We start from the raw sequence: 72,089 nt of genomic DNA, 5'->3' as shown, positions 1-72,089 counted from the left end.
TATGTATGTGCCCAAATAAAGTGGAACTAGAATATTGCAAGCTATATGTCGTGAATAAGGCATGGATAGTGTATACCACAGCACAGACAATATACCATGAGGGCCATCTTGTGGTCAGAGAAAGTTTATTCTCTCTGAGCATAGGAAAAAAAATATTTCCAGAAAATTTTTTATGTACCTGAAATATGGTTTGGGCTGGAAGGGGCATTAAAGGTCACCTAGCTTCAACCTCCCTGCCATGGAAAGGGACGCCTTTCACTATTAGGTTGCTCAAAGGCCTATCCAACCTGGCTTTGAACAATTCCACGGCTAGGGCATCCAGAGCTTCTCTGGACAAACAATTCCAGTGCCTCATCACCCGCACAGTAAAGAATTTCCTTCTAATCTCTAAACCTACTCTTTCAGTTTAAAGCATTCACCATCACTGCAGGTCCTGGTGTAAAATCCCTTTCCAGCTCTCTTGTGTCCCCTTTATGAAATTAGAAACTGATGTTAGGGTCTCTTCAGTGATGTTATGTGGATGCTAAATGCAAGAAGCAAACAGTGTCTGTGTGAAACTAAGTCACACAAGCTTGTCACTCTGGCCTGAGAAAGCATAAGAAAGAATCCAGGCAGTCCTTGGTGAAAGACAACAGTCTTTGCAGGAGTTGTTTAGGATCCTTGTTTAGTTTCAAGAAACAGTCAAGGAGTGGTGCTCCACTTGACCAGTAATAGTGATGTGTAAGTTTAATGACCAGTGAGAGTTTTACCTCTCAGACCTTCTCGAACATGTCTATAAAAGAACTGGAATAATAAAACTTGCTCTCTTGGAGCTCTCTTGGACAACACAGCTGAGAGAATCCGTGTTGTGCTTCTCACCGTTCCTAGTATAGCATGACAATGTTAAGGTGTCTTCTCCAGGCTGAACAACCACAACTCTCTCAGCCTGTGTTACCAGGAGAGGTGTTCCAGCCCTCTGAGCATCTTTGTGAACTCCTCTGCCCTCACTCCAGCAGGTCCCTGTCCTTATGCTGAGGCCCCAGAGGCGGGTGCAGTGCTCCAGGTGGGGTCTCACAAGGGCAGGGCAGAGAGGTAGAATCCACTCCCTCAGCCTGCTGCCCACACTGCCTTTGGTGCAGCCCCGGCCACAGCTGGCTCTCTGGGCTGCAAATGCACACTGATGGATCATGTGGAGTTTCTCATCTCCAATAACCGCAAGTTCTTCTCCCAAGGGCTGCACTTGACCCATTGTCTGCCCCAACTGTGTTTGGGCTTGGGATTGCCCTGACCCAGATGACCCAGCACCTTGCACTTGCTGAACTTCTTGAAGGTTGTACAGGCCCACCTCTCCAGCTTGTCAAGGGCCCTCTGGATGGCATCCCTTCCCTCCAGAGTGTCAAAATTAGAAATTGGTTCTGATTTGCTGTAACAAATGGAACTGCCCTGCTGCTGGTCATTAATCGGGTCATTAATCCTCAAGTGACATACAGGAGGATTAGCTGTGATCCCATGCCAATAAACAAAGTAAGATGTTCCATGGGTTGGGAAGGCTCTTGTAGATTGACTAGAGTCTGAGTTTTCCCTTGATGAATATTTTATGCCTATTTGCTTTGGGAATTTCTTTCATCCTCTGTGTTGTATAAAAGCTTTTTGAAATCCATGGATTAAATATCATCACAGTGCTAGAGTTAAGAATGCAATTATTTATTGTCAAATAACAGTTCAAACTGAGAATTAACATTCTTGTCATGGTTATCATATGATAAACCCACTCTGTGTGAGATAGAGTTCTCAGCTGCACTCCTCTTTAGTTCTGTATCCCTGTGTTCTTGACAGACCAAAAATGGTGAAGTGAAAGGAAAACTGTCCATTCAAATGAAATGTATTATCCAACACAGACATGGAAACTTGAATAAGGTCTTCTCTGTATTACCTGACCTATTCAGAATGACTCAATTTCCTTTTTTTTTGTGTGCTTCCCAGTGAATCCAGATGCCTCCCAAAGAACCGAGGAACTTTTCTTTACTGCTTTCCTAATGGGAACCATCTGCCAGTGGTGCTGGGCAGGCACAGCTTTGCTTAGTTTATGGGACCATGATCCATGGTCGATTAACCAGGCTTTTTTGGTTCTAGAAGAGGTGTGTTTACAAAAAACCAGCCCCACCATCTGGTACCATTGGCTGCAGGTCTGCTGCAGATCACTCACAGTGAACAAATATTTTTCTCATTTGTCAGTCAGCCTTTGTCCACACACAACTGACTTTTCTAATAATGTTAAGTGTTCCTTATTGTACTGTTTTACTGCTACTTATGGATTATTTAATTCTTTTAATGGCTCTGCAATGGTTCATTTGCTTTCTGAAATTATTCTTTAAAGTACTTGTGCAGATGGGGATAGACAAGGTTGATTCCTCCTGCAAGGAGCTGTTGATAGATTCAGAGATGCTGGCTGCTGAGCACTGCTGTAAATATTCTCTATCTCAGCTCTGCAGGCTTAGCCTCTTTGTAGGGTGTTTGGGAATATCTGACAGTGCAGAATATAAAAGCAGAACAGTGCCTTCAGCTTCCAAATGAAAACGACTGATCATAAACCCCCTATTTTAATGGCATTGTCTCTCCCAGGAACATTTGAAAGTTAAGCCAGCAAAGTCCCAAACAGATTTTATGGACCAGGCACACTCGTGGGTTGTTCAGGCACGTGTCACTCCCTGGTAGAGCGTGTACCAGCTCCCAGAGTCACAGCTTTACAGCGCTCTGCCCATCCCCTCTGCAGTGCTCACACTGCCTGGCCTGGAGAGATCAGGAACCAGCCCAGGAGAGACCTCACCTGGGAGGGATTTCATCAACAGCAGCTTTTCAGAAAAGAATCAAGAACCAAGTTGGCCTTGCTGTTCTGAGCGTGGTGTGATAAAACAGACTGGCTCCTGGACACCTGCTCAGAGGAGCCACCATCACCTGTCCGGCAGGGGAAATGAGAGCAGCACCAGAGAGAATGGCACACGTGTCCCCTGGGGGGGATGTCCCTTCTCCCCCTCTCCCTTTCCAGCTCCTTCTGTGCAGGGCTGCAGCTCTGGTGCTTTCACAGTGCCCTCTGCTGCAGGCTCCTGATTCGAATCCCAGCAGAGCCCTCGGTCTGCGCGCATCAGTCGGGAGAGCAGGTACAGCTCGGGGGTCAGAGCCCAGCACTGAGGGGTGCCCATGTGCAAAAATCCCTGGCACAGTAGAGGGGTTGTGAGCTGAGTGAGTGAGGCATTTAAATGTATTTAAGAATTTTTATTTTTTGGAAAAAATCAGAAAGATTTCTTGCATCTGCCTGTCACATTACACAAGTATAGAATACTTATTAGAGATATTGTGATTTTTCTTGTAATGCTGAATTGCTGAGGCTCTCAGAGATGGAATACAGAGCCATGTAGGAAGTGCTCTGGATATATGTATATAATTTGTGTAAATAAGATTTTTCTTCAGATGAAAACACAAATATTTAGATAGATATGCATATAAGCAAAGTTGATTGATTTCTTTCTTTACCCCTGTAACAATCAAGATCATTCAATTGCAAAATACCTGGATTGCTTGGCACTTGGCACAGGCATATGTGATGACTTGAGGGGTCATTTTGACATGCTTCTTCAGCTTTTGGAGGGGTAAAGGCATGTGACTCCTAGGTCGATTTGCACAACTTGGCTTTGTGACTTTTTTATACCTAGCTGAAGTTTTCCCCAGGAGATGGAGAAACCTGATTTTTGTTTTCTGAGGGAAACTGTGCAGAGGAATGAGGAATCAATGACCCTGCTTAGGGCAGCAGCCACCTCTGACACCCTTTGGGAATGGGGGGGCACTTGTTGTGAATGGACTGTGCTGCTGGGTTTTGTGTCTTGGCCAGGAGTGGGTCCAGAGTCTGAGTCCCCTTTCTGTCTGCACCAACAGTCAATTCCCTTCTGCTTTTTCATTGCACTGGAAGGGTGGCAGAATGTTAAGTACTTCTCCCACTTGTTCATTTCCATTTCTGAGAGCATTTGTAGTAAGTGGTGGGCACACAAAATTATAGCTCTGTAGTGGGTGAGAAAGCTGCTTGCTGCATTCAAAGTGAGGCCGACTATTGACAGCAGACTTTGGTGCTTGCAACAGAATAAATGAGACATGTCAGGAACTATTCTGACGACATGCCCAAAGCTTTGGGTGAATCTTGCCAGACCTCAGGCCAGATGTTTAACCTTCCCACCTTCTTATGACATTGCCACTTGTTAATAAAATACCCCCACTTGAAGAAAATACAGGGTTCTTCCATCTGTGTTCTGTGCAGTGATATTTCAGAGTGTTTGTTCTGTTCTTTGAGGGCACTGTAGTTCCATTTCCTCCCTCCTTGTAGGGAATAATTGCCCCATTGCAAAAACATACAGTTGAATATCACTACTATATACTACACCCTCAAATGAAAGCCTCAGAATATTTTCATTTCAATAGTAAAGAACAATAAGCATGGACATGTTCCTTTGTATTAAAATGGTAGCAAAGACAGGAAAAATTAACACAGTCCAACTCATGAATGGGGCCTCATCAAATTAATTGGTGGAATCTCGTTAATACTCATTGATATTTTTTATTGTGCCACAGCTTAATCATATTTTACGTAAGGATTTTGTTCAGAAAGGGTTAATGCCATTGATGAATTATCATTAGTCACTTTTACAAAAGCAGACCATCATGTTATTTATTACAAATAACATATAGGAAAGCAAATCAATGTTAGCAGTGTATATCTGTACCTAGTGTTTTATATTGGTTTACTTTTAGCTTTCTGGAACTCAAGAGTATTCATGTGTAAAACATGCTCTTGATATTTTAATTAATTAGGTTATCTAAACCAGTAATAGAAAGTGGAACCCCTGGCTTTGGTGCTGTCTGGTTTATTATTATCCTGCTACCTTTTTGGCAAACAATGCACAAATTTCATGCTGTAATAACTCCCCTTGGATTAGCTAAGGAGCAGAAGGAAGGGAAAAGAGAAAGGATATAGCATGAATGCTATGTTTGCAACTTGTGTTCACTTTTTTTCCCCTGTGACAGTATAGATTTGATGTAATATTTAAATACAAGCAAAGCAAAGTCATTGATACAATTTCTTTCTTGTGCCATGATCTATTTAGGCTGAATTCTGTTGACAGCTGAGTAACACTGTTACCTGCCAGTATGATTACAGCAGTGTCCGCCTTCATTTTCAAATCCAATTTGCATTTAATAAAATGAAAGATGAAAGCAACCTGGCTGAAAGTGCATCATCAGCACCAGCTTGCTGAATAATGGATTTGAAAGACTGGAAAGAAGTCACCAAACTAGTTACAATGTTGGAGTGAATCTAGGTCAGAGAAACTTCAGCATGGCTTATTGCAAGCCCATGACATAAATCATCCAGGAGAGGCCAGAGAAGACCAGCTTCCCAGCTTATTTATTGTAGAAAAGATTGGCATTAATGAGCTGGAGGAGCAGAACGCATCCATCTGGGATCAGAATACCCGCATGTCCTTCAAGGGCATGGTGACTATCCAGAAAATGTGTCCAGAGAGACCCTGTGCTCCAAACCAGGGGGGAGTTTCCTGCAGACTGCACTGTCATCCCGCGGTCCCCTGTGCCCTGCTGTGCAGCCCTGGGAGCACACACGGGAGCTGCTGGGGGCTCAGGCTGCCCTGGCTGGAACAGCAAGCCTGGCTGGGGGCTGAGTGCTGCAGCTGCTGCTGCTTTTACAGCTTGGCTCTTCTGGCCTCAGCTGGCCTGGCTGGCCTCATTCTGTCCTGGCTCCCATGGCATTTCCGTGGTGCTGTGAGGGTGATGGGGGGAAGCCTCCATGTGGCAGTGGTACAGATCGTGGTGAACCAAAAATCAGCCCTTTGTGAAGATCAGACCTTTCTTCTCCTGTCATTCTTCTTTTTGGGCACAGGCAGGAAAAATCCTTCAGCTTTGGTTCATGTAGGTTGAATTACTGCTGTTTGCTGCCTTTGAGCAGAGAGGATTGAAAGTTTGTGGGCTTGGGACTAGCCTTGATTAAGGCCTTTTTTCTTCTCTGGGGGTATAAATATTTAGTGCTCGGTTGGACAGGGACGTTTTCCAGTGCAATTCAGTTTTCAGCATGATTTCCACTTCAGCTCCCATTTCTAAATCACAAAATTTTGCACTAATGATTCTGGATGCAAAAGAATGGAAGTAGTTGGATTGTGCGAAATTTGATATCATGACAATGTACATATGTTATTTTCTTTCCTTTATCTGCTTTACTTGTAAGGCCTGTTACCTAACTGTTATTTTCCTGGCTGGATTTCCTGTTTTATGTTCTAGTCCCAGAGTATTTATTTCTCTTTTGTCTGCACCCAGTACTTGTAAGTGTCTTAATTTTGTTTTTTCTTGACATGCTCCTGTGATGCTTTATTTCATAAAAAAGTACACCTGGCAGGGAAGCCTTGTTTAGCCCATCAGTTCTCAAGAGTGTTTATAGAATAAAAAGAACTTCCTGATGTTTCTGAAGGCGTAAATGTGTTCAGCCACACCTAACATTCACAATTGTAAGTTATTTTAGTTTTTTTTTTTCAGGAAATGATAATTATACAACAGTAATTTCTTTCAAGTTTTACTATCACATGTATTGCAAGGCATGGAGGAAACTCTTTGGTTTCAAAGGGCTATGACTTTGTTTGGTTATTACTGCTGCCACAGTCTCCATAATGCTTGTCATTTTCATAAGATTTTAAAAGTTAAGCTGTATAAAACACGTTTCTGAAGCAAGGAAAGAGGACTTGAATATACCTAACCAGTGAAGATGGGCAGAAAACCTGCATAAATCTTACTGGAGGGGCTGATGTAGCTGGAAACAGGATGTGAAAACTTTCAAGGGCCTGACAGTTATCAGCAGGACCTGAAGTGAGGGGAAGCTTTTGTTCAGCAGAGCTGATGAACAGCTCATTGATGTTAATAGGACACTTTTCATGTAGTTCGAACTTTTGGACTTTGAATCAGGTCTAACATTCTCATTGTGAGTGTGATATTGCAATCCTTCTGTTGTCACAAGAATGGCACCTTCTTCAGAGGAGATTATTTTCTTTTGGAAAGGGAGGGAGCCATGGAGGAAATAATTGATAGTCTTAAATCCTGTACTTTGGAAATTCAGGTTCTCTTTATAATCCTCATAGAATGAGAAAAAATTACTAGCAACTGCAAAATACTTACAGCAGACCTGATAATGGAGTAATTATTTTACAGAAGAGCACATTCTTTATTGCAAAGATGAGCATTTAATTCTATCTATACACAGCTTTGCAATAAAGGTAATAATTTCCACCAGAACATGTATGATTAAATGAGAAACTCTGTATAGAGTTGTCAATCTTGAATGTTCTGGTAGCAAGGAAAGAACAAGGACACCTTGTCTGTGATTATTGTTATTGGGGTGGGGGTGGACAGAAAGATCTTACGAACAGTGTCTCAGCTCACCTTAGATGTGTCCTTTAGATCCACAAAAGAGAATGGGGGATGAGGGGAATAAAGAAGTTAAATTGCAGAAGCAGGCAGCCTGCTTGCTGCTGAACAAACCAGTCCCTTGGAAAAATGAAGCAGAAGCATAAGATGAGGGAAATGCATGATCTGTGCCTGAGGAGAATAATACGGAAATAGAGAAAAAAGTATTAGTACAACTTAAGGTTTAGGATAATAACATTATCTAAAATTACAGTTCCTTGGAGGCAATAAAGATGTTTTAATATCTTTATTTTCCCTATTTTTGATCTGTGGAATTTTTTTTTAATCAGTAAGAATTGGAAGAGTGAAGTTCTAATTAATTTTTAAAATATACAGGAAATTATACTGTTGTTTCAAATGGTACATATGCATGGATTAGTAACTTAAAAAAAGTTTTTTTTTTTTCTTCAACTGATAATTGCATTAGTGGTTCATAATCTATTAATAAGAATGTAACTTCCATGTACTTTGGCTAAAAGACATGCTCCAAAGCAGAAAAAAAGCATTAGAGATGTGCAGTACAATCCTCAGTGTACTGGCAAAATACATGAATGGAACACAGTGGAAGTGAAAGCAAAGTTTTAGGAACAAGCTTTTGAAGTTCACAGTTTATATCAAAGACCTGTCTCTGGAGACCTGTGGGTCACAGCAGCAGGAACCTCTGTGCCTGCTCAGACCAGACCTGGGAACATTTGGAAGGTGACCACTGCAGTGCTTCAGGGTAAGCAGCACTTGTGTGCCCAGCACCAGTCACCACACTACAGAAAAGGAGCTCATTTTCTCATCCCTTAGATTTTAGCTTGTTTGGCACGAATTCTGATGAGCTTGTGCCTGTATGTTTTGTAAGCAGTGGAACTATCTGCAATATTTCAGTTTGTTGATGTCCTGTGGCGCTGAATTCATTGAATTCCACAGATTGCATTTGCATGAATTTTTGGCTTTTAACTTTCCTGTTATTTCTCACTTTGATCATTAGTTTGGGAAGACAAAGGAGTGTGATCTCTGTTTTCTGAGCCCTATTGCAGCAAGAGTTGTTTTATGGGAAAGCACCTGCAGAGGACAAGGAGAATGTATTTGTTGGTGATCACACAGCTGTAGCAAAACACCAGGAGCTGTGAGCACTTTGAATTTGCCCATTTGTTGATCTGTTGTCATCTGTGTGCTGTCCTCTGCTGGGACAGATGGGGCTTTCCAGCCTCCTGGGGCAACTTTTGAGGTGTCAGTACATTGCCACCTATGCTTACCCAGCTACTTGTGAGGTGTCAATGAACAAGTAAAGAGGCTCTGTGCTCTATATATATTGAGTAAGGAGATGCTTCATAGTATCAGGTGTTCTTATGTAGGGTTTTCTTATGCAACCTGAGAACATTTGCTGTGGTGCATGTTTTATCATAAAATGACTTTACAGATAATACTGATCTCTATTTGAAGGAGGCCAAGCTATGCAATAGTATTGGGCTGGGCTGGGCTGTATGTAAATCCATCGTCAGCCAGCTCCCAAACTGGTGAACCAGGTTAATGAATCTTTGTTCTTCCTTTGCAACTGGTAACAGTGAAAGCCATCTCATTTTGGCATCCTGCTATTCACTCTGTTATTTTCTGCCCCTTCAAGCTGCTGTTGTTTTCATTTCTGTACTGAAACTTACAGACCACAGAGAAGTCCAGGATAGAGCTCAGCCCTCGCTGACTCACTCCTGCTCATTGAAAGGTAGAGATAAATGCTATGGAGCTGTGGATTTGGGGCTGAAGGAAATCCAAGCCTCCACAGTGGGAAAAACACCCTGTAACAAAAATATTAACCCCAAATTGCTTCAGAGTCCAAAGCTGCAGACCAGATTGAGAGTGTTCAGCCTTAGATGTGTACATTTTTTTCAACACAGAGATGAAAGAAAGCAAGTGGCATCCAGAGAAACTTCACAATCAATCCTCTTTTTAATTGGGACTGCAAGGTATGTGTCAGAGGAATGGGAAAGGAGACTCAGTAAACCTGATGTCTTTAAAAAGAGAATGGGTGAGCCAAGTCTATGTAGATATTATATAGTTGTGTAAAGGGTTGCATTTAAATTTCATACTGGTTACATGCTATTATAAATACACAAGAATGGGCTATGGACCCTTGACTTCTGTTAGTTCAGAATCTACTTACATGTTTAAGTGTGGATATATGCATAGAATTGATAATTGGGTCCTTAACATTACTGCTAGACATTGTCAGCCATCTCAGCTTCTCTACATCCCATTCTCTGCTCAGCTAAAATCTTAGTGAAAATCCCACCCTTTCGCCAGTGATAGTTTGAAGAAGTGATGGGACATAATGAAACTGACATCTCCCAGTCTGTACTGAGTGGATGAAGACACTTATTTAGAAGCAAATACTGCATGGAGAAATATAATTTTCTGAAGAAATAGCCCTTATAAGGAACATTTTCAAGAGACACACAATGCGGTCTATAATTGAATAGCTGAACCCAGTGCCTGTATTTTTAAAATCATGCTTTATTTGTGAGAACCACAGTGATGAGTTTCAGACAGGGAGCAGGTACAAAACTCCGTGGGGAACACAAGAGAGTGTGTAACCCCAGCCCTTCCTCTCCATCTGTAGGCTAGGGGACATACTTTCAAGTGACAGTAACACAAAAAATTAAAACATTCCCTTGACATCAGAGACAATAATTCAGTCTTTGTTTCCAGATGAAAGCACAGACTCTTGCTTGCCACTGTGACAGAAGTAATTTCAAAACAACAAGTGTTAGGGAGCACTCCATGGGCTACAATGAACTACAGGTTTATTGCCTTTTATGTCTTTTGTATTATTTTTTATTCTGCCTAGATTTAAGTTACTCAGGGAATCTTGAAAGATTCTTTTAAATTATCTGGACTGAGAGGAGATAATGTTGTACGTATTTGATACAAAGTATAAGCATCCTGACACATGAAAATTTATTTTTTAGCATACAGGTAGATGTACTCAAAGAGACATTTTGATAATACAGAATAAGAGATGTGAAAACAGCCTGACCCATTGGTCAGGATTTAGCAATCTGGGCTATGCATACCTGGCCAAAAAAGGACAATAACCTTGTTTGCGGGATGCCTTCTAGTCTGGTTGAAGAGTGAAGATTTATTCTGGCAAAGCTGTCAGTATGGAAAAGAGCAAAAGCAGGGTGTGATAGAAAAATGATTCAAACAAGAAAACCAACAGCTGGTTTGAGTTGGGTCAACACATATTCTAGTTTTTGACATCCATGCACAAAGAGTAAAATGCAAGTTGGCTAGAAAAATGCACAGATAAAATTGATGTGCTCCCTAAGGGATGCAGTTTGCTGAAATTCCAGAATTCAAGAGGTTTGTGTAGACCATAAAATGTCATAAAAATGTCAACAGTGTGCTGTATGACCAGTCTTTATAGAAACTGTTATTTAAAATATGTCTATAAAAAGTTTATAAATAATGCAAAATATTAGTGAGGACATAGAAATGATTTTACTCATTCAGGACTGACCAGTATAGCAATTTTTGATGTCTTTTTCATGATTAATAGATACAGAAAAAGTCATTCCAAAGATGAAAAAGTCCTTGAGACTAGTTAAAGATTTATCTTGTGTTTCTTTATCTTAAAAATGGAGATAAAAGCAGTCTCTTTTAGTTGTTTACCTTGTTTGTTCCAATTCTGGGCCTTGAATTTCAAGGACCATAATTTCTGTTCAGGCATCTCTCTGTCCTCAGTAGCCCTGACCTCAGGCTGGTGTTTCCAAGCACTGCAGCTAAAACGATAACAATGCTAATGTTACCAGTAATAGGCACGGCATCTGACGTGGAAATGGATCTGTAAATATTTTTTTCACTTTCCCATTCAAGAGGAAAGAAGTATTTCTGAATTACTGGAATGTAATTTTTTATCTCTTCTTAATAAGAATGGTGTCCATGGTAACCTCACTGCTGACAGTCAAGCCAAGTGTAGTTATCAAGGCCTGACTTAGCAGTCATACATAATAAAACTGATGGTGTTTATAGATGTTTTATTAGTCAAAATTATATTCCAGCTGAAAGGTTTGCTAAAAATGAAATGGAATTTCATTTTGCATTAAACAAGAAAGAGTGCAAAGGAAAAATACCTTATTAGAGACAATGCCTTGTATGCAGGTTTATAAATTTGACCCTCATTTTGGATACAAGTCTCTAATCTTGCTGCACAAGCAACACATGCTGCACAATAATAACACGGCCATAACATCAGGTTTTAAAAACTGCACATTCAGTGTGACAGATTTCCTTGGAAATGATCTAAATCTTGTGGAATGTGAGTCAAAGGCAGGTTAATATTAAAAAGCTCTGGTGACCCACTTTGAATGCTGCACTGCTCTATCTCCTGGCAAGTGTCTGACATGGGCACAAATTGCATGGCAGATAGTCCTTGCAGCAGCTACTCTTGAAAGTGGTTGGGAAAGTGGCTTTTCTCAGGAACTAACTAAGGTAGATCTGTGTTCTCCTAGGAGATCACTTGTGGTGCTTGAATTTTAGGTTCTTCCCCATTCCTAAGAAGTCCAAGTGCTCAAAGGCCAAGAGCATCTATGCCTGAGCTGCCTCAGTTAGATGGGAATTGCACAGAGAGAAACTGGGGGCTAATTCTCTAAGGACATACAAGAGGTTTTATGCTTCCAGTCAGGGCATGTAGTTCCTGGTTGTCCTGATACCCCAGAGGATCAGTAGGGCTCAAGGGTGGGATTCTTGGAAGCTGGTGTGCTCTGAGCTGCTTCAGTAGGCTGGGGGGAAATGTCCTTTCCCTCAGACAGGCACTTTGGGTGGGAGGCAGGAAGCTTTGTACACCACAAGCTCCACCCCTAGGGAGGAAGACTGAAGCAGTGCCTCTTGCATGCTCCCCGATCTTGTGGTGCTGACCTGGAAATGCAGCTGTTCAGAAAATCTCAACCCCATTGTAGAGAGGGTAAGCAATTCTCTAGAATGTCTTTCTGTTAGAAAAGACAAGAGCAGATGAATTATAACATACTATTCCTTTTCAAATCATCTTTACTCTAAAATCCTCGAGGGTATTTATTCTAAAATACTTTAGGTTATTCATTCCTGGATAGAGGACTTTCAATTTTGCTTTCTTTTTACAGCAACCTAATTAAATATTACTTGAAATGGGGGGAGGGGTGGGGTGGGTGTATGATGCCTCAATTAATGGGTGACTGCTGTATTCATAGAACATTTTTGAAGTTAAATGGAAAGGTTTCCTGTTCTGGGTGCAGCCAGTACCATGGATACCAAGGATATGTACAGTCCCAAAGAGGAATGCGTAAGGATAGCGAAGCTGCAGTAGTTACATTAATGTTACACATATTACATTATATTACACAAAACTTCTCTCTGGCCTGGGGAATACAATAGCTTGTACTTCAGTGAAAGTATGTCAGCACTGTGCCATGGAGGGGCAATGCAGAGACATTCAAGCTGCTGCAGAACTGAAATAATACAATTGCACTAGCATGTTGCAAATAAGGTCTGCCAAGAGGACTGGCATCATTATCTAACCTAGTGATTATGGAGCTTGGCCAAGAGTGATGTATTCCTGGTCCCAGTCTCACAGTCCTTGATTATTTCTGGCTTGTATTTGTTTTTTAATCCAGATGCCATCTGATGCTAGGTATTTGAACATCCCAGGGAGCAGAAGCTGAGTCCCAGGTCTCTTCTACTCAAATCCAGGTTTGTCCTTCTTTGCAGGCTTTGCATTTTCCCCCAGGAAGTAAAAGCCATAGTTTCAGCCCTCCTCAGCAGGGAAAAGCCTGGAATTCAGGTCTACTGCTTCCTGAGCAAATACTCTATTCGGGTATTATGCAAAAGGCCATGTCTGTGAATAAAAACTTGGCATACATTAAGATTGCTCAAAGCATACCAAATAAATCAGGCTCTTCAGGAGGGACAGCTAGTTTGTAAATCCCAAGCAGCCTTTGTTGACAGAGAAGTGCTTAGATTGTCAGCTCAGCTTGGATTTTTGAGAAATCTAGTGCAAAATCCCTTTGTGTCTTCGGTTTTCTTTACCCCCTGAGCTGTGAGGTGGAGTATTCGTGCTTGGCATTCAGGATGAGGTGCTTTGCTTATCCTGTGCACCTATAGCAGCTGCACCCAGAGCCTCTTTCCTGTATAAGGGTTTGTGGCTGAGGAGCAACAGTGCAGTGAGAGCAGGAGCAGTGCTGGACTGTTTGAGGGCACAAGCCTGGCAGGGGACAGCACCCAGTGAATCAAAATTCAGAACAGGAGACTGGTGAATGTATCCAGAGGGAAAGCATAAACAGACCCCCATTCTGCTTACACGTTCAAAAGCTGCTTCTTAAAAATAAAAGAGAAAAAAAGGTTATAGGTAGAACAAAGAGGTTAATTTAAAAAGAATTGTATAAGCCCAAATTTTAATTCTGTTTTGAAAAGAAACAGCCTTTTAATTCACACTTGAGCAGTTAATGTTTCACCATTGCTAGTTTCCCAAAAAGTCATGCTTATTGCTTACAAACTCAGCTCTCAGAGGAACTGTCCAGAGGCTGTGGCCCATACCTAAGCAGCCAGATAACTTAATACCAAGTGACAGCAAGTTCTTTTGTGCAGCTGTGCTGCACTTGGCTAACTGCTCAGGATGTCCTGGAAAATGATGTGTAATGTCAACAACATTTGTGTCTTGGTTCTTGTCTCAGACATGTGAAATTAAAAAGCCTGATATGTCTGTCCTGGGTACTCAGAAACTTCTTACTGCCCTGGCATCTTTTCCTAGGCAGTGTTAGTTCTCCAGTTGTGTTACACAATGGTTTATACATATTAAATCTATTTATGTGTTCATAGTGTAAAGGTTGCCAGGGCTTTATTTGAATTTGTGGTTTATAAAACCTGAACATGATTTCCTGAATGCGTGACAGTGCCTTATATTGTCTCCTGATATGCTCTGAAAACCAACCTCCTAATGACTTTTAGCCTATTCCTTAGGCTGCTTACATTATTGTAAAGTTGTTGAGTTACCTCTAACAGAGCCAGCAGCTCACTTCTGATATTTCATTCCCTTGTGAGATGGTACAGCAACTCTTTTTCTCAGTTGCATTAGTTGTCTCACTGCAGATAACTCAGCCCAGATTTACATAGGTGTTGGATGTCACAGCTGCATGTCCCAGTGGCAGCAAAAGGCACGCAGGAGTGCTCAGTGCTTGCTGAAAAATGGCATTATTCGGATTTCAAATTTACCACTGCAAATTAGAGGAGTGGAAAGCATGAGGCAATGAAGGATGGGATTTATTTACATTCTCCTGATTCCTGTACACTGGTGTGACTACTAAATATATTTTGAGATCCCTTGAGTCTTAGTGAGAATGTAATATTTTTTTTTGTCTTAACAAGGAAAGGAAGAAAATGATGGATGAAATTGGATGTCACAAATTTTATTTAAACACCCTGTCATTGATTTACATTTTATTTCTTGGTCCAACTGGAGTAGGAAAATCCTGCTTTTACAGCTCTCCAAGTTGTATGATTACAGAAGTACCCCCTAAAGAACTGATAAAACAAGTGTGACAACTCAAGATAAATAATTGCTCCTGGCTAATTGTTTCCAAACTACAGATGCAGTCACCTAGTCAAAAATCATCGTGGCAAATTCATGGAACAGCTGTTTCATATAGAAATGCTGGGATTCATTTTGTATTCCTGTGCATTATGTACTCCTGGTGAATTTAGTGCAATTATGTGTAGAAAAAGGTTATTACTTTTTTTGAGGAAGGCACTGTAAGCTGCCATTTTCCAGTGCTGTATTTCTGTGCTGTATTATTCCTCTCTACAAGAAGCAGCCAGAAAGGTGTGTCAGAAAGACATTATCTTCAAAAACACATGAAAGGTGTCAGACAGATTTTAACACAGTTTTGTGCAATTTATATTTGTTTTCCATCACATTAACTGTTAACTGTCCTGTTTGGTAAAGATGCATGCTGATAGGAAAAAAATCCAAATGAGAAATGGCAGGATTTTCTAAACAAATAAACAAACTGCCATACCAATAGAAGAGATTCTGCCCAAATTTGGCTCTCCGCCCATGGGAATGGATGTGGAACCGAAGCTGCAGTGATCCTGTCTGTTAATTTTCCTGAGTGTTTGCTCTGTTATCTCACTTTCCTTCCTATAAAATGGGATATTAATCCTTCTTCCCTTCAAAGAATTAGTTGGGTTTTGTGCAGTCCTTTGGTACTATTAATGAAGGATTTCCTCTGCAATTTAACTCATCTCTCCCTCTTTGCACAGACAATCCTCACTACACCAGGAACCTTTCTTTGCAGAGTCAGATTTGCTGTTTTTCATTAGGAGCTGATGGATGTAAAGCCGAGATTTTCCCTGAGAATCTGGAAGTGAAGCTGAAATCACTTCAGTGAAAAGTGAGCCAGCGTGGTGAGTTTTATATCCCTAAATTAGCACTGAAGAGAAGGAGAAAACTTAAGAAGTAATTTCACAGAAAAGGCTCAGTGTGCTGGTGAGTAGGAAAATAAAGCATTCTTCATCCATGAATCACGCTCACTCCCGGGAGGAGAGATAGATACTTATTGCTCTTGCCATTTACCCTCTAGCCAGCTGTCTGAAGAAGAGTCATGCACCCATAGCCACATGTTGAAAATATCTTCTCTGCTCTCTCGAGTTGTTATAATGGTTAGAACAGAGAAGAATTGTGAAGGACTTCATTATTCTCCCCATTTAATTTTGCAGGATGCCCTTTGGTGCTTCTGCTCTGTGGTACAGCAGAGTCATTCTGATTGATGTATACATCTGGTGGACACCAAAATAAGGCTACCATTACAAAGAAATACTGACTTTGAAGTCATGAATTACAAAAGGAGGAAAGCAAGCAGTAAGACCATTTTGAAAATATGAAGTAGCAATGCTTACTAATTTAGCAGATATAGCACAGAAGGAGAGCACCAAAAAGCAAATAACCCACCCCCTGAAGTATGGGACTCTAGTGCTGGCAAGCACCAGTTCAGTCTTATCTCCTGTGGATACAGTTGGATGCAGCAGCAGGAGTGTTATTTTCTCCCTGCGTGATACGAGTCACTTCCACAGGAGACAATATGCAATCCTAAGAGCGAAGCGCTAGGTGTTTCAGATTTGCTGAATCTCTTGCTTTGAGTCATTGATTTCCTCACATCGAATCTCATCCCTGGCCCAGTTAGTGAGCCATTAAGTGAGGAGTCTACTGGGTTGATGAAATAATAATTCTGTTTACAGAGTGCCTTCTCACCAAGGCACTGTAGGTGCAGCACACTGTCTGCTTAATTCACACTCTTTTAATAATTAAAGCTTTTCTACCTAATGCCTTTGTGAAAAACTGAATTCTTGTGTGAGCTTCAACCAGAAGCAATTGTGGAGAGGCTTCCTGGGGAGCAGTTCCTAGAAGGTTGCCCATTTGTTTGGTGTCAGAGCATACTTTCCTCTAGAATGAGGAAAACATTTCCTTGTTTTGAGGAATGTGCTCAGGCCTTGCACTGAAGCATGTCAGCTGAGGAGAACACAGCTGTACTGCGTTTCTGCCATGCTTTTGTCCCAGTAGGGATCACCATACTCTGGGTACATAAGTTGTGTGATCATTCAAAGTAATTTTTCACCTTCAAAAAATTAAGGTATGCTGAAATGATACATATTCCTTAAAGAATAAATTATCTTCTGTTAACAGAGAAAAAGACAAGCTCAAGAAAAGTACGGGCTACCATGATTTGCTGTCTCCAGCCCAATCCAGAACAGCAGGAGCTTACCCACCCAGCTGAGGAGTGCCCTAGAAGGGAAAATATCCTGTTCATATGGTTTTTTTTTGACAATTAGCTTCTATGAAATGTCTTTTTATTTTTTTAAAATTTTTTTAAATTTTTTTAATTTCTCACGCATAATTAGGGAAAGAAGGAGAAGGGGAGTGAGGTGGACTGGTTGTTAGATGATGTGCTGTCCCATTCCCTAACACCTGCACACTGCTGGCTTAAATGTGAGCAGTTCCTCACGTTCCACTTAAGATCCCTTAGGGGCACTTGCAAAGCCTGTCCAGAGCTTTTCTTTCCTGGGCCACAAAAGCACATCTTTGTATGCTTGGTAAATCTAATCCAGGAGGGAGTAAGGCTTAGTCACAAAGGCAAAAATTTTGCTCTAACCTTAAGGGCTTTTTTTTCCTTCTGTGGACATTCATGAAGTTTTTATAAAAAGAGACATTAGAGTTCTGTATATACCTTGTGTGGGTGTAAAAATGACACACAAAAAGGAGGATATAAAGGATCACGTGTCATAAGCCTAAAGTGGCATTGTTTGTGATTTGAATCTGTAGACCTGCTCTTGGGCTAATACTGGGTGGTTAATTAGATGTAGTGGCTGGATAGATCTCTGAAGTGATCATCTACAGGGGGATAGCTGAGAAACCAGCTATGAAACATGGTGACTCTCACACCTGACTTACATGACTTCCCTTAACCTCTGGGAAGAACTCCTGCAAGCTGAAGCTCTTGTAGCAAAATTTAGACTTCAGATCACATTACTGCTTGTTTTTGAAGTAGGCTTTGAACAGGAAGAAAACCTAGCAGGGAACAGATGATTGTCCATGTTGGCAGGAATGAATTAATTTGCTTCTTACACTTGTGTGAACATTGGCATCAGGAAGCAGTGTCTGTTCCTGCTGCCGTGGCGTGTCCTTGCTGGCTGTGTCAGGGGACCACTGACACCCTCCATAGGTTAAGCTCATCAAGATGAAACATCTTGAAAGTGCCCAGCTTTTTTTTTTTTTTTTTTTTTTTTTAATGTTCTTGCATTTCTCTTCTCTCTCTCCCTATGTTTGGAGGGTCTCTGGTGCAGAGAGAGCAATTTCAATTCTCAATGTGTTGTCCCAAACACTTTCTCTGAAGGCAATAGGCTGCAGTAGTAGATGAATAGGCATTAGCTCACCTGTGAACTGTTTCCTGAAAGCTGCTGGTGTCTGGCTGCTGACAGAGGGCTGGAGCTCTTGTGGGAAGGGTCACCAGACCCCCAGGAAAGGTGTTGGTTGAAAGCAAATGTCATCAGCCAAACTGCACCCACGTACCACCATTGCTGCTATGCAGGCAGGGGAGCAGCAAACACTTACAGTCTCCTCAAAAAAGGCCTTTGAAAATATTTTCCTAAGACTTTTACTTTGTTTTTGTCACAAAAAGCAAGGCTAGAAGATCATTTGAGAGCTCTTTAAGATAAATCCTTTTGTGCCTTTCCTACAGATGCAGGTAATTGCAGAGAGATTTGGGATCTGTCTAAGTCAGATCCTGCCCATTAAAAAATATATCTCAGTGTTGGATTTGACATGCAGTGTTGACATCCTTCTTTCTATAGTAAGTCAGATGATATGTTTAGCAGACAGTTACTTTGACAACTTTCCTTCTGAGAAGCTGGAGGAAAATGTTGAAAATTTCCTGTAGCTTTTGACATTTTATGTGCTTGCTGGGCTAATCTTTGTAAAATCCTGATGTTGGGAGGTGACTTACTGATACCACAGGCAAATGCAGCTCCAGAGACTGCATCTCATTGCAGTTAGTGAGCTGGACCTCCTGTTAACAAAAAATATTGCCTTCCTTACATTAAAGGGAAAACAGACTCACCAGCTTCTGAACTTTGATACCAATTCTGCAGGATCTTTCTAAACCTATCATTTCTGTCCATTAAAAAAAATAACCTGCACAAATCTTTCAAGAAATTATCAAACAAATACTATTTCCTCTTCATAGTTTAAATTACCTCTTGAATGATTCCCTACACATTTTTCTTTACTTTCTCCTTTCACTTGGCTGCACTAGGAATACTTCTGTATCACGAATAGTTGAATAGCTAAAACCCCCTATTACGTGATAATAACTAACTCCACATACAGACCCTGGAGTCATTATGAAGGGTTATTGAACCAGAGTTGAGCTGCCTATGTGCTCATCCAGAATGGGATGAAAGCCAGACAAGAGCCTTGTAGAGGGAGTCAGTCTGGATGTCTCATTGTATCACCTCCTGCATTAATAGAAAACACCTACAGTGGGATCTCAACAGTTTTCTGGAAGACCTCTGACTGCTTATTTTGAATATATTTTTTCAAAATAATTCTTTTCCATAGAGTGTAAAATATCTAGTTTGTTTTCATTTGTATTGGTTTGAAGAACATCTATGCATGTACCATATTTTTACTCGAATATATGTGGAGAATGTTTTGTTTCCTTGCAGTTATAAAATTTTTGAGGGACACATGTAATGAAGTGTCCATGTGTTTTGGGAGAGTTCCAACCATGAATATTTTTAGTGTGTCTGATATGCGTGTCTCTGGTAGAAGATACCATCACAGTATCCTTTCTGAAGGTACAAGTAGGCAAAGAGGCTTCTTCTCACAAAATTAGCCATAATGAGAACTGATTATCTATTAATGTCCAGGGATTTCTTTTGTTAAATGGCTTGGTCATGTTTGCCCTCTGGTGGCGGTGAGTTTGCAGTGGATGGAGCCCCGGGAGTGTCCAAGAGGAGCAGAGAACATCACGAACAGATTTTATTTAAGTCTGTGTTTTATGGTTCTGTCTATTCATCAGCCTCTACTGTGAGCACGTAACAGTACAGGGAAGGCTTCCTCTCACCTAGAGGTGAGAGTGAAGTGTGAGTAAACCTATTTCCTGCTGCTCCATTCCCTCAAGGGTAAAACCATAGAGGAAGTCACCAAGTCTCCTATCTAGAAGGTAAAGGCAGCAGCAGCTGGTAGGAGCAGAGGGGGCTGAAGTCTGGTTTCGTGAGGTTTTGCCATAGGAATCTGTTCAGCTTGTTGAGACACACTTGATTATGTAGTGTTTTTCTGACAGCCCTGCTTACTGACTAACAAGGGAAAAATAAACCCACAAATAGCATAATGCAGAATTAAGGCAAAGAGAAGAATTTAAAGCAGGAAAGGTCTTTTCATAGGAAGGAAATCTTCTGGGGAGGGAAGAGGGTAATGAAACCCAGTAGCTGTGAAATTGCTGTGTGATCACCAAGCAAGAAAAGCGCTTGGTTTGTCATTCAGGAAAATTATTGCAGTTTTCAGTTTTGAGACATTAGAATAGTAAAGCAGACTCTGCGACACATTTTATTTCTCATATACTGCTTTAAAAGATCTAAAATTTTTGAAGCAGAAGAAACTTTTTTCCTTTTTTCCTTAAGTGCATATTGATGTGGAGGGAAACAGCAGAGCTCATGTTTTCAGTGTTAGTGCAACTATAGAGGAAATGGTTGACATTTCAGGATGATGTAAGGAGGAAATGACCAGGTATCTTCCTGAGGGGCTGACTCTGGGTGATCCCACTCCATCTGTATTCCAAACACCTATGACTCAGGGCCATTGGTTTTTAAAAAGCACTATTTATTACTGTCTTGATTGCCTTAGGATGAAGTGCTTGTAGAACAGTGGAACTGTAATGAGAGTCTTTTTGGATGAGAGACTTCCCAAGCTAAAATATGAGTTTTGGCAGCTTGGCTAAACAAATATGTTTCCAGCTAGCAGTTGTGAAAATCTCACACTGTCTCCAGCCCAGAGGTTATGCAAATGTAAGCTGTTGTGGCACTGCTTGTCTCTTCTGCTCCATATGGAGCTGCAGTTAAAAGGGGACTTGATGACTGGAACAATGGTGAAGGGATGGACACAATTACAGGAAATATTTCTGTTGCTGTTACGGGGCCATTCGGGCATAGAGTCCTGATCACCGATTTCAGAACAAATCAGATGCATATACAAATAATTAAAAAAACTTCCTTTAAAATGAAATTTTGAAGGAGAAACAAGCTCAGGAGGAGCAAAAACTTACACATTTCAACTACTCTTCGGCACCATGCTGAAAACATGCAGCAGATGAGTGTAGGTGACATTCAAATGTTCGTACCATAAAGGAATTACCCTTAGAATTGTTAATAGAAGCTGTGAATGAAATGAGAAATCCTTCTTAATTATCTTTATATTGGCATGATATAGAGCCATACTGTACTCTGAGCTATGATTCTGCTTGGCCAGGACAGGGCTTACTCTGTAGGTGTTTGTTCATGTAAAGCTGCAGATCTGGTAGAACACAGAGCACAGGGCTTTGCCTGTGCCTATAACCTAAACCATGACCTTTAATTCAGCCAGTCTGTGCCTACTCATTAAGAGAAAGCTGAAATGGGATAACAAATGATGTGCAAAAATTTAGTGCTTTGAGCTTCAGATCCTTTGAGAAATGCAAATGAAAAAACTTCATCACAGCACCCCCAAAAAGCTCCTCTGTCCCCTGCCTGAGTGAAGAAGGTGAGGCAGAGAGCAGCCTGCAGGTGCTGCAGAAAGAATTCACTTCCCAGGGCAGTTTGGGGCTGTCACATCGTGCCTTGCTCGGCACAGGAGGGGGATGTCGGCATCCCAGAATTTCTCATGAGTGGAGCAATCCATTTTGTCGGTCTACCAGCTGGCCAAAAGGTGGGGGTAGTGCCAGGTTCCCTGTCTGCCTGGTGCTAACCAGCTGGCCCTGGGCATGCTTAGGAGCCTGCAGAGCCAAGCTGAAGGCAGGAGGCAGCACGGGGGACCTGGCTGCTAGCTGGACTCGGAGTTGGCAACCTCACCCGGCCCAGGGAGCGGTGTAATCCGTATGGCTGCAGCTGGGGATCTGAGGACTTGGCAAAGGGGGCAACCTGCCTGCCAGATTTATTTTGGTCTGTCAAGCAAGGTCACCAATTAATTCCTCTGGAGCATTTCAGTTTGGTTGCATTAGGATTTTCCAATGTGTAGCTGTAGTGTTGTAGAGACCAATGCCCAGCTTTACAGAGGAAAGAAAAAGACTTAGATACAATACTTATACTCAAGACTGAAATCCTTAATACTCCCTTCTATACCTTTAAATAGTGAAGTCTTTCACTGCAAATTTTCACAAGCTGTAGAGCTCTCCAGTATCCTGAAAAGTAGCCTTGCTTCTGCTCAGAAATGGTGGAAAATCTGCAGGGCTCAGCCCCTTCTCACATGTATGATATGGAAAGTGTCACATAACTTGCTCTTCCTTTTATACTCCACCTGTAATTATGCTTATGCCTATTTCCATACACTGATTTAACAGGTTGAGCAATCATTGGAGATGTGAGTCCCATTCCCTGGCCCACCATCCCCAGCTGTGTTTCAGAATGGGCAGTGCATGTCCCAAAACCTAGAAGGTGGTTTCAGGTGTGGAAGCCAGTTCCCAGGCAGCCCAGGGCCCTGTGTATATGACAACATCTTCAGCATTTCCTCCTGAAGTCATGCTGGATATGGGCCTGGAGGGAAAGATGCCTTAGATCCCAGCTGAAGTGCTTTGCTCTCCTTAATAAGGAAATCCAGTACACTGCTCTGGGATGAGCACTGTGCCCTGGCTCCAGACACAGGAAAGTCAGGCCTTGTAATACAGCAACTCAGAATTCCAGAGACAACGGGGGCACCATGACTCAGGGTGTAGATCCGAAGGAAGTGGTGTTATTTCTCAAAGGTGAAACATTCAGAGGTGCTGATGTATCTGCATTGAGTCTGCAGTAATGTAGGCAGGTTAATGCCACCGTGAGACAAGCACTTGTCTGCCAGTTCTAGCCCCAGCCTGAGCCTGTGTTAATCTCTTATGCCCACAGAGAATCTAATCTATACATCATCCCCCAAATCATGAATGGATCTTGAATAATAATAGTTTTGTTTTGACCACAGAAGCAGGAATCTGAGTAGAATTCTAGCATGTTAGCTTATTCAGCCCAAATTATTGGCTCTGTTTTTTTTTTTTTTTGTTTTGTTGGTTTTTTTTTTCTGTAATTATCTTTTTTATCAGCTGGCAAAAAAAAAAAAGCATCAAAGCAGCTTTAATTAGAGTAAATTCATAACCACATAAGAGGCAGATATGACTACAGTTACACTAAGCATTTAAATATTGTTTCATATTATTGTTGTTAATGTCTATAAGGAATGTTGAGTTACCTTTTCTTGTGAAGGTTAAGAAGATGCATGGAAGAAATAATGTAAAAAAGATGGAGATAAGTTTGAGGGAGCTAGTCACAACATTTATTGAGTTTTTCACCATTTACTCTGCTTTAAAATTAATTTCATTTCCAAAAAAATTTGAGAGTCATGTAAATGTCCTGAGGCTTCAGTATGAAAGGAAACTATGATCATTTTTCCAAGTGAAAAAAACAGAGATGTGGCAAAAGCCTGAGGATTATTATTTCAGCACCCTAGTTTAGCACTATACTTGTTATAGTGACCCTTGCAGAATTTTTGCAGGACTCAGGGTTTGATGGTACAAGTCTCCATTTAGTATTTTTCTCCAAAGCACTCTTAATTTACCTGAAGACCAAATGCATCAAAGAAGAATATGGCTTCTCGGTAAGATACCTGAGTATACTTGGGTAAGCTGCTACTGTAAAGATTTTGACCTAATTTTGCCTGCAGCATGCAGATAGCAATTGAGAGTCATCCAAAACAATCCATAGAGGTTTTGAATGTTCAAACTTGGATGTTCTGGGGCCTAAACTTGCCTAAAATCAATATCACCTTTACAACAACTATGGTGTCACATATGCCCCTGACTCAGGCTGTTCATGATCATAAATGAGTGAAAGACATTGCAGAAGGAAGGGCCAGGGAGGAGAAGGAGCAAGTTTGTAAAGCTCCAAAATCTTCATCTCACTGATATTTTAACCTGAGGTACGATGTGAATTCCAAAGATGCCTGAATAGATGTGGCATGGTGCACAGCTGCAGCACTGCCTGCTCCCCTAGGAGCAGGGTGAGGGTGTGCTGAGGTGCCTTCATTTGTCCTGACCAGGCCAGTGGATGCATAAATAGGGAAGGAAAACTGGGATGGAAGGAAGAGACAGGCATAATGAAGGGAAAGCTCTGTGATCAGATCTGTCAATATAGATAATTCCTGCTTCCCAAACCCATCTGAAAGGCAACTTAATAATATTAGGACATAGAAGTGTTTGCTGTGAATTACAACTAAGTGAATTGCAAGTGAAAAAAGAGGGATAACCAGATTTTTTTCTGTACATTAAGGATTTTCAGGTACCAAGATAACAACCTTCTCACACTGATTCAGGATGAACTGTAAGTACGATTTTTGAACAGCTTTGGATTTTCTTAGTAAACTGTTCTTCCAGTACTGCTTGCAGTATAATTATTGCCTATCCAGCAATACCAGAAATAAGAATGTCTTATGCAATGTCTTTTTCCTCTTGGGACAATGTGAAATGTTGTTCAGAATGGTACCAAACTGTAATGTACTTACAGGGAAAAAAATCACATAGTAATCAAGTGTGGAGATAAGAGGGAAAAATACACCCCAAACCTTGACTGGAATGTGTGTAAAACTACCTGGAATATATCAGACCTGTAAAAAAACCTAAAGGAAAAAACATTTAAACCATTGTAACTAAATAAAATAGCCAGTAGATGGCATGAGAGACCTTGAGATTCGACATAAAATTCAGATGGCCACTAATAGCTACTCACTTCTGCAACCTTCTGAGCTGTCTCTGGTTTTAGCCCTAACTACTGTATTTGCTAGATTCCTGAGGTTTCTTATTCATCAGCTGCACTTAGATCCGCACAGTACATTTATTTTTAGGGACAACTAAAGTTCATTTAATAACTCATTCAAACATGCTGAGTAAAAGCTTAGCTCTGTTCAGTTTAACCATTGGATTCAGTGGGGTTAGAATTGTAGATGCTATTTTTTTTAATGCTCACACTGCGGAGCCGGCATTTCATTTCCAGGAGGGGTCTGGTATTAGTGGTTTTTTCCTTTCCTATCAACTGCAACTCCTTTCTCTGGAGCAGGATGATTGTGCTTTCCTGAGAGTCACTGTGTCATTTAAAATTAGTGAATCAAAAGAGCCAGGTCTGAAGGACAAAAGGTTTGTTGTCTTTGTCCAGGATACAAAAGGCTGTGTCTCTGATAGCCTTTCTGCCTGTCTGTAAAAGCACCATCCAGTTCGAGGCTTTTAGGAATAATCCACTAAGGTTTAACCAAAGCTGACCGTGAACAAATTAAGAATATTGTTTTGATTTTTTCCAAATGTATAGTTATTTTACACTTGGATGAATCTGAAAATGAAAACCTTCAACTTAGCAATAAAATATACTCATGTGGTTAGGAGATCTAGTGGAAAAATTTACTTTTCATTTCTAGAATCACTGAAGAACTTGCAGAACACATATGGGACTATAAATTCATAAGCATTTTTGACTCCATCAAGTAGGTAAGTAGTCATATCTTTCTGATGCAGAAAATGAGACACAGAAGTCCCCAGCCTCATGCAAAACCACATTAGAGATATGCAAGGGCAGAATTAGGACTCAAGCCTGGTTTATGCTTAGGTCTGCATCATTTTTCTGATACTTTTTTAAAAAAAAACAATACTAGAGTACCATAATTGCCAGATTATGTTACTTAGTTACTGCAGTAAAGTCCAGAATTCACTAATACATACAATTGAGAAGCACTAGGAATGAAAAGTAGAACGCATAAAAGCTCAGCCTGCGTAGTACACATTTTAACACTCAGTTGGGGACATAGCTTTGGCTTGTTTTATAAGATAGGACAGGCATGATTTCCAAATGAGGTTTAAATCTGGACTGCAGATATTCTCCCAGATGGGTTGGAAATGTCTGTGTGGTGCATTAGAAATTCCAGAAGGGCTTTTTCACACTTGTACTGCTAATGTTCTTAATTCCTTTGGCAAAATGAGCTGGTTCTAAGTCTTTTGCTTTGCTGTGAACACTACCAACCTCAGGCTTTTCGAATGTTCATTACATTGTGATTTTACAGCTGCAGTGAAGACTTTCAGGCAGTCAAAGGCATTCAGCTGTCTCAGCAAGAGGGCACTAACGAACAGGAGTTGGACAGAAAGGAAAGGCGCCCCTTGGAAGTGGAAATAATGAGAGCTGTGTCCCACCCATGCCCTGTGAAGAGCACAGAAAGGTCTGTGACTGCTTTCCCCTGGTTGAGCCTGCACCCCAGCCCAGGCTGCAGTACTGGTGGGGTGATGGTGAGTGAATTCCCTGCCCTGGGAGCACAATTTCTTCACTTACTAATGGCTCTTTGCTGTTACTAAATCCCTGTTTTAGTAGTTGAGCATGAAACTTAATTTTTCTTCTCTCCCTACTACCTTTGTCTTATCTGAAGTGGTTGACTGGCAAAAGTTTCTCTTTTGTAAACAAGTGGATTAAAGAGAGAGGTGTTGGATTAAAGAGGACAGTCTGATCCTATGAAAGTCAATGTCAAATCTCCCATAAGCCACAGTGAAAACAATACCAGCAAGAAAAGAACTCTCCAGGTGTAAGACTAGTGTGATTTTAAGGGAAAGTGGAATGCAATATTCTTCATCTCCCCTCTTGTTTGAGGCTGTTTTTCAGTCTAGCACTTGTGACGAGTTAGTAAAACACAGCTTTTGTACAGGGAATTTGTGAATGCTTTATTACAAATAAAAACACAAGGCAAGAATTCACACTACTGGTCTTAGTTTGAAGACACATGCATGAAAAAAAGCTGTTGAATAGAGCACTGTCTATTTGCATATATTCTCAAATGCAATACACAGATGAAATTAAAGCTGGGAGAAGAGAAAGAGGCAGGCCTTTTGCCTTTGTAGGTTATCCCCATGAGAGAGGCTTGGGGCAGAGGCAAATACCCTTGCCCCAGAGTATGCACCAGGCATCTAGTTTGAACAAACCTGTAATGGCTTATTTCTGGAAGTAATGATGTTATGGCTGTATATAAAGAAAAACTGGGCCTTTTCTGAAAGTTGGTGGCAAGCAGCAACTCGAGAGAGAGTAAAAGGAGTACCTCCTTACATTATTCATGCTTATGCTCTTGAAAGAAAAGCACTGTGAAGTGTTATGCTGTAATTGGTCAACTATTTAGTCTTCAATCATCCTTCTGATAGATCAGTTTTTAGTTAGAAAGAAAAGCATTTTCTTTAATGACAGTTTCCTACCAGGGGTTGGGTTCAGCTGTACCTTGCCCACGCTAAGGCTTCTCTTGGAGGAGAGTGCTGGCTGCTGTTCACTGTTATGGAAAACAGACCACAGTTCAGTGCACGGCTGATTTGTGACACAGGGTGAAGAGATATTGTGCCATTGCAGGGGGGTTTGAAGGTGCCACCTATTCCTGGTCCCCTGGGGTGGGAGGGAATTACCTTTCTGTACAGTGAAAGCTAGCAGATTGACTCTTCACTGGTTAAACACAGTCTGACTGTCCTTCTTGTATTTTATTTCAGCTTTATGATGCTATTGATCTTACATATCTTTCTATATATTGCTTTTTGGAGTATTTGGAATGCTACTTGATGTATTATTGTTCCCAGAAGTTTTTGAAGCCATCATTTTCATAAATATACAATAGGAGATGGTAAAGCAAAAAAAAAAAACTTCCTATTCACACTTTCAGTTAGTTCATGAAGCACCAGCACATCCATTGAAATTTAAATGAAAATGGGGACTGTGTCACACACTATAGCTCTCTGGAAAGCTACAGTGGGAGTCTAGCAGTCCAATTCATTCCTTTGTAGAATGTACTAAGGCTAATGGTCTTGCTGGGAGTAAAATATATTTTTTTGCAGAACGGTTCCAGGAACAGACGCTGCTCTTTACCAGAAAACATAAAAGAAAACAAATGCTTACTGTGTCTTTAGTATGCTAAATATGAAATTCTTTGCACAATGGAATGTTAGCAGTAGCCGTAATCATGTTTTCTTTTCATCACCTAGTGAACATAATTTTAAGAGGGAACTGCTGTAATTATATCTCAGATAAAAGGGAGCAGAATTTCTGTATAATATTATAGTTGGCCTGATTGTTTTGTTGATAGGGAAAAATAAAGAGAGACCACATGAATACTTATTTAATGAACATATTTATTGAGCAGTGCAGAATGTACATAATGCATTTGACTTTGCAGTAGGCTTATTTTCTTCAAGCACCTTTCTTAATATTTTACTACAGCTATTATGTTCCCTTCTTATCTGTCCAGCTATTCAATTATTTGTGTAGTATGTCTATAGCACAACGCCAAAGCGTTTAACTTAACTACAGCTGCCAGTGCAGGTACAATCAATGTCAGCTTCCACAGACTCCACAACATCCTCAGATGCAGATTTCTTATCGCTGCTTTTCTGCCATTCCAACAGGCTTACAGCAGTTTCTGTCAGAGGAGCAAAGCCATTGTTAACTAACATCAAGCAAATTAACACATTTCAAAGAAATACTGTTTTGATGGCTGTCAACTCCCTCATCAAGTAAAGAATGAAATCCTGCCCTCACGGCTGACATCTAACTGACTCATTGACTTGGAACAGGATTTTCATCCATGATATAATTACTGTAATACTTCCCCAAAACCAAAATGAATTACATTTCATGCAGCACAAAGACAAAAGGAGGCTGTGAAAGTGCTGGAGGTAGCCCCTGTCAGTATAAGACCACCACGTACCAATCCACATCAGCAGTCGCTTACGTTAGTGCTGCATATCACTGGGTATTACAGCTGACTGTTTGTCGAAGTTCATTTCTGAAGGGTAAGCCCTTTGGAGAATTTTCAGAGGTTCATAAACTTCTAATTAAAGTTTCCCATATATTGTGAAATCTGGCAGAGCATTGTCAGTTGCAGTATTAACCTTACCACACTGCTTTATCAACAGCAGCTTGAATAAGCCATATTCCTTAATGCTGAAATAATCTAAATGGAATAATGATATTCATCCTCCCAATAAATATTCCTAGCTAGTTGGAGGTTTATCATTGCATCTGGAAGAATATTAGGACATCCATTTAGATTAAGTTTGTATAATGAGAATGCGTAAAGCTTTCAAAATTTTACTTCCATTTGTTTTATTCTTTAGTTGGACAGTACATTTATAACATGCCATCCCTCATCACAGGGAAATATGGACACTGCTGTATGAGTTCAGGTTGATCAGTCACTTATCTTCTGAAAGGTTAACACTCTCTGTGGCTAAATTACTGTCCAACATTAACTGCAGGTTTTGCATAATAAACTAGATAATAAATATTTCCCAGAAAGATGCTGGAGATGCTTTTAAAAATATATATTATGTTTTCAGGCTGTGAAATGAGAAATAAAAGAAAATATCTGAATTCTGCTTTTGATATACATTATGTCTCTTACTCTTGGCACACTGTGGGTCTGAGCACATTCATATCCATGTAGGAAACAGTTTCCCTGCAAACTGGATCAAGGCTGATAACCGATCCCCATGTGTAGGCCTTGTGGGAGGTTTGAAATATAAACCAATATGTGGGCTGAAACTTGGAGTGATGCCTGCCTCAGTCAAGTTCTTAAGGCCAGTCTTGCTGATTTGAGGACAACAGGAGAAATTATGCATTCTTGTACTTCATTTTGTCCTTGCTACACTGGTGACAGTGATGGGGTTCTTCAATTTTGAAACAGGAAACTATCATGTCTGAATTCTCATATAAAGAGTTGAGAAAAGTTCTTTTTCCTGTGCATGCATGTTACTAGATTGAGAAAAGTAAAGATCTCTACTGCTTCTACTGCTTCTCCAAATCATCAGACAAAGAAAGAAAAAAATAGCTTTGAAGTGCTGGCCTTGTATTCCTATTGATCCTTAGACTAAGAAAAAAGCAATCAATTTAGCAAGATAAAGAACAATAAATGGCATATTTTTTCTTCCTTCTCCCTCTCCTCCTCTTTTTCTGCTTCCTTTTATAAATAAATAAATACATTAAAAAAAAAAAAAAAGGCCTTAATTAGAAATATTGCAAGCAGGCTTCCCAGTCTCTGCTTCAGGAAATGGACAAGAGAAGCCTGCAGTTGCTCTGAAAGCAGCACTGGCTGCAACAACTAACATATCTTTTTTTCTGGTTTTCCTCTTTTCTCAAACAGTTTTGTGAGAGAATGAGACAGCTTTATTATAGCCTAATATTCTGAGACAGTGAGTGGTCTGCGGTTATGACACTTCAGAGATACAGACTTGGATACACAATAGAAATCTGTGAAACATGGATATAACAAGATTTTGGAAGGATCTTTTTTAGAGGGTGGGTTTTTCTATTTATGAAAGAATGCATCCATTCTCTTCTCAGGAAGCTATCAGGAAACTATTAACACTCTCTCTGTGCTACCTGTTGAATAGGCTGTTGCAGATATTTGACTATCATAGAGAGATCCTCTGCACTTTCCTGGGCTGATTCAGCACATTGCAGATATTAATAACACAAGCAAAGTGCAAATTCTACACAGCTGTTTAAATTCAGACATAAAATACCCTGTCCTTTCCAGTGTTACTCAACACAGGGGTGCATTGTCTCCAGCGAAACTACACTGGATTATCCCAGCTAACAATGGGTTTGACCAACCATGGTTAACAAAGAACAAACCACTTCAATAGATACTTCCTGATGGTGGGTTTTCCTGTAAGCTATATAGGTAACTAATTAAAAGACTTATGAAAGAATGCACTAGAAATATCTGTAGTTTCCAGTTTGGATTCTCCTTTCATGATTATGAACTTCAGTGTGAATCTGTGTTAGACAGTGCCTCAGATCTTGGTACAAATGAAATAAGAAAAGGGCTCGTGGTTTTTTTTTTTTTTTTAATCTGGGGCATGAGTATGTGTGTATAAAATACCTTAAAAATCAAACCATTTTCTGGAACAATCTAGGGAAACTTCCAGCAATGTGTTTTTGCTGATGTATTGCACAGTGCCATAGCATGGCAGTCTAACTACAGCACTCATGTCACACTACTTGACTGACTTTCAATTGCCTTGCCTGCCCTGGTCTACACGAAATTGCAGGCTGTAATGTACATAAAACGGCTCAGTGTTGCTTATCTCAACTTTATGGAGATCCTGAAGACATGACAAATTTTATTTTGTGATTTTATTGATCGCTGCTGCCCCTTTTACCTCCGCAAATGTTTTTCTCAGATGATGCTACCTGCCATCACCTAACCTAGCTTTTAGCTGGCCAGCACTGTCAGCAGTTATAGCAAATACTAATGGGATTAAAAACAGCAGCTCAGAGAGGAGCAATACAGGTCTGTGCATGGCTGTGCTGCGTTTTGTTCTTTCGAGTGCTCTGACAGCTCCTGCAGTACGTGACACACAGAGGGAGAAAAATACTGTACCTTTTGGGAAGCAGTGGAAGCCAACCTTTACTGAAGCTTTTTCAATTGGAGTACAGTCTTTCATACATTTCAGTACTGGGTCAACAGAGTAGCACGTAGATTCCTCACCATCAACAGTAGGATTTCGATTCAGCTTCACATAACTGCGCTGCAGCTTGCACCCTAAGAGGAAAAGGAAGGGTAGTTAGAATTGTAGGAATAAATCCCAATCAATCCTTGCAATAATAAAGGTCCATATTTTCTCTTCAGCTTTTATTAAAACACAGGTGTCTGACAAACCATTTTTACAGTAGTGAGGTTATCAAGATAGGACAATAAGTTTGTTGACGAGAGTCTGAAAGGGGACTATTTTTAAAATCTAATTGCACAATATAACCCAAATGGAATTATGTATACTCAGTTTCTTTGAACTACATAATACACAGAAAATAATATTTCATGTCTGAAAGCTATTAAGAATAGATACTGGAAGCACAATGGCTACTTCATTGCATTAGGAAAAATGTCAACTGTAGAGAATGGATAAAAAAGAGGGCAGCATTTATACAATAACAACTAGGATAATTTTTGTATTGGATGATTTTTGTAATGTTGCAATTATCTCACTAGAAAGGTATAATGTAACTTAACAGGATCCCAGTTAGGACTCTGTTTCCTGACACACAGATAAGTACAATTCTGCTGCCACTGAAGTCAAGGAGAAAACAACTATTAACTTCAATATAATTATTTTGGGTCCAAGATAAATGGAGACCTATCAAACAAAACTGTATTGATGTTATGAGAGTCTAACATTGTTTTTCCAGCTACATGTGAGACGAAGCTCTTTACTGTAGGAGTTCTAAATATTTTCCTGAGATTGGACCCTCACATGGTGCAGAACAAAAATGAAATCTTTTTGCACTTTGGAAACTTATATGAGTGTAGGATCTGACACTGCATTCATGGTCTGCAACCTGTGTGGTGAAAGTAAGTCTGCAGACAACAGCTAAAACAGTTTTGATAAATTGGTGAAAATCACACTTTTTTTTTAGTGGAAGCACGATTAGGTCTGATTTTGCTTCTCAAGGAAAAAGCTGCTCAGTGTAAGAAATAAAAATCAATTATTTAACATTGAATTGCACATTAGACAAAGACTTTTGCTGGAGTATATATTCTCTATATTCATAAGCAGTGTTTTAAACACTCAGTGGTTAATAAAATTAAAATGGATACATATTGCTATTGAAATTTCTAAGTAAAAGATATGTACTGCTTTAAAAAAATATTTTCTAGCTGTTGGAAGAAGAAAAGTGAAATCATAATCTACCCAAGCATAAAGATTTTCCATATCCACTCACCACCAGAGCAGGTTTCTTCTAGCAATACCCATGAATGAACAAACGCAGAGCAGCTGTGTGCCAGCCTACGGTTTGGCATGAGGAGCTCATTTTCCTTTTCTCTGTCATTATTACCACAAACTCCGCAGGTCTTTCCTCTCATCCATGAAGCAACCGTAACCTGCAAAGTGAATTCACCTTTGTAGTGAATGCTGAAGTGTTGGTCTGTCAACTGGCAAGGTACTAGACAGAAAGAAAGCAGTAACCTTGAAAGTGCAGTACCTGAAGATTTACACCATCAAAAGTCACCTTCTTCAGTCCGAGTTCTGGAACTTCCACGGTAACAGTTTTTCCATTTTTATAAATTTTAACATTGTCTGTAAAAAGATGGTGAATCATACAGTGATCATCTTAAATTAATGGAGAAACTGTGTAACACAAAACCCACCACAATGCGTTTTCCTTCACAATGAACATTTTGCTGCTACAGTTAAATATATATATTTAAGTGGAGGGGAAAAACAAAAGTAGAAGAAATAATACATTTTCAAAAATATTTTACTGCTGTTACCTATAGTTAGAACTGACTTCTGTACCCAGTGTGCTAAATTTTGAAATTATAATGACAGTGGTGGTACTCCAGCTAAATGTCTGAACTAAAGCATCTCTCTGTGACTGTGACATGAATTTCTTTTCTGAAAAATCACCAGCCTGGGTATATGATAAGAAAGGGCTTTATTCCCCTGTCAGTTATGCTGGAGAAAAGTAAGAGTACTGTAGGAAACATGAACATAAGTCAATACAAATCTTAAGAAAGTGGTCTTTAATTTTCTCTTTGAATTAATTCTAGTTGTGTTTTCTTTACACTGAAATTTTTCTGTGAAATTTATAAAATCTTGATATTCAGTTCCCAAGTCAGTCCTGGAAGGCTCGGTATCACAGCTTACTTTTTTCATAATCAGAACCTCCACTGTGTAATAGAACTTGCTCTTCATTGCATGCCACAAGGAGAGATGAATTTGAGGCAGGACAGATTGTGATGTTCCTTCAGAAAAAGCAAAAAAAAAAAAAAGAGAATAAATTAGTGGCAAATTTAAAATGTGAAAAGTATAGCTATTTGTGCCTGAATTTGAATGAATGGTAGAATTCAAGACAAAAGCAACTACACCATAGAGTCTCAGATGAGGATCCTTTCTGTCCCCATATGTCTCATTCAAAACCAGTTTCAGCTAGAAACTAGGTATCTCCCACTCCCAGACTAACTCACTGAGAAACTTTATACCTGATTTCTATGCCTCAGTATAACCACACTTACGCTGCTGTTGTATTTATGTGAACCTCTCTTGAGAAAGACTGAGGATCAACTTTTCTTGTAGAAATGATGAATTTTGGGTGCTCAGTACAGTCTTGAACCACCACCAGGTTGCAGCTTTTATTGAAAGAATATGAATGGCTCACGCGATCAAATGTTTTGAAGTCTCTCTCCCTGATTTCACACGTGGCTGCAAAACAAAACCATAAAAGAAGCAGCAGATATGACCACTGTATGTGTTGCTGTGAAGTACTGAAAGACACCTCTATGAGATTGAACTACCCAGAAAACAGGAAGAAAACTTCATCTCTTTGGCAGAAGCCAGAGTCTGAAAGGACATGAGAACACTACAAAATAACTACCTGCTGTAGACTATACTAGTATTGATTTTGATTGCATGCCAGACGCAAAATTCAAACTAACAGGGACTAAAATGTACAATATTCTTAAGCAACTGGTTGCCATAACAAACTGTGATAAAACCTCCCCATTTCCCACAGGAGTGCTAGGCACCAACCAGTTTGTGGTCCGTTTTTGAATAAAATAAACTGGACAGAAAATGCACGGACTGTCTTGTGCCTATCACCTGATGCCTCTCAATGCAGAGCTGGCACCTTCTCAGGAGGGGCAAAAGGCACCCTCTAGTCCTTGAAGACAGGAGTGAGCCCCAAACTCTGAATGTTTACAGCCATTTGAATCCTCTTCATTCACCTGCCAAAAAACCTGCTTCTCTGTGAGGGAACGAGCTGCTGGAAGCAGGGCTACAAGTGCCATGCTTCCCTGTAAGACCATTAGAAGGAAAGGCAAGGCCCAGCCATGGCAGAGTATGGATCTACACACATTGCTTATTCATGAGATAAACATATAAGTAACATTTACATTGATCTTCTTGTGCTATTTGTGAAGCTATTTCAGGAAATAAATTCCAGGCAGTGATATCTCGAGTCTCGTAAGCTGGAGATGGGCCTAAGGGCAGAGTGAATGGCAATCGGAATCCCTGACAATAAAGTGTTACCTGAAAAAGCAGAAATAAAAATACATTAAGATAAATTGAACCATATACTCAAAATATGACTGCAAAAAAACCCCCACTCTTACCTTGGAAATAAAAACAAACACCTTGAAGATGCATTTCTACAATTGCAGTTGTGTTACTCTCTGCAGAATGCACCCTAACCTTCAGCTTTTGTGAGGAATCATTATCATCTCTTCTAGTCATACCTGACTTTATAAGATATTGTTAAGAACACTGTAACTGATAGAGATGAGTTTAAGTGATAATTGAGTGACTTCTTAAAGAATAGGGTAACAAGCTGAGTAACTGAGATGATGGATGTGTTTGGAAAAATGAATATCATTCATTAAAGGTGGAAAACCAGCATGTTCAGCATTGGGGTAAGATCCTTCACTGTAGCTATGAATTATATTTGCCAATAGAGTCAAATTAATGCCTAATGTGCTGACTTCTTTATTATCACATATTAAAGATCCTGTAGTACTGAAGCACAATGGAGGGTTAAGGACACACAAGTTTCTGTGTATGAATAGCTAGCTGTTATTAATTTTCCAGAGATCCATGGGGGAAATTTTTCAAAGAGGTGCATAGAGATTTGGTGGACAAATTAATTAGTGGGACCCTGCAGGCTCTGCCTGTGCAGGCTGCTCTGAGAGGGCGACTAACCGCTCCAGCCTGGTGAGAGCAGAGTTGTATTTGTGGCTTGCTCAGGCCAGTCACATCAAGCATGGCTACTGCAGATGTGGTGGGGCTGGAGTGCCAGCACACACAGATGCTGTTTGTGGCTGCAGCAGGGTGCAAAGTGTTCTCAACGTGTTCTATCTGCTCTGAGACCCTGAGTCACACTGGGTAAAAATGCATAAAGGTGTGAGTGCAGAGCAGTCAAACTTGAGACAATTTGGCCTCACTGCTGTTCTCAGAATGCAAATAAAATATTTGAGTACAGAGTCTGATTTTCAACCTTCTACTGCAGCGGGCCAAAGCAGCACAAAATCAAGAGAACTGTTGTATGTATTTGAACACCCACCTAATATAGTCAGGTATATAGCAGCTTCTCTAAAAGGGAATGTTTTGCTTTTTGTTTCTTTACATTAAGTGTCAAAACATTCAAAGTTGAAAATCGTTCAAGGTGAGGAAAGGGAAAATGAAAGTTTAACGTACCTCAGGAGCTTTAATTACTGTATCAATTGTTCGTGGAGATGTTGCAGCTGCTCTTACTGTAAATTCATGAGATGGATTTCTCTGTTGTACTTCTGAGAAGCCCAACACAAGTGCTGCACCAGGAACGTATTGCATGAATCTGGAGATAAAGAAGATATGGCAAACTCAGGTGCACAAACAAAAGCACACATGGGATGGTGAGGACTGCTGGCAGATCCAAAAAGTCAGGAAAAAATGTAAGAAGTGAAAAGTCAAGCAAGTAATACTTTGGGTCAAATTAAATGGTTGATTTTATCCAGAAGAAACACACTGGTTTATTTTGCCTATCTAAATGGTTATTTTTTGAGACTGAATAGAATATTTTAAAACATAAAGGCCTTTTGAACTGAAATAGCAAATGATTTAATATGGAAAATGAAATCTAACACGCTTTTGAAATATTTGGAGGCTATAATTTAATATGAAACATGGGAAAAATAGCACACATTCATAAAATACTTGTGTACCATGTTTCCATTCAAGCACTGTCTGCACAAGTATGTTTGGGTTGAAAAATTTCATTCAATTCTTTCAGTGTTTTTCAAAAGCCAAGAAGGGTAAAAAAGTCAAATAAAAAATTAGGAAATAATGAATTACATACGCTGTGCTTGTCTTTTTTATCCAGGATGGAAGCTTTCCCCATTGCACCTTCAGCTGTGCAGCTGGCTTCCTTGCCAGTTTTCCTGTGGTGGCCACTGCTGATATCCTGTAATCCCGACACTCCTTGCCCCATCTCAGTCTGGCCTTTGTAAACAGGGAAACAGTCACCCAAAGGTCAGAAAAGAATCCCAGAATGAACCTTGACCATTTCAAAATGCAAAATTTTCTTTCACTGATTTGTGCACTGTTCCTTCATATTTCCAATCTTTTACTCTAATCAGGCTCACAGAGAAATTTTGACTTCTTCATGCAAAATCTGAGGTATACTAGGAAAAAAGTTTTCTGGTTTGTGCAGAACTACATATACATGTTCCTGTCTCAAAGCAGCCTCTGAAACATGTTGAGATTTCCTTAGATGTCGTAACTTAATCAATATGTATTTTTTCCTAGAAGAGGACTGCACTATAATTTCTCTTTGCCTTTCCCAAGACCTCCTGATTTGAACCCACCCCACTTTCTTCAATACTGAATATCATGCTGAATCTGTTAATTGCAAAAAGCAGAGGTTTGCAAATTGTTGCACAAACATCTCTTGCTCTAAAAAGCCCATGAGAAACACAGCACAGGGATATGCAAAAAAAGTAAGGACCTGTTCCTTCACTTATGATGCTCTCTTTGGCGTCAACCTGTTACCCAACTTTGCTTTTTCCATCTTTTCATATAAATACTAAGAAAAACAACATTGTAACTGTATTTGAGTCTTTTTAAATCCCAGAACAGTCTGATTTGGAAGGGACTGAGAAGGATCATCCAACTCCACCGGAAAGAGTTTAACTCCTAAGTGAACTCAGAGTAGAACAAATAATAAATTGTGATGAAGAAGTCAATTTTTCAAATATTTTTTATTATTTTACTGGTTATATCTTGATTTATCTTGAAAATCAATATTTTTTTGCCAGATTTTGAAGTGTGTATTTTTTTTTAATATTATCTAATTTAATTCAAAAGAATAGTGAGATGTTTTCTGAAACTTTATCAAGTGCATGAAACATTTCAAAATAAGTATGCCTTTCCTGTTTAATACTCCTAATCAGCAGATTCTCTGTGCCTACTCTGGGCTTTGTAGATGTCTCTCAGTGCAAAGCTGCCTGTGCACTTACCTGTGCTTTCAGAGGCAGTATCACAGCATCAGCACACGCTTTCCAATTGGTTTCAGCCAGCTGAACCACAACTAGTTGCACATCAACTTTGGCAGCATCAGAACGAACATATGCTGTAGCTTGATAACCTTGATTTCTGTTGTCACTCCTTACTGCCTGTGCCACAATCGTAATGCCAGGTGGAATTACATCTCCCAGGAAGTTGCGCTGAAAAAGAGCCCCCAACCATCTGTGCTTAAGTATTTTTGTGTATTCACCAGAGAGCCTGCAGTCCAGTTAATGTGTGCTGATAGCAGGCAGCAGCCCTTGTCCTTCATCAGTTTAGTTTGCAGTACTTATTTCTACATCCACAACAGTTAAGGATGAATTTGGTTGGAAATTTAATTATTCAAAGACGTGATTATTTTCATGAGGGATCCAAGATGCTTCCAAGCTATCTTTATGCATATAGCAAGATTTTGTTCATTATTTTAATGTTTCAAATAGCTGCCTACAATATGTACTAGAGACATTCAGAGTAGTATATGCATTCACAACTTACTTTACTATACTACAGTTTCTTCAAGCCAATCAGATATTTTGAAATCCTGCTTAGTAGCAGAATTACCCCAGACATTGCCTGCATTTGCAAAACTATTTTTTCTATTATTATGTAGATATCTTTATGCAGTACAATTATAGAATACTAAGTGCATAACAAAGGTAAAGATGATCTGTGCTTAATGGACCTTCACATTTACCAATCAGTAATGTCCATGGGAAGCCTGATTTTAGTTATACTCTGCATGCACTCATGACCTCCAGTCTACATTTAAAAATAATTAGGCAGACTTATTTATTTCTTCTTCATTTTTACCTAGAGCAACTGATTTTGTATTCTGGGCTTTCACAGGGAAAAGAAAATTCTTTCTTCTTTAACTCACAGCTACATTCCCTTCAACGTGTATAATTTCCAAATCCAGTCTTTCACATACTGCAAACACCTTCAGAAATGAAGTAAAGGAAACAGGCAAAGAAAAGCCTGAACATAAGGGGATTTAAAAAAAAAAGTTTTTTTTTTTTCAGGAGGAAATATCTCAATGAATTTTGACTTTCAATTTACAGACTTGACTTTTAGTGTCCTTCCTGAGCCTAACCCCCTCAGCTGGTTGGTGCCACCACATCTACAGCTCACAGCTAAGCCTGGCTACTCTGGGTACCACACACAGAGTTGTACCTCATGTGTCAGGCTGGAGCCATGGCTGTGGTGATGGATGCTGACTTTTTTGCTCCTCCTTGAGCTGTGAGCAGAATTTTCTCCATGGTGGTGGCTGCTGCTGCTGCTACTGCTACTGCTGCTGTTTCTGTGGCTGCTTCCCAGCTCAGAGGAAGATGATGATGAGCTGCTTGATCCTTTATGATCTGGATGCTATGAAATAAAAATAGGTTAAAAATCTATGAGGTAGTTTTACAGTGTAAATATGAAAATCAGAGCTATCAGCCTCCCTTTATAAGTAACAGACTTGGACATATCTAGAGTGTTATTTTTATTTCCATATATAGACATGAATTATGTTGGTTTGGAATGTGCCTCGGATCCACCTCAACATCTCTGCTGAAAGACAGACTGCTAGACACTGATTGCAAATGACAACATCACACTGTTCAGATCTAATGCTAGGGAAAATGAAAAGTGGCATTTCATAAATGGTCAAATATATCCATATCCAGAAAAAAAAAGATACTACAATTTTATGAATAACACTATAAATCATCCTCTTTTACATGCAGGATATATAATAGCTGTACAGGTAACACCTACAAAAGCCATTTTCACCCTTCTAATATATGCTAAAAATACCTTTGTGCCATAATGTGTACTGAACCTGGTTTCTGAAAAAATCCATGTAATGATTTGCCATTGTTGCCTAAGAACTGTGGACATAACTATTCCCATTGGAAGGTCCCACTGCTTTATGGTTCCCCCATGGTCTGTGTTAACCTAGCTTTGGCTGCATTTGTGTGTCCTAACCCAAATTTGAGAATTGCAAATGCTGCAACACCAAAAGGATGTAGTGCAATAGCATATTAGTAATAAACCTGCTTTTTTTGTACATCATCAATATTGTTATTGGGCATTATGGAATGGTCAAGGGTAATGGCCCAATCAAAGCCTTTCAGTAAAAGGCTTGATTTCATCAGCTGCAGCTACCATGGCAATATGCACTTGAATTAGGCACCTACCCAGTGGATGTGAGCAGGCCTGAAGCGGAGGTTGTATACTTTTGGAAGGTGAGATTCCTGCAAAATTCCAAAAGAAGTTATTACCTACAGTTCAGTAAAGATCACCTCCCAGCAGAAGTCAAAGTATTAGACATTTTACCCATTCTGTAGAAATGTAGTGACTACTGCCACTGCTCACTCGGTTCTTGACGTGGTTCGTCTCAGCTCGTTTGTCAGATTTGCTGTGCCAATGGGAAGCACCAGTGCTTTCACTGCTGCTGCTACTCTGTGTTTTAGGCTTCTGCTCACGGACACTTCTCTCTCCTTTAGCAGCACTGGCAAGTGGAAATGATGTGGTCTTGGACTGCCTCTTAGCCTTATGCTTTATACCAGATGCTTTGCTACTGCTGCTGCTACCAGCACTACCTCTGGTACTGCCTTTGCTGCTGCTACTACTGCTTCTGCTGCTCTGGCTGCTGCTACTCCTGCTTCTGCTCCTATTGATCCTACTGCTGCTGCTGTCCTTGCTGCTGCTACCACTGCTGCTGCTGCTACTGCTGCTGCTGTCCTTACTGCTGCTGCTGCTACTGCTGCTGCTGTCCTTGCTGACGCTGCTGCTGTCCTTGCTGCTGCTGCTACTGCTGCTGCTGGTGCTACCACTGCTTCTGCTCCTACTGCTGCTGCTGTCCTTGCTGCTGCTACTGTCCTTGCTGCTGCTACTACTGCTTCTGCTTCTATTGCTGCTACTGTCCTTGCTGCTGCTGTCCTTGCTGCTGCTACTACTGCTGCTGGTGCTACCACTGCTTCTGCTCCTACTGCTGCTACTGTCCTTGCTGCTGCTGCTGTCCTTGCTGCTGCTGTCCTTGCTGCTGCTGCTGTCCTTGCTGCTGCTACTCTTACTACTACTGCTCTTGCTACTGCTACTACTGCTCTTACTGCTACTACTGCTGCTCTTGCTGCTACTGTCACTACTACTGCCACTGCTACTACTACTGCTGCTACTGCCACTGCTACTACTACTGCTACTACTGCCACTGCTGCTGCCACTGCTGCTACTACTGCTTTTGCTGCTGCTGCTACCACTACTGCTGCTACTGCCACTCTTCCCAAAGGCGTAGAACTTCTTTCCTTTGGCTTTGGACTGCCCTGTTTTCAGATTTATCTGGGTTCCTCCCTGTGATGTTCTGTCATCAGAGCTGCTGCTGGAGGGGCTGCTCGTTGTACTCTCGGCACTCCCACTGGCGCTGCTGGCACTGGATGATGAGCTCCTATATTTTCTTGTCTCCTAGTCAAGGGGAACATTGGAAAAAAAATAATTATTTTTCTGTGTTCCTGCAGAACGGCATAAGTAAAATCAGATGCAGACACTTCTGAATCTCTGCTGCCTTAGAAGACAAGGTGTATGCTTGATAACATTCTTGCAACACATCACAGTAATTCAAAGGCAATTTCATAATAATGTGTTAAACCTACACATAAGCAGAACAATGCCCCAAACACTTTTGTGATAAGGAGAATGCAGCAGGTGACCACACAATGACATGTAACTGGTATCAGTAATGACAATGCTGTAGCTGTCACTGTCTCAGGGCAGGTTGTGTAGTTGGTGTCAGAGCATTTTGCTGCAGTTGCAGTAGCTGTAAATAACAGACTACTTTTTGGTGACACAAACAGCTATTTTATCTCTTACAAGAGATTTTCAGAAAAGCATACAAAACCAACTTGCTCTTTCTAATGTCTTTCATTTGCAGAAAGGGTGAGTGCCAACAAAAGACCTGCTGAAAGAGTTGTGTACCCTAAAGTCTGTCTTTATTTTCCACTTTGGTATAATATCTAAACAAAGGGAGCTACTTAGTGGAAGGAATAAAAGTAAGGTTTGTGTAATGTCTCCCACAAATCCAGAAGTGGAATTTTACAGCAGTACCTGATCATCAGTGTCAGCAAGGATCTTCTTCACTTTTTTAATTGCTTCTTTTCTGGAAGATGTTTGTGCTTCTGGATCTTCAAATGTTACTAGGCGTACCATTTTTGTAGGAGCTTGGTCTCCTGCTTGAATTGTGACTTGTATTTTTTCAATGGGTGCCTCAGTGTAAACTGAAATTTCACGACAATTAGTATTACTGTTACTATTAGCAACTGAATGAGAGAATAAGCCAATTTTACCATAATTTAGCAATTTTTTCTCAAATATAAATATTCAATGATTATTATTGGTATTGAGCAGCTTTGTTCAAAATTTTCTCTTATAGCTAAAGCACATAATGGCAATAAAATTTTAAAATATGACCATGATACTGGATTCTTTTCAAGTCAATAAACAGAACAATCAGCAGATTTAAGTCAAGTGAATTGGATTGCTTAAAGAGATAAACCATGAGTTAATGAATTAAATGTCAGACAGGAGTAGAGGCTCAACTCTTGAATGCTAAAGAATGGCCCAATGGTTAGGCCATTAGTTTGGTACTTAGGAAAGCCAGATTCAGTGGCCTGCTGTGCTTTTATTTCTTATGATCATGGATTAAGACATTAAGGACTAGATCCTGGCAGGGTTAATCCATAATTCCCTTTTAGAGCCTGGGTTTTAGAATGTAGCTACAGGACACTGCATCAGATCTGTTGCCCATGTCCAATTGCTTCGTGCTTGCATCCCAAATCCAATGATTCAGGATGCATCAGACACACTCTGCAGGCACAGATCAGCCCTGCTTGACGCTGGCCACGCTGAGTGACATTGCTGGGAGAGCTGGGAAATTGCTTCTCAGGCAACTGGGGAAGAAATGGATTCCTGCTGTGAGCATAGTCTGTTGCCAATACTGGCAGGCCTTGTACTTCTAATTGTGGATTTAGTGATACTTAAGATGCAAAAAATATATAGGTACATATACATCTGTATCTATCTATCTGTATGCCTCTGTGTGTGTGTATTTTCACCCACTATTTTCTTTTTTGTGCCCAGTTGTATTTACCTGGCTTGAAGGTCATTCTCAGGGCATGCTCTCCAACTAGGTAATAAAGAGGCACGTTCCTGATAAATGCTGCGTGCACGCTTTTCTTCTCAATGCACACTTGAACTCCAAATGTACTTGCATTGAAGCACACGGACCGAACAAATGGCTCTTTTTGGGAAGAATGTCCAGAAGAAAAGGGATTTCCTGATGACACATCCTCTGCAGACTGTCTATCCTATTAGATTGCACACATGTCAAGTTAACTCAGACAACAGTGAGAAGAATACCTGCATGTTATGCACCTTACTTTGGTAACAGTTACCTGTTCTCTGCAGGGTGAATTAACCAGTTTATTTGAGATACCAAGGCAGTGACACAGGACAACTTGGTTTTAAATTGGACAAAATTATGATCTGAATGGGTTGATTAGACTACCTACTGTAAAAGGAGGTTCAGGCTATAAGAATGGAAAATTATGTCACAAATTAATTCTAAATATTTAAATTTGTTTTCCTGGAATATTAGACAATGTTAAAAGGTTCTTGATAAAGCTGAGTGTGCTTTAGACCGACTGGAGCTTTTTCCTTTGATTTTTGATGTGTCAGATAACAGAATTTTCAACTATGTCCACAAAAATTCTGACTCACATGAGGTCTGACATGAATGTGACACTATATAAATTAAATGGTCAAAACAAATAATATATTAGAAATTTCCACTGAAATCTATGCAATTTACATGTAGTAAGCAATGCTTACAGAAGAACAAATTAAAATTAATTAAAATTGGAATCAAATCCATGAAATAAAAACTATGATTTCCTGAAGCAATGAAGCAAATATCTAAAGACACAATAAACACAAGCTTTCGTTTCACATATAATTCAGGTTTGCAATTTGTTTTTTAATGCTGTTTATCATATCTCACAAGATTCCAGCCTTGTATGAACCTTACCAAAAAAACCTGGAATTTCTAGTGATACTGGGAAATGCTCCACTCAGTGCCATTTTTCAGTTGCTGTTCATTTAAGAATAACTGTGGAGTTTTCAGGAAGGGCAGCACAGAGGCACAAAGCAGAATAAAGCTTGTTCCAGGGTATTGGAAACTGCTCTCACTGATAGCACGTTTGTCTATTGACTTCTCCATAGGAAAGTGCTGCTCTTGTCCTCTGTTCATCTCTTATTTTATCTGAAAACCCTTCAGAGTTGCAGGATAACAATAAAACCAGAACAGGACAGAATATTCTTCAGTCTTTGTCTGAATGAATTGTCACAGCGATGCCTTCACAACACTGCCCATCTTAGAAACCTATCCTGGCTTTTACAGAAACCTGGCTCAGGAAGTCATGACCCAAACTGCACTCCATCCTTGAATCAGGATGCTTATGAGCATTAAATCTGGCTCTCTGAGTTGAGCAGTGGAGCATCTTATGGAACATTTGTGACTGCCCCAGGAATGTGATGCTTGCATAATGGCTGTGAAGTATTTTAAAGATCATGGGCCTGTAGATGGCAGTGCAAAATTAATTACCAAAGAAAATGTTTTCGCTTTAGAAAAAGTGTTGCAAATTTGATGTATTACAGTCCAGATTTTAAAATAATGTTACTATAAAGCTATTTGTGTTATTAGATTGAACCTGACTTATTTCAAGTGAAGCAGCATTGGTCAGAGATGAATTGTACCCTTTCGAGAAAAGAAATGGTTTCGTCCTGTCTAGAAGCCCTAAAAAGAGTATTCAGACACGACATCATTTACCCCAATGTTATCAGTCTCGCCTGATGCAGAATCTGAATTGAAGGACATCTTCATTATGTCGGGCACTGCTTCAGGTAAAAGAACTGGAGTCATCTTAGTAGCATCCAAATCCCCAATATTTCGTGTAACAGCCAATGTCTTAGACCTGCAAAATAAGCATTAGAGGAAACCAGTATTGATAAAGCACTGCTGAGGAAAAGACCTGAATAATGCCTTGTAGCCTGCACTCAGCAACAAGTATCATACCTTGCAAATTGCTTTACAGATATTTACAACATCCTTCCTGTTATCTGTGTTTTCAAGGACTGCTAAGAGTCAATAAAGACACAAACCAATCTCAGGGGCAGATAGCCCAGTCAGGATTTTAGAATCATGAGTACGGGTTAAAAACCTTACAGCTGGTTGGATCTTCATACCCTAATACCATGAAAAACAGCACACTTAGAAGTTTGGCTATGGATTGCGTTATTAAATTTTTGAGTCACCCATTTTGAGCTCCTGGACTTTTAAATTTTTAAACCCATCATCTGTGTGTTCACTGAAGTAGCCTTAGTTCTAATTTCTTTTGACATTATATTTGGAAAAATACTGCCATAACTTCAAAAAACAACCTGGTGGCTACTGAATGCTGTTTCCTGTGCTATTTTTATTAAAGCAGAATTGAAGAAAGGAGCATGAAATCATGAAAGTGTCTCGAGCTTGATTTAAATTCACTAATACTCATGGCTTGGCCATGACTTGGCAAGAGGTCAAGAGAGGTGTGCAGGAAGGTTAAGAGCCTATTTATGTAAATGTGCTCAGTACTTAGTCCCCAGTGCTGTGAACTCTAAGTACATTAGTCAGGATTCCAGATCAGTGATAGAAGGTGCAGCATGACACTGAGGCTCTTATGATAAAATATTCTGAACCCCTGGCTTCATACCCCACATTCTTCAGGGAACTTTTTATGGTGCTGTGGACTGTGAGTTTTGTTTTGGGTCAGAGAAACATCTCAAATGCTGAAATGCTTTTGAGAGACAAAAGCCTGTTTCCCTCAGCTATTAACACTGTGCTAGCTCTACCTTATTAGCCATTATCAGCTAGCATTCGTCTCAAAATCCCCCATGTGCTCTTTCTCAAGGATGAAGCTGATCTCTTTGCCCTGGGGCTTTTGTGGTCTGCCAATGGAGGTGGCCGCTGTGACAGTGAATGGAAAGATGGTCTCAAAATGGTCTCTATTTTAATACGGTCCACACTGTACTAGCCTGAGCAATTCCAATCTAACCTATTTGAAAGATGAATTTGTATTCATTTGATAGCCCTCTCTTCCTCTTGAAGGCTCCTACCGTGCTGTGTGCAATGTAAAGCACACAATTGCTCTTCATGTGGAACACCTCAATAAAACGTGTGTCACCTGTGGGCTTTGTTTTCTTTTCCATCTCTCTCTTTTTTTAGATAAGGACATGACAGCAACGCTCCACGCTGGGTGATAGGAGAACCTTGAAGAATGGAATCTGAAATAAAATATTCTCCCTAACAAGCTGAGGGGATAAAAGAAAATACAAATCAACTTGCATTTCAGATGGTTCATCTGGGTAAAGAGACAAAAAGGGAAATGGTTTTATTTTAATCCCATTCAATAATTCAAATGACCACTGAACTGCAGGCTGGATCTCCAAGCAGAAAGCCCTGGGGTTTCTTTTCCAATTTTTTTTTAGTATTTTTATGCCAATAGTCTACTCCTGCCACCTAATGAAAGTGAAGGATCGATTCCTCCCTGTTGAGCACAGAGAGCGGACAAATGTAGCTGCATCACAGGTGACACGTGTCAATGTCTGCAGAATCACACGGCACAGTAAAAATAGGCTACAAGAGCCAGCTCTGGTGCTTTAACAAGAAAAAACAGTCACAAAGAAGGCCTAAAGCTATGGTATGAAAGAATCTGTTCTCTCTGATCCCACACAAGGGAGAAAAAATAAAAAGGAGGTTTTCCAATATGTATTAGTGCATTTTTTGGATGAGAGAAGAAGCTGTGCTATAATATAAGCCAAACTCACTGCAGGGGTAAGGGACAAGCAACTCAGCTATGTTGGACCAACTGATGTTTCAGTGAGTGTGGCCTTACACACATCCTTAACATGGGGACAGAAGACCTCAAATGTCTGTTTAAAACAAAAAACAATCAACGAAAAACTATTTTCCCAGGTGTGACGTCACATGTAAACAAATGAGAAACAAGATACAATCAATCAGCCAGATCCTTAGCTCTCTTTCTGATGTGGTGAAACAAAATATTCTGCCTTTCCTACACATCTCCTTTCCAGCTTTGGTGCAAAGATGTTATAAAAAGAGAGACTTGGAGCCCCACCTGTTTCCCTTTTCTGCCCCCCAAACACACCTCACTGCCTCAATAAGATCACAGTGTAAGCTGTATGTAGTCATGTTGTACAAGGAGTTTTCTAATTACCTGTTTCATTTTATAAATAAGATGCCTATGTGAAGAAATTTCTGCTTATCCTACAGCTAAAATAAACAAAAAAACTTATGATACAATCTCGATTCATGATTATGTCTATACTTCAGTATGCTGTCATTATGAATATGTGGTATATTAGCAAAGTGCATTCTCTGGCAGCTCTCCATATTTATACTTTAATCACAGAGCTCTAATTTCCCCTGAAATTTATTTGATCTTTACTTCTTGTAAATTTTGTTTAAAAGTATGTTGAAGTAGCCATCTGTAGTATACTAAGTAATTATGCTAAAAGAGCCTTAAAAATAACCATTATTTTTAATTAAATTTTGATAAGATTGAATTGAAACACATGCTATATATTCTCTCCATAGTACGATTAATTACTGTGCTCTGATTTTTGCTATAGAGAGACTTGAGCCCATAATGTGCTGATTTGTCTTGGGAGTGCAACCTCTCTCACCAAAGTTTTCTTTTTTTTTCTTTTTGAGCTTGTGATTACTTACCTGAATTTCTCTTTGGCTCTTGAAAATTTATACAAATCCCACTGCTGTGACAGGTTATAACCTTTATGGTGTGTAGGATATAAATGAACTTAATGCTGTTGAAAACTGTTTGCTTCATGTGTCTGAATATGAGATATGTTGGGGAAAATAATATCATATCCTGTCTAGATTTAATGAGATGGGACTATAGAAGGTAATCTGCTGACCATCAAGATAGTGCCCAATACTAAAATATTTTGAACGGAGCTCACAAATACAAGAAAGATCAATAGCTTTCTTTAAATGGGGAATTTAAAGCTAACAAGGGAAGGTGTCACAATATCTCTAAAATACTGACTTCAGTTGGATCTTTATTATTTGGTATATCTATGCAAAAGAAAGAAAAAGACTATGTTGAACTAAAATTTTAAACTCAGTCTATATAGCTATATATAGATATATCTATATATCTCTATCTATATAGATATATATTTCTCCTTTCTCTCTACCATGCCTGCTCATTTCTCTTCATGTTTCTAAGATTTTACTTTGCTTGGTCTTTGACCTCCTCAGTGATGTGGTTCAATGTTACATTCTCCAGTTATTGCTTTGCCTTCACTTGCACTCATTGCTGTTTCATTGCTCTGTGTGGTTTCCACTGGCCATTTGTTTTGTAACAGTGAATGGGAATGCTTTTTGGAAAGAAATTGATGGTGCTAGAAGTCATCTAGTGACTATTAGCTTTCTCATATTCTTGGCATTATGGAGCTATTTCCAAGTGACTACTTCACTTTATAAATGGTAATGCTGCAGGGTCTAGAGCAGGGTTTGTGCTGGAACTCGTGGGCTTCTCTGCTGTAATACCTTGTTTCTGACACTGAGTTGCTTTTTGCTTTATGGCGATGTATTTAACCCTTTTTGTGTCTCATTTCATCTCCCCTTAAGTCAAAAGAGATAATTTTTTATTTATTTGCAGGGAGGATCCTTCTGTTAAAATTTCTCTCTGCTTGAGGCTCTAAACTCCCTATCAGTATTCAATATTCTCATTTCAGTTCAGTGTGCTTATTGAGTTCATTAATATCTGCCTCACCCTCTCTAACATCGGGAACTAGTGAGAGCTGTTGCCTGCAGTCCCTGATGACCTTAGGAGCAGACTGTCCTGGCCTCCATAAGAAACTGAACCAAAAAAACCCATGCAGCTAACTTTTCACCTCTGAAATGCTGAGACCCTCCCTACCTCTGCATGGAGAGAACCTTGTTATAACCACACTTGATGGAGTGGAGGAATTGTCTTAGGGAGGAAGATGAGATGTCAAATGGTCAGTGACTATTGAAGGACAAGAGAAAATAATGATGAGCCTAACTGGTGGCTAAATTGAGGAGACCTGCAGAGCGTCTCTGGGCCAGCAGCCATGAATGCTAATTGCAGCTGGATCAACCAACTGAGCTCTTTTGTTACTGCTGTATTCCTAGAGCAGAAACCTGTTAACATTTCAGTGGTTTGTGTAATCGCTGATTTCTGTTGTCAGTGAAGCTTTTTCCTTTGTGATGAATTTTCAGCTTCTCTTTCTCAGGTTTTTTTCACATGTGCACGTGTGAAGGTTTCCTAAGTTTGGTCTACTGCTTTGATTCCTTGGACATACTCTTTCTGTTTCCTCCTGCTCTTTGCATTTGTATTTCCATCTGTTTTCATTTGTTTGGCATCTGGCTACAACAGTTTTCCAGAGTGTATTGTAATTGCATGCCCTGATAATAAATCAAGGAGAACTAACAGGTAAGAAAACCAAATGGCAGCCACAGGGGAACAAGGTAAAAACATAAGAAACACCAAACCCTCTATGCTTCAAGGCATCTAAAGCAAATATAGATGGGTTAACTGTTCTAACTGATAGGATTCAGCTGACTTATATCTTACATAGTGTTTCCAGTTCAAATATTTGTATCAAGATAGAAATTTTATGTAATTTGTGTTTCAAATAGCTTATAGATCTCAACAACTGAGATATAGTCCTAAGGAGGGTTTTCAGGTGAACACCACAGAAGATAACACACATTTTCAAGCAAAGTTTTAGTACATGACATTTCATTTAAAATAAGCATCAACCATACCAATCACCACCACTAATTCAAGCTGTAAGTCAAAGACAAGATTCCTAAATATATTTGGATTTATTTAGGAGACCCTGTTTTTCTACATAGAAAGATATTAAGTGCTATTTCTTACCTTATGCTAATTATGTTAGTCTCATCTTTACATGGCGGAATTTCAATTTTGATATTTTTTTCCCTCATCTGGATAGTGGCAACAACATTCACAGGTACATGAGCACTCATTTTGGTGCTTGCTTCCAGCCCTGCCTGGACTGTGTGTGTGTTGATTCCCATTACAAAGGTCATCTCCTTGGCCATGCTGAAAAGGTAGAATGAGGGTATAATTATGTTCATGCAGCAAACAGCTGTTGAATATGTATGTCCTCTGTCACTTGAAAATATTATTCTTTTATTTTATACTAAACACTTACCTTAGACTCATTTTGGATCTCAGCCTAATGTTGGCATTTAGTAACTCAGTCAATCTGAAATCAGACTTTGGAGAAGGTGTAATCTGTGCTTGAACTATTACAGAGAAAGCAAAGAAAGGGTTAAGAATGCCCTCCAGTCCTAGCAAGAATGTTTGTATTGCCAAAGCAATGAGATACGTTACCATTTCCTGCCACTTTTGTGATAGAAGAGTAATAGAAGCTGGTCTCTGTTGGGAAGCCAGTGCAGGTGGGCACAATGCGGCGGATCTCAGAGGACAGAAGAGCTTTGGTCCACTGCTTCCCTACCCCACTTTGAAGGCTACTGATTATTCTCCTTAGTGAAGGGATTTTTTCATCAGATCCATACCATGCCTGCAATTACAGAGTTCAACATGTCTAAATAAGCAGAACTTGAGTATCATGATCCGTGTCATTAGCTGTGCCTCAGGGGAAATTCTGCCAGCAATGATTATAAATAATCCTGATCAAAGCTTGACCTTATTTGCCTTGACTAATACTAGAGACAAAAAACCCAACCGTGAATTTATAAAAAGGAGAGAATGTATGAAAGTAACAGTACTTTAGATATTTTGATGCTTGGGTAGTGGTGCTTTAAAAATGATACCTGCAGTGCGTTTTGGATGGTGTTTTTATCAAGTCCACCAAAAAACAGCTCTTGGCCAAACATCTTCAAGTAGCCTGATGCAAAAGGTTTGTCACTGGAGAATGCCTTCCAGTCAGAGAGCTGTGTGAGAAGATGAAAAAAGCCTGATTCTTCATAGCATTTGAGAAAACAATATCAGAGATTTTATTTTCCTCAGAATTTACCGTTTTCAGAATTTTCTTGAAGTCATAGTCAGTCTCCCAGTCCCTGTCAGGAGAGTAACCTTTAGCAAACACCTCCTGCAGGCCTTCAATTGTTATTCCTACCTGTGGGAAGAAGTAAAGTGCAGATGCCAGTGGATGATGGTTGTAAGAAGGGAATAGAGGATAAACTGTGGGTAGACCCAATTACCTCCAAGGGATCAGCCACTCTTCCAAGGAAATGTGTCCGTAGCTGGGACATTGCCATAGCTGGAATTAAGCTACCCACGTTATTCAATACCAAATATTTAGCTGCCAGCCCACTCATAAGGAACTCTGCAGAAAAATAGGCAGTAAGACACAGCACAGTTAGTTTCTAGGTCAGAGTGTGTAGATTGTATCTATTTACTGATTAAATAATCAGCATCATATGAGCAAGGCCAGAAAACTCAGCTATAAAACTGGCATTCTAAAACAGTTATAAACAGAATATTCTGAATTTTTAACTAATAATGGGCAAAGCTACAAGCTCATTGCATGGTGATGCATGACTGATCGTTGCATGGTGGTTATGTTATTTTTCCAGTTGCTTCTGCTATATCATAGAATAATAGTATGGTTTGGGTTGGAAGGGACCTCAAGGATCATCCAGTTCCAGCCTCCTGCCATGGGCACAGGCCCCCTCCAGTAGGCCAGTTTGCTCAAATCTGCATCCAGCTTTGCCTTGAGTACTTCCAGAACTGAGGTATCCACAACTTCTCTGGGCAAGCTGTACCAGTGTCTCATCACCCTCACAGAAAATAATTTATTCCTAATATCTAATATAAACTGACTCCCTTTCAGTTTGAATACATTCCCCTTTGTCCTGTCACTCCATGCCTTGTATAAAGCCCCTCTCCAGGTCTCTTGCACACTCCCTTCAGCTGCTGGAAGTCACAATTAGGTCACCCCAGAGCTGCCTCTTCTCCAGACTGAGCAGTCCCAATTCTCTTAGCCTTTCCTCATAGGAGAGGTGTTCAATCCATCTGATCATCTTGCTGGTCCTCCTTCAGAGTTGCTCCAACAGGTCCTTTGCTGAGGGCCCCAGAGCTGGATGCAGCCCTGCAGGTGGGGTCTCACAAGAAAGGAGGAGAGGGGCAGCATTTCCCCCTTGTCCTGCTGGTCAGGCTTCTTTTGCTGCAGTCCAGGACAGGATTGGCTTTCTGGGCTGCAAGTGCACATGGCTGGCTCATGCCCAGGCTCTCCTTCTCAAGCACTCCGAGTCCTTCTTGGCAGGGCTTCTTTTGATCTGCTCGTTCCCCAGCCTGGATTGATATGGAGGGTGCCCATGTGCAGCATCTTGTGCTTGGTCTTGTTAAAACTCCTAAGATTCCCATGGGCCCACCTCTTGAGCTTCTCCAAGTATGGAAAATATGCCTATCTGTATCATTTACATCCAGCCACACTCTGTAAAATCAGTTTATGAAATGCTTTTACGAGACATCATTTAAGGCACCTTGACAAAGGAGATGAGAAATGAAAACAGATTTGCCATCCTTTGCTAATAGTTCAGGGAAAGTGATACAGATGTCCTATAAGTACAAATGGTGAGCTATAGATTTGTCTCTCAAATGACTCAAAGACTATTTAATGCATCTAGTTTAAAATGCTGTAACCCTTACATGAAATGCACCAATTGTTAAATTATTGTTAACTCTTGAGTGAACTTTGAGCAAATAATTTGTTTCTGTTTATTTCTCTGCTTAGATTTATCATCTATAATGTTCTTAGGCATAGATAATCAGTGCAGAGGACAGTCAGGAATTCCTCTTGGTCTTGGCACAGTTATATCCTGTCCTGTTTTATGAGTTAAACTAATCCCACTGCTTTTCTAAGTTTCCTTGGGTTTCAAGAGGAACAGCTCCTGCAATCAAGATACAGTTATTTATCCCACCCCACTTTTAGTAATTTACTAAAAAAAACCCCACCAACAAAGTGGTGCCACACTGGTACATTACTAGGGAGCTGACAGGAAACCTGGAAATGTGAAGACTAGTTTTTCTCTGCATGACCTTAGCCAGAGCATTTCCAGGTGTTTTATGGAAAGGACACTAAAACTGAGGCACAGTACTTTAAGTGAATTTGTTAAAGCTATCTTTTATGCTCTTACCACAAGAACTGTTAGTTAAAAGGTCCATGGTACATCCTGATACTTAATGAGAAGTATTGCTTATAAATAATAAAATCATTGTATAGAATTCATTGACTTAAAGAGAGCAGCAATATTTTCCATACCTCAGGCATTACATAGTGCTAATGCTCCAGGAATATATTTGTCATTTCTCTGTGAGAGTTTGATGACACCTTCATATATCTGATTAAATGCCTTGCCCCAAAGATGAGGGAAAGAAGACTTAGTGAGCAAAGGTATGTATAAACATTAGTACACATTTAATTATATGAATCTGTGCATATTGAGAGTCAGATTCTAACAGTCCTCACACTGAGGAGAACCTGAGTCATCCCTTTGAGTTCAGGAGCAATGTAGAGCATGAAGCACTATTTGTGGTGTCCATGTGTGACAAATTCCAGATTAGAGACAGATTCAGCTGACATTATTGCCTGTCATTAAAAATTCAGCATCTAGCACCACAAAGATCTGTGATGCTGAGGGCAGATTTTTTGTTTTTATCAAGGAAATAGGTACTGCATTACAGCCGTCACTATGGTAACTCCTCCAGAATGGACTCACAGAAACACATTTTACCTGTGGCTAGTGGAAACAAATTAAATTAGAAAGCTGGAGGATGGATCCTCTTCCCATACTAGTGTAGTAGGAGATTGACTTAATTTAGTTGAGTTATACAAGTCTAAGATTAGCATGTGTGAGAAAGAGATCATGTTTTTTATTCTTCAGGATGAGGAACTACCTATCCATGGCAGCCAAATTACTGACAATGGTCTTCACCAGAAAGCAACAGCAATTCCCTGATGTACTGCATTTTCAGGCTACAGCCAAAATAAAATATTCCGTTTCACATAGCCCCCTGCCAGCCCCCATCCCTCATACATATTGCACCCCTCTTTCTCACAGTGTGAAAATTTAGATGGCTTAATTTTAAAAGCAAAAATTAGAAGTCAAAATGAGTGCCTAAACCAAGAAACACATATCTTCACATTAACAGAAAAATGTATCTATCCCTGAATGTATTTAAAGTAGTACAAAAGTTCACATGGTGTATACTAGTGACTGTGTTTCTTTGGGCACTTGCTGTCTCCATCATTGAGGTAGCAAGCACTGCCTCGTATATTAGATATATATATATATATATACATATAGTATATTACTGTGATTCTTGCAGTATGTATTATATTTATTTCCATTACAGAGCACATTAAATGGTCACGTAAAATCCATGAAACTGGGGCAAGACAATAATAAGATTTACAAAAGTCCTTCAAGTCACACCCTTCTCTCCAAAAAGGAGGCAGAAGTACTTGTACACTCAGCACTGTGGATTTCAGATGTTTCAGAGTCTCTTAATATTGATTACTTTGAAAAGAATCTTAACACATACCAGTGAACAACACAAGTTCTAAAAACATCCAACTCCTGATAGATAAACAGCATGTGTAAGGAGACTGTGTTTGGAGCTATAATCTCTCTAGTCTGCCAGCTACATATGCCAAATCACTGAGGCTGTCACGGTCATTTACATAGAGGAGTTGCTTTAAAAAAATCTGAGAAAAATAACATACATGGAAAACAGCAAAAGCTACAATGTGGGCCAGCAAGAACCTGTCCTCTAATCTGGTCCTTCTCTGCTTTAACTACATTTTTGTGTGCAGCTCTGATGTAACTGGCCAGTCTCCAGATACCATACCTGGATCCACTCATTCTAGGAAAGAATCTTGGTAGAAAGATGCAAGAAAAATCTTTAGACAATAAACCTGACATAGCTGCTCATGGGTGCAATAAATTGTCACATCTGAATGTTTTCAGAGTTTTCTGTTTCACTGGGCACAATTGGGGTAAAGAGTATTTAGCATCACATTTGAATGCAGTGGGAGCTGTAGGTGTTTAACACTGGTAGAAATTAATCCACTTCAGCAGTAATTTAGGTCCCTTCTGTTTGTTTGGTGCTGAACAATGGTATGAAATTGTTAAGCACCACTGAGAATACAGCATTTGATACAGGAGCATGTGCCTCCCTGACTAATGAAAACAGAGGGTTATAGCCCCACAAGCCCTCTGGTAATTTCATGCTGGCAGTGTACAATGCAAAACACACAGGGACCTAAATACTCTTCGGCTGGAGAGCCTGAGATTCCTATATTATTTTCACTGAAGATGAGAAAATACAGAGGAACAACATGCAGCCTAACAGCTGGCTAGGAGAATTAGGCTCTCATACTGTACAATTCTTTTCCCCCACATATTCACCAATATATATTTCTCTACAAAATCTTCTGGATCTCACCTTTAAAGATACCGAAGCGGAAAACCTTGCTGAACTGATATCCGGATTTGTCAAATTTGGGACTTAGTGCTCTGACAGCCATTCTGCAGGCAGAAGCCCTAAAAAGGTTCAGTGAGCACGTTAACATTTCAATTAGCTTGCAACAAGTGTTTCTTCTAGGAAAGGAATTTCCCTTACATCACTTGAAGATCCGGAGCTGTGCTTCTACCCAGGGCCCTCAAGTGAGAGTAGATGAAACTTGCCACTTGCATGCTAGGTTCCTTCAGCACAGCATCAGCTAATGCCATCACGATTGGAAGTCCTGGCTTGGTTTCAAGCAAAACCGCTGCAGCTAACATTCGGATTCGAGGCTGACATTTTTGATTCAGGAAAATCTCAAGGGTAATAGCCTGGACCTGAAAATAATAGATATATCCAGTTTAACTGCATGTTTGAACATTTTGCTAATAACCACCCAACACCAGTGAATGATCTGTTTCATCATTAGCACAGTAAAAATTTGAATTATTTAATTATTATTCCTGCTTTCATAGTCTGAGGGCTGGAAGGGGCATTATGGTAATGCAGACTGACTTCCTACACAATGAAAACCAAAGAACTTCACTGGATAACTAGAACACTACATCTTTATCCCTTTTTGAGAGATCCCACTCTAGGTAAAAGAGATTTCATGAATTCTTTACATACCTGAGAAGAGATTTCAGAGATCACTTATCCCTATGCATAAAGGTACAACTTATTTCTAATAATGTGATCTTCTGGGGTACTTTATGCTAAATAACAGAATAAAAATGAAACAAATACAGCCCAATTTATTACCAGGAATCTCTATGCCATATAGGCAGTTTAAATTAAAATTTAATGCAATAGGCATAATTTCCTTAGTCGTACTTGTGGTTGATGTATTTTCCCTCAGCAATATTCACTATCAAGACCAATTTTGTACTGGAACCTTTGCAGCTTCCAGGGGGGCACAGGAGCCTTTGGCCCTAACTGTGGATTATGTGATGGTGGTTTCCCAATGTTCTGGCAAACCTTCTGCACATTCCTGTCCTGCCTGGGAGAGTGCATGTCCATGAGCTGTAATGAAGAATGACCCAGGAAACTTCAGCAAACTTTGGGAAAACCCTGACTGGTTTTATTAATTTGAATATGTTGATTATCAAATGCCAATGTAGAAGAGGTGACAAAGATGCAGCAGGCCTAAATGAGGCTTTTCAAACTAAACAATAAAAAAGGCCATGAATTAAGTGTGTTTGATCCAAATATGGAAGTGTACCTAGGTGCAAAACAGGCATTAAACAGTTTTTTGAACAATGAAAAAGTGGTCACAATCATTAACTTGCTTCAGATCAATTTTCTCAAAAGAAAATGCATAGAAAATCAAACTGAGTGGTCTGGGACACCAGTGGAAAACCAGGCCAAAGGGCAATCAGAGATGCAGCGTTATTCTCAAACAGCAAATTGGCTTTTTTTTTTTTTTTTTTCCACAGCAAATACTTTAACTTCTACCTTTGCAATTCCCTCCCCTCCCTCCCCTGCATTTCCCTATCCAGCTCCTGCACTCTACTAAATTGTTTCTTTATTCTTCTGGTTAAAAGCATACCCTGGCACACTATTGTCTGTGGATCAATGTGTGCACTCAAACTGGGAGGCACACGCAAGAAATGAGTATAATGGAAACACTGATACTGATTAGTAGGTGAATAGCTAATGAAAGCTTTTAGTGTACTTTTTATATTAAGAATTTACTTATATAAAACAAAAAATTTCAACATCAGGAAAAAAATATTGAAAACCTTGAAAAGGTTTCCTTTTAAAAGCAGATTGCTTCAAAGTGAAAATGATTGTAAAGTGACGTCTGTAGTAGATGAGAGTATGCTGGTGTAGGCATTGTATGAGAGATCTAATAATTATCTCAGTCAGGGACAAAAGTCACATTTAGTAAATGCTCTGTTTATGACTTAAACCAGCACAATGTCTGTAAATTTGTAATTAGGATGCAAACCCTTGGTATCTATTTACAATGAAATGCGGTCTTGAATTACGATTAGATGTGACACTCAGTATTAAATGTCAGCTCTCTGAAAACCTTGTTTTGTGGTTCTCTCACATACCAAAGGTGAAGTATTACTAAACACATTTGGGTCAATAATTTAGTTTTCTGTCTAATGTCCTTGGAAATGAAATGTTTGCAATGGAAATACTGATTTGTCTCCAACAACAATGAATGTATCCTTTTAATGGGATTTTTTTGTTGCAGTCTGAAATACCGGAGGTTGATGTCAAAAGAAATAAGACATGCCTACCAAGGAATAGCTACGTATTTTTTTTATAAAAACATAATGTTTGAAAAAAAAGATCTGTTTTTCCCTCATCACCCATTATCTATTCACAGCCTTGTAAGTGGAAGTCACAAAGGCAAAGGAGGCTGATTTTTTTTCTTACCATTTTGGGGTCTTTTAGGCCTATGTTTTTCAGGGCCATCACAGCAGCTGCGTGGACCCTGAGAGGCAAATCCGAGGCACCAGCTGCATATCCTGGCAAAAACTTCTTGATGTGCTTGATGCTGGCTGGATGTCCTACATTCCCAAGGGCTTTCAAAGCCAGGGAAATTTCTTCTGTGCTAGACTTGCTCAATGCCTCTCCTGCAAAGCCATGAAGAAGCTGAAAAATGAAAACAAATCTGTTGAGTTCAATTCCAGCTCTTATCTATATTCCATCCACCAGCCTGTTCTGGGTTTGACTTCATAATTTCAGTTTGTTCAATTCATTTATTTTAAATATTTTCAAATTCTTTTTTTTTTGCCTCATGAATAGAACATTTTATTCATAGAACAAGTATATCCAAGAAAGCTGCAATGGACAGCTTCTTCATCACTATACCCTGAACTTATCAAGTAAGATTTTTAAAGGAAAAAATAATGGCTAGGACCTTGTGCCCACTGCCTTTCAGGGTAAGTTGGGACCCTGAAATAATGCTGCTTGAGCATCTCTCTCTCTCTCATAGCTGAAGACAGGTGCAAAAATACAGATACAATTGCTTCAGACCCTAAAAAATATTCCTGAAAATATGGCTAGTGGTGGTGCCCTTAACCAGCTAGGTTAGTCTCTTTTCAGCATAGATTAATAGATGGAAAATGAGATCAGTGCCAAAAAATCAGCTCATTTTACAGCCTTCATTGTAAGCAACTGGATTACACTTCCATTAGTATGGCAAGTTTAGAAGTAGCTGTCTGAAGGCTGAGTAAGGGCAAAGAACTAAATCCTAATGGAGAACAGTTTTAAATGATAACAAATGGCTCTAAAAAAGAAATTGAGATCTCAGAGAATAATTTCAATACAGATTCTGTACTTTAAAAAAACACATTTGAGATCCCTTGATGGTGCAGAAAGTGTCTACTTAATATTACCAGTCAAATGAAGGGACATCTGAAATGCATTGAATCAGCCTAAGCAAAAATTTGCTCTGGGAAAGAATTTTCATTCTCTGACACAGGGCTTCTCAGATTTAATTAGCTCAAGAGCAATGGTGGCAATTGTAACGCAGGAGACGTGTGTTGGGATGTTGGCCATGCCTACATACTACAGGAAAAATATCATGTCAGGCACATAGTGTATTTGGATCACCCTGCTCTCACTGGGGATGGTGGATTGACGGGTGCCAGAGACTAAACACACATTTCTCTTTCCCTCCCTGTTACTGGCTGAGTGTTTGGCCCCTGTAAAACATGACATGCATTTTTAGAACTGGGAAATGCTATTTAATGACTACTCAAGTTGTTTGGAGGCCTGCTGATTAAAAGCAGTGCAGAACAGGGAGTGTGTTACTGCTGTTTTAACAACCTTATAGCCTCTGTTGATGACAGGGCTTTGCTTCTGGCTGGGATACATTAATTCTGACAAAAACCTGGGCTTTTGTGTCAGTTAATTTATAAATATACATAATACATATATTTAAATTATTTTTGAGCAATGTCACAGGACTTCACTAATAATTGGCAATAAAGCAATCAGAGATACTCAGTTGGAAAGTATTCTGAATTGTCTGCTTCCTCTTCTCACTCCCTTTTGTGTGCTAATCTAAAGATAAAAATGACGCATTTAACCAACTGAGATTCTTTCCCCAAAGAAAACACTGCAGTGAAGCGAAATACAGCTTTCTGAACAAGGAAGAAATGACTCAAGACTTAATTTTTCTTCTAAATGATAACTAACACGGTGGTTACCTGTAGACATTCGGAGCAGGAGTCTGATGAGGAGCACTGTTTGTGGCACAGTGACGCGTAGCTGAGGTGGCAAACCTTCCCAAGCACAGAGCTTGAGCGTGGGCAGTGCTTCTTCACAATGAGCTGGGGAGAAGGCACTTGTTTGTTACTACCATTAATGAAGAGAAACATTACTGGAAAACATGCTTCTACCCAATGGAAGACGAAAACAGGCTTTTGATATCTATTTTTGTTGATGAATTTTCAGTTAATCTGTGGGTAGTACTGCATTTGACAGTGTAATTGTAAAATGATTCCAAGTAACATCTGGAAGACAGATCTGTTTCTTTTACAGTGTTTCAGATTTAAATTTGGCATAGCCTATAATCCAAAGGGGATAAATCACCCAGTTATGGAATGGAAAAATGCACATTATTGAAGAAATATTCATCATGCTTTATGATTGCCTCAGCTATAGGTACAATGAATTTAAGATTTGCTGTGTATGGACCTCACTACTTGGGCAGACAGGAATACTTTTTATAAACACAGGAGCTGACAGGAGGCACCAGCTCACTGGTTTCTTGTGTGGGAAGCAGAGCACCAGAACACAGTGACAGCTGGGCTGTCATGGCTTTCATTGAGAGTAAAACTCTAGTCTGAGGTTTATTGTCTCTGCCTAGGGTAGGCAGAGATAAGTTCTTGCATCTGAGACTGGAATTAAACCCTGCATATCCAGAATAAATTGCAAAAATAATTAGACTTTCTCCTACATGGCCTTCACATTGACATAACTCCCTCGGTTTTGACAGATCTTCTCAAATTCATACCCTTCCTTCTAGGTCAAATAGGACAAATATGTGGATGTAACAAATATATGTTTCTTGCTCCCATGTCTTTGTAGGCAGTCAGAGATGTAATCTGATGTAACTATAAAGTACATTTGGAAAAAGAGACTAGAAGCCACTGTTTGCAGCAATAACCTCTGTCCCTGAGAGGTATTTTAGTCTTTATTTCCTGTTTCATTACAGACTCATTTTTGCCCTTTTGATTTGTATTCTCCTCCCCTTAAGACACTCAGGAAACAAAGCCCTTTCAGCCTCGCTAGAGGATATAAAACCTTTATCTGTTCAGAGACTTTGCTATCTTGTCAAAGGAATAAATACAACAGGTGCTAGAACCAGCAAAGTGTGATTTGAGAGTGTTTAGAGAATCCTACCGTTGCCTCCTCCATCACATCCCACGTTGGAGTGCTGGAGTGCAGAGCCACAAGCACTGTTTGAATCACTTCCCAGTTGGTGAGCTCCTGCCTTTCCATTTTATGCCGCAGGAACCTGAGAGCACGGTGACTGGCCACTGCAGGAATTATATCCAAAATGTGGCGCCTGTAATGGGAAAGACAAGCAGCATTTTCCAAGTCTGCCTCTGAGCACAGGCATTCCAGAGGGTCCCCAGCAGAAGCAGCACCACCTTTATTGCCTGTACCTGTATGCTGGCCGATTGGAGAACTGCCTCCACACCGATTCGTAATTCTCCTCATTTGCTGCACGGAAGAGGTGCAGAAGCTTGAGAGCTTTTGCTGGTGCATCACTGGGAAGCTGCTCAGAGGTGGCTTCTACTAATTCTTGCAGGCTTTCCTCTATCTGCAGAAAGATGAAAATGCAGGAAGCGCACATGCACTATTTCCCACATGCATAGATTTAAATCACCAACAAAGAATGTCCAGCAGCTGGGCTTTACCTGGTTTTCCACATCTTTTATTTTGAATAAGTGGACAGGAAGCTGAAGCAACTCACTGCCAAACTGATACTGAAGAGACCCACGATTCTGATACTCTTTTGGTGGGACCTCTGCCCTCTGTTTCTGCACATCAGTCAAAGCAAATTTCTGCCTGCAATGGAGACCCCAGGAAGAAAACATCACAAGATGCAGGGTAAAAACAGCAACAAAAAAACCCCTCTAGTAATTCTGCTTCCCCATACTGCAGTGCAACTACAAAAGGTTTTTTTATTGAGGGCAAAGATATTTACAGGCAGATACATTTGGACATGGTGCTCAGAACCATACTCTGAGAAGGTGTGTGCTTGCACAGCAGGGCTCAGGTCAGAGCCAGCCTTTGCCTTCCTTTGGCAATAACTTGGCTTGAGAATTTATGGAAGAAGAGGGAGGTGAGAAGCTGTGGCCTGAAGAATGTCACAGGAAGCACCTGTTGTGTCTTAAGGAGTAAACTATGGACTGCAGAAAAACAAAAATGGAAAATTTGCTCAGAAATTATAATTTAATTTAAACATTCTAAGAAGTCCGTAAAAACTGTCATGTGTCCATGTCTCTCCTGGAAGTTTTAAATGGAATTGAAAATTTTTAGATACAAAAAGAAGTGCTACAATCTTTTTACTTGAACTATTGCAACCTTCCATCCCCTCCCCTTCACCCCCCCCCCCCCCCCCCCCCAAAATTTTGTTTGGTAAGATGAATATCCTGGGGACTACAAAAGAAGGTTATCATGGCACTTTAAATTGGATTTACCAAACAAAAAGGACCACATTAATTCAGGATCAGTCTTTGGAAAAGTGCTCAACCTTTTGAAAACTTTTTAAGAAGCTACAAACCTTCATCATTTTTTATTAAGAATAATTCCAGTGAGAGACTGTCTTTGTAAATATTTGCTATCTTTTCACATTTTCAGCTAAAGAATGTAGCCTATCCTACCAATTATGTTTAAAATCGGTCATTTAGGACACTCTAATAAAGTTAGGCATTTGCACCGAACAACTGAAAACATTCCAAAAGCAATATTGCTGTACTACAGAGTCTCTCAAAATCTCTGTAGAAAATTGGTGTGTTTATTTTGGAATCTCTATGATCTTCTGTATCATTTTTATTCGCTTCTTCCATATGGATTGCAGAGAACTGCTGCAGAAAAATAGCATATAACTGCTTTACAGACAAGCTGCTGGAATTTGAATAGAAACTGCTACAGAATCAGTAGAGATTTTTTTCTCTCAAAATTTTATACACTATTGAAAGGGCATTTGGATCAGAATGTATAACACCAGGTTCACTTGGGCAGCTTTAATTCTCCCTTTCAAATCATGATGAATCTATTATGTCTTCATTTTCATTGTTTTGGGAAGAGATATATCTGCCTAGAATAGATAGGAAAATGCTGTATTCTGAAGAGAAGAGCAAATTAATGCTAAAGATAGGATTAAAAGGGTGAAACAGTAGTAAAACCTCTCTTGGCCTTGAAAGGTGCTGCAAGAGTCTTATGCTGAGCAGGTCTGAAAACTCAGCTCCAAGTACTTTAAGGCCTTGATAGATTATTTTTTTCTAATAGAGAATGCACTGTGGAAATAACTTCTGAAGACTTGAGTGAGATAGTCACATCTTTCCAACTATCTTATATTTGTCCCCTTCAGCTGGGTAATGATAAAAATGCAGAGAAAATGGGAAAAATAAAGGTACTACACTTCTGGGAGCTGAGAAAGGCCTTACTGAAGACAATCTCTACAGGCTGCAGAAGGAGAATGTAAAGCATCCTAAATCCATTTCCTCCAGACTAATGTTGACTCACAAAAACCTGTAATTTCATGAAAGCACTGCAGTTGTGTCTATCTACACCTTGACTCCTTGACTGCATAAGACAGTAAAGCCACTTTTTTTTTTTTAGTTTTGTTCAATTAGGCAAATTGAATGTGTTCATTATATATGTGAAGTTAATCAGTGAGTTACTGATACAAACTTTCTGATGTTGCTGTTTCCAAAACTGTCTATTATACCAATATATCCTTGCAGAAACTAATGGAGCAATGAAGATCACAGCACCTAGAGTGGGATTGAAGAATACCTTCTGCACTGTGACATTTATGCAGAAAGCGTCTCCCTTCAGTAGGGCGCTACTATTTACAGAGTCCGTAACTAAATAAATAACAGAAAATTTTTTCAATAAATGAATTTGATAGATGAAAACGTTTTTCAATACTGAAAGTTTGAGTGCTTGAGCTAGGGGCACAATTTCATAAACAACAATACTCTTGTTTTGCCTCAAATTTCTTTAAGAAATATGAAAAATTTGCTGTGAAAAAGTAAATGCATTTAACATGCCTTGCGCCCAATTGTTTTGCAATAAAACCTGATTTCCTACCAAGAAACAGTTTTGATGGGAGATTTGCAAGCTGCCCATGGTATTTAGGAATCCAAAGTACTACCTAGGTTTCTTGTGAACTAGTCTCCAAGGACCTCTTACTGCATTATTATTTTCCAGGGAACTCTCTTTCCTGACTAACTGTCTTTCAAAGTATTTTACTTCAAATATATTAGTTCACAATTTCTCAGATGGAATTACATTTGTTTTGGCTTTTATGGCATAAATCAAATATCCCTGAGAAATAAAATAGGCAAGTCCTGCCAAGTTTAGCTAACAAAATTTGGATAGCGATGTGCACATTTCAGATTTACAACTAACAGCAAAGGTTGTTTTTACGAGCTGTTTGGGATTTTATGTAATTAAATACTGGCAAACAATAGGCTGTGGAAGTAAAGGATTTATTTCACTTACGGACCTTCACTCAGATTACTGAGTTGCTGAATTAATGGAATATGTACAATACCTTGCTTCTACGATAGCATTTCCTCCTGTTATCTCGTTGAAGGGTGCAAACTGGTGGATTTCCTCAACATCAGCTTGTGTAATTACAGCTTCACTACGTGAATATTTAATTTTGTAATTGTAAGTAGCAGTTGCACGGGAATTCTTGTTCCTCTTTATAATATAAAAAAGCAATGAAACAAAGAAAATAAAAAGTCATTGAGCTTTGAAATTCTGTGACTAGAGGCTATTACATCATGCACTTCAGCCCATTTGTTTTCCAGGGCTGTTTTGTTCATTGGCCATAAGAGCAGTCAATGTGAATTCTGTGCACTCACTTCCATGGGAGAGGTCAGGCACACTGCCTGTCTCCATTACTTTTACTGCTAAGAAGTGTTAGCTGCTTTTTCTTTTTCCCAAATCTAAGTAATTGGTTATTCCCTCGAGAAGCAGACACATTTTCTGAGGAGAGCAGCTGCATAAACCATGCAATTTTTTATTTCAAAGACAGGATTATAATAAAATGCAGTGGTACCTGTCTTGAATAGCAGAAAATGGACATCATGACTATTTTTTTACTCAACAGAGTAGGTGAATTAACTCATGCTGATACTTAATGGTTTTCAAGCCAGCTAGTTTGAGCTAGCTCAAGTGTGCTTGCAGTACACGATAGTGTGCAGCCCAGACCTCTGCTTCTCTGTGAGATCATTTTCTTACAGAAAGAAAATATCGACAACTAGATACAGCAGATCTGATTCTTCCCTCATTTTTAGTATTTTAAATGAAGAGATTGTTTGGATATCAAATGGTGTTCTGCATAAGAATATAAAATATATATACATAATACCACTCTGGTTTACCTGCTGGCAGGTCTTGCATGGATGAGTGTATGCTGAACCTGTGACAATTTGAACTTTCTCTTCACAGCTGTTCAGGTCCTTGGATTTGGTCACATAGACTAGGTTTGCTCTCTTGTTTTCCTGAATTGCATATGTTGTGTTGCAAATACCTCCAATCCCAGCCTGTCAAAAATGGGAACAGCATCAGAGAAGTTCTCTATCATGCAAAGCTTAACTTCACCACATGAAAACTCTTGTTTAATTCTGCATTTTCAAAATTACCAATGGAAATGAATGCTTTATTTATCCTTATATTCCTCAGAAGCAAAATTTCAATGATCATTAATTTCATCTCTTTTTTACATGTAGAGGTTTTCAGTAAGCCAAATCAGTTACACCAAGAGAACTAAATCACCCTGAAGTTTCATTTGGAACCTCAGGAAAGGGGAGTAACAATCTTCAGTTAAAACTGTTAATTATGAAATAGGATTTGAGGAATATTAATAAAAAGGTGTCAAAATAATTTGATCAGTCAGAATGAAATCTTAACAGCAAAGTATTTTCAAGGTTGGAGATGACATTCTGCCCTCAAAACTTGCTTTTTCAGACAGCTTATAAATGTCTATGGAACAGGCCTTGCAATATCAGGTGATCTGCCATAATGTGACCAGAAATAATTAAAAAGAATTTCAGGATAACGGAGTTTTGATTGTGGGTCTTCTTGAGTTCACAGTTTTAGCTGAGCTCTTCAATAATATTTTGAGCATATACATTTATAAGAGCTTTTAAGTCTCTGCAGTCAGTGAGATTTTTGTAGAGGAAAAATGCTTGATTGCATTTTAGGAGGAAGAGCTGATTTTTTTATTATTGTTATTTATAGCATAGCTAGTGCAGAGACCAGCTCTGGGCTATGTGAGAGCAGTGAAATGGTCATGTGGTTTTTAGGAAGCAAGACGTACCCACTTCATCTTCAGCTTAACAGAATTCCCTGAGACACTGTGTCTTTGGAAAGGCTAGAAATAGGAGTTGCCCAAGCTTTCTGGAAGTCTTGTAATCTGCAAATACAGGTGTGGGTCTCTGCACACTGCAGGGTGTGGTAGAGACATCCAGACTTTAAATGGGACCGTCCAGCCCAGAGAGTTCAGTGGGATGAAGAAGACTCCTGACTAGCTGGACTTCATGGCTGTGTGCAGTTTAGCTAGCTCAGATACCCTGAACCCACAGGATGGGGTGTATACTTCCCCAGGTTAGTCCTTTAAACCTCTCTGCAGCTCAGATTTTAGGACTAATAATATTTATCTTCCTTTGCAGAGTGACTCAAGATTGTCAAGCAAGGGTGCCAAAGCTCATTAATCAGTTCCTCTCTAAGAAAAGCAAAGAAAATGTGGAAATTATTCTAGGAGGTGAAGTCACATCTACTGCCTAGCAGTGAGAGTAGAACATATTGCTAACTGAATCAGAAAAAATTAAGATGTGAAACTAGATATGAGAAAATAGTGTTGCAGAATATCCAACAACAGCCCCCAGATTTTTATGTGCAGCAGTGTGAAAAAAAATTAAATCACCTAGCTCCCTTCCCAGAAAGAGCTCTACTTACATAAAAATAAATTTAAAAATATTAGAGTTACTCTGGTCTATAGTTTCAGTAAAAATAACATGAAAGTACAATAATTTCAGGTTTTTGCTGATCTCTGAGTTGAATGTAGTCTAATCAATGTAAATATGGTTTCACAAAAACTAAACACATTGCAATTTCTGCAGTGAATAGTAATATCAGAAGATTGACCTTGACTAATATATTAAAACTTGAAAAACAGTGGAAATTCCAACAGAGTATCAACTGCAACTGTCAAAACTGTTACAGTTACATTATGACATATATGCTATTTTCTTCCTAAAAGAGGAGCTAGAAGAGATTAAAGTATATATGATTGGTAGAAAAAGTCAAATTACTGTTATTTTGACTTTAATATTAAACTGTATTTTTAAGCTTGTACACTGTTCATGTTTTACGTGGGCTTCATCTTTCACAGTTTACTTTCTCTGGAATTACAAGCCAGGTTTTCTAAGGGTTTAATTCTGCAAATGTATTTTCTGAAATACTTTCATCAACCAGTTTAAAAGTATGCTCTTCTGTTGTCTGTTTAAGTACATCTCCACCAAATGTTGTCCCATATGAAGCTTAATCATGATTTCCCAAGCTTATAAGCTTTCTTTCTTATAAGTGAAGTTTATGTCAAGGATGAATTCAGAAAATGCAGTAGAAGATTCTGAAGTGAAAGTTTATTTATTTACAAAGGCATCGCAATGGCCAAACACAAAACTCACCTCCTGTAAACTGTATGAATTCTGCATCTTCTTTACGCTCAGCTCCAGCACATTCAAAATCCCTCTGTAGATGTTCAGACCATCCTCTGAGACAGAGTCAGGAGCCATAATGCTTCCAACGTGGCCATTGCTGTACTCAAACTTGATGGGGTTACTGAGCTGCCCAGTCAGGACCTGGCTCAGTTTCAGCGATCGGGAGAATGAGCTCGTGGGCCAGACACCATTGTACTCTGCGGCCTCGATCGAGTGAATCTAGAACAAAGGAGGAATAAAATGTCTCTTTAAGTCTTTTTTCCTCAGTTAATTTTTTTTTCAATACACATAAGCATCTAGAGCTTTAGTCACATCAAAACTACACTTTTAAATATCACAAAGCCTCTTCAAAGGGAGAACTTAGAAGCTGTCATTTAGCATAACTAGTGTCGATGCACGTATTTCTGTATATAAAAGGAAAGAGAACACTGCAAATGGCTGGTATTTCCACAGCCACTGCACTGTTCTGTTTCACAGACAATCCATATTGCCAAAGGCTGACTTGTGCAATGAAATGAGCCAGACAAGAGCCACATGAAGCAGGTTGCTACCCAAAAGTAGTATGGAAGATCTGCAGGAAATTGCAGGAGAAAGTTAATGTTGCATAAAGCATCATTAACTCCTGTAGTGAACTCTGTCATTTCCCTTGCTGGGGTCACAGAGCGTAGGCAGCAATCTGAAACTAATAAACACATGGCCTCTGGGCCATCCAGACATGCAGAATTAGTTTGAGCAGTGGACAGCAGATTACAGAAATTGTCCTTCCCTACATGTTTTGCTGTGAAACCAAAGGCTGAGGCGCTGGCTCCAACCCCACTCTGCTTCATGCTCCAGCCTCAACCTGGGGCACATCCAAACAAGTAGAAAGTTGTGCTAAACTATGCATAACTTGAATAATTCTTACCCTATGGGAATGGGCATGTTTAGCTTAGCTTCTCAGAGGACCCTTCCCTTCTATATATTTTGACAACTTAAAGAGACTTTTCTCTGACACCTCAGGCTGGCGATGTGGTGCAAGACACAGATTAATTTCTCAAAAAGCCACACAAACTAAATCCTCATACAGAAAATCACTGGAGACTGCACTTTCATATTTATTTTTGTTATTGTTGGTGGAGATTACTGCCAACCCCAGCAACTGAAGCTTACAGGCAAGGCTGTTAGAGAGTAAATCCCTCATGCTGCCTCTTGGACATGCTTCTGGCATATTGCATACAGGCAGGTTTGGGAGTGCTCTGCAGGGTCAGGGTGAGGTAGCTTTCCCCAGCCCTTGGGGCCCAGGCAGGACTTAGGCTGTCTGCTTGGTTTTGAACACAGCTGGCAATTCTTACTTGTAGGTTTGTGATGAAAAAATTGTCAGCTGGAAACTGCCCAGGGAACACAGCTTTTTATTTGGGCTGAATGTGAACTAGTAGGCTGCAGATGAAAGTTTAATTCCCTGAACCATCCCTCCAAACTGTCTAATTTAAATATAACAGCAGCAAAATAAACTTTTCCCAGAGAAGAAGGGAATAAATGTACTATTACCTTTAGCTTAGAACTTGCCCAAAAAGTTATGATTTTTTTCTTTTTCTCCTTTTCTTGCCTGAAATTAATTCTGAAATGGAAACTTTTCACAAATGCAGTAACACTGGTAAAATGATGTTAGAAGGTTTCAGAGAACAGGAGTCAATTTTTGGTGAAGGCTCACCCTGGCACACCAAGAGCTGTTTAGGCAGGAATGAAGGAGGATCTGGGATAAGGACAAGGCTGCTTCTGCCTCTTTTCTGGCAGGGAAGATTTCTACTCAACACTGCAGATGTGTGACTCTTGTTTCCTTGACTATTTTTGTTTTGAAATCCATCCCCTTACAAATGTCATGGAAAAGCAATATTTCCTGTCTAGATCTATAATAATTTGAACCTAACAAAAATACTTAGTAACAGCAGACTAATTCAGGCTGGAAGGCTACATTTACAAGCATTAATCAGACAGTCACCAGTCTTTTTAATCAGAAAAGTTTTCAATATGCCAAATTAAAGCTTTTAAAAATATCATTTTTCTTCTGCGTATACACAAAACTAAATGGAGTTTGTGTAAAGCAGTTGAGGTGTGCACTTCTATATACTCATTATAAGTGGGTATAGGCTCCTGTTAAAGGCAAAAGTGTATTTCACATAATCAAACCCCTCAGTAATTACTCAGCAAGCAGTAAAAATATACAATTGAGGATGACAAAGAATGTCACTCAAGACCCTTCAGAAAAAAGAAAGATGACATTAATTATGCTAAATATTGAATCATTCAGCTACTGTCACATGTTTTATTGCTTTTTGTCTGCTGGTTATGAAATCAGTTGATTAAATAATCCTAGGTTGTACAGTTTGAAACAATTGGATTGATCCACTAATAAATTATTGTGCATTTCAAATTACATTCCATTGTCTCCCTGACCACAAAGCAGAAGAAATCCTTCAAGCTCAAGGTTGGCTTGAGCTGAGAATTACCTTGCAAAGTGCAAATAGAATTTAGGGCACTGTATAAAAAATAACAGCGTTAGTTACATTATACCTGAGTAAGCACAACACATGATGAAACTTAATTACTTTACAAAAGCTTAAAAAAAAAAAGCTAAGTATGATGAGAATTTTACCTTTCAAATTGAATACATTTTCTTACCCTAATAAGACAAAGTTTTGGCCCAATACCACTAATTTCCACTTTACTTTTTATTCTTATTCCAGCTCTTGCAAGTCCTTTCTCTGGAAGTCCACTGAGAAGTGTGGTTTCATAATCAAACGTATAAACCTTGCTTTCACCGAAATCAGGTTCTGCAAAGAAATGGTTCCCATAAAACATTATACAGAATGTACAGAACATATTAAAGTACCCACATTAGAATGTATGGAATGAAAAAACCCCTTTTTTTTTTATTTTTGCATTGTACCTGAATGAAATTAGCTGTTGTAAAGCCATACAAAACATTGATATACTTTTTAGATTCTGTGTTTAATTTCACTCATTATAGTTATATTAGTTGATAGGAAAATTACTTACGGTAATTAAGATGCTGGCTCCCTGAAAGAGAAGAAAGAAATAGAGGAATGAAATGACAAAGAAAAAAAAAACAACCCCAAAATATTAATGTATTGTAGTATAAAATCATCTGGCACATATAGCATAACCCTTTCTAATTAACTTTATTTCTATTTCAGCACCAGCCAAACACCTTTTTTTTCTTTAAACAACAAAAGAAGTAATAAAATAATTTTTTCTACAACATGTCTGTGAGTGAACTTATGTTTAGATTCTGAAGCCTTTTCCTGAATATACAATTTTAAATTCATCAAAGCAGATAAGTTAGATACTTACCCACCAGGGTTAAAACCAGGGCTAATATCAAGCCCCTCATGATGGGGATAAAGTAAAGGTGAATGTGATGGGTTCCTCTTTTATAAAGGCATGTGATATCACATGTTTCTTTTGGCACATTGGTTTGACAAATAAGTGTATTCTAGAATGCATATTGATCAATCAAAAAATAAACATTTCTGAGGTCACAAATGCTGACAACTTCAAATCACCTCATGATTTCAGCTACCTTACTTTCTATATAGTTCACCATATTTGTGAGCCCTGTGAAATTCAGCAGGACACCTTGGCAGGCATATGCTAGAAAAGAGATTTAATTTTCAAAATACCCTGCTTGCTATTCCCCCTCATTTCTCTACATTTTATTTATACAGTAAAAAATCCTAAAATTTAAATTATTCAACTATAGTTCCTCCATCATAACTGAAATAATTTATCTTTCTTCCAGTCATGTCTCTAATCTCCTGATATTTTACTCTTCATAGTGGTCACTGCTTTGGAGACAAACCCTTCAAGAGTTTCACATTGAAACTCTACTTTTAGAAGAGAATTTGTGGTTGATGATACAGATTTGAGACACCTTACAGCTCATAGGCATGCAATGAGAAACTGCCCTTCCATGGTATCTACCATGTCTGTCTTTGCAAGCATATCTTGTTACCCACACCTGGAAAGATATAACTTGTCAGTATGACCATCACATTAGACTATGGCTAATAGTGAAAGTTTATACTGTGAAAACAGAAGGGAAATTAAACTCTTTGTTTATAAGGAGAATCTAATAAGAAGCAAGCTATATTTCCAACAGGACCTCAGTGAGTTGGGAGCATTGGGAGCTTCTCAGTAGGCTCTCATGGGGCTTT

General features: G+C 39.5%; 1 protein-coding gene across 1 annotated transcript; it reads right to left on the bottom strand.

Annotated features, from left to right (window-relative positions):
- Positions 1-28,559: 28,559 nt before the first annotated feature.
- On the bottom strand, positions 28,560-71,266 carry LOC131580711 (vitellogenin-1-like). Its single transcript, XM_058842209.1, has 36 exons — positions 71,227-71,266; positions 70,912-70,932; positions 70,534-70,685; positions 67,843-68,094; positions 65,536-65,697; positions 64,698-64,849; positions 61,828-61,978; positions 61,573-61,730; positions 61,307-61,472; positions 60,109-60,231; positions 58,328-58,546; positions 56,057-56,274; positions 55,880-55,977; positions 51,631-51,755; positions 51,444-51,545; positions 51,241-51,360; positions 50,798-50,987; positions 50,616-50,709; positions 50,318-50,503; positions 45,157-45,301; positions 43,420-43,636; positions 42,378-42,547; positions 41,327-41,738; positions 40,614-40,879; positions 40,475-40,531; positions 39,468-39,659; positions 38,252-38,458; positions 37,093-37,235; positions 36,453-36,591; positions 35,156-35,291; positions 34,280-34,466; positions 33,912-34,009; positions 33,247-33,341; positions 32,986-33,145; positions 31,646-31,807; positions 28,560-28,678 (listed from the first exon to the last, which is right to left on the bottom strand). The coding sequence occupies exons 1-36, from the start codon at positions 71,264-71,266 to the stop codon at positions 28,560-28,562; spliced, it is 5,634 nt and encodes a 1,877-aa protein (XP_058698192.1).
- Between the last annotated feature and the right edge of the window lie 823 nt (positions 71,267-72,089).

Source organism: Poecile atricapillus, chromosome 7 (assembly GCF_030490865.1).
Source record: "Poecile atricapillus isolate bPoeAtr1 chromosome 7, bPoeAtr1.hap1, whole genome shotgun sequence".
Classification (NCBI taxonomy): domain Eukaryota; kingdom Metazoa; phylum Chordata; class Aves; order Passeriformes; family Paridae; genus Poecile; species Poecile atricapillus.
Note: the sequence above shows the minus strand (reverse complement) of the source record. Positions and strands in the feature narration are given on the sequence as shown.

Bases quoted from the DNA above. Each gene is read 5' to 3' on its own strand.
- LOC131580711 (XM_058842209.1), bottom strand. From the start codon at position 71,266: ATGAGGGGCTTGATATTAGCCCTGGTTTTAACCCTGGTGG. The intron at 61,731-61,827 runs GTAAAGCCCAGC...ATCTTTCTGCAG, and splicing joins TAAAAGATGTGGAAAACCAG to ATAGAGGAAAGCCTGCAAGA. The intron at 50,504-50,615 runs GTAAGTGTTTAG...CTACCTTTTCAG, and splicing joins AGATCCAAAATGAGTCTAAG to CATGGCCAAGGAGATGACCT.